Genomic DNA, 72,089 nt, shown 5'->3' with positions numbered 1-72,089 from the left:
TGTTTCTAAATTATACAAGCTTTGTTAATAGCATCCTTGTAGAAACATTTCACATTTGTCATTAATAATATCACTGAAATTTCTAGGACAAGGATGTGCTTAATTTTTTAATGCATTTGAATGTCATCAAAATGACATCCATAAAGTTTTTATCAATATTATACTTCAAGACCACTGCATGAATATTTGCCTTTGCTTACATGAAACTTACTGTTGCATTCTATTTTTTTTAATAAAAAGTTTTAGGGTCTCCTGGGTGGCTCAATTGGTTAAGCATCTGCCTTTAGCTCAAGTCATGATCTCAGGATCCTGGGGTGGAGCCCTGTATGGGGCTTCCTGCTCAGTGGGGAGCCTGTTAGTCTTTCTCCCTCTGCCCCTCACCACTCGTGCTCTCTCTTTCTCTCTCAAATAAATAAAACCTTTAAAAAAAGTTTTAAAGGATATTGGTCTTTGTTTGGTGTAGTAATTGTACTGACTCTGAAATCACCCATATAATGGTTACCTATTCAACCTGTATGTAAAACTATCACATAAAACAAAAGAAAACAAAAAATTTTCTCCTCCCTGCCTTCTGCAAAGTTTTCCCTAGAGGGGTGCCTGGTTGGCTCAGTGATAGAGCATGAGACTCTTGATCTTGTGATTGTGAGTTTGAGCCCCACATGGGGTATGGAGAGTCCTAAAAAATCATTTTTCTTAAAAAAAAATGTTTTCCCTAGAGAGTTTTCTCTTTGTAGTTGCTGGTTATACCTTATTAACTCATCTTTCTGTAGGATACTAACAACAAAAAAACTTAAGGGCTTTGTAAATCTGTTTTGGACCATAGCTGTTCCATAACAGTTCCTAAATTATCACCAGTTTTTCCAATGATTATTTATAATAGCAGCTAGTCAGTAGTTTATATTTTGAATAAGTATCTCCAGGGGTAACAGGTTTCTTAAATTGATGAATTAAAAGAAAAATTTCCCTGGAGATCTCATTTAGTTTATTATGTGAATGGTTTTAATTGCTTCCTTTAAAACATTGCCTTGCCAAACCCCTACTTTGTGTCCAGTTCCCACAGCTTAAACTGCTGTCTTATTAGGGAGGGAGGACTGACCTAGGGCCATAGCTTTTTCTGCTGAGCTGTTACACATACCAGCTGCTCAGTGTGACATATATGAAAGCATTAGCTTTACAAGCCACCCACATTCTCTCCATTGTCCTCTCCTCAACCTAGAAGTTCCTAGGACATCTCCTAGTAATGTTCTCAGCCCCGAGTACTCTGGGCAATATCCAACACATCCTTCTTCTTCTTCTTCTTTTTTTTTTTTAAAAGAAAAGATTTTATTTATTTTAGAGAGAGTGAGAGATTAAAAGCAGGAGGAGGTGCAGAGGGAGAAGGAGAAGATGACTCCCTGTTGAGCAGGGAGCCCCATGTGGGGCTCCATCCCAGGACCCTGGGATCATGACCTGGGCCAAAAGCAGATGCTTAACCAACAAAGCTTTCTTTTCCTTTTCTCTTATTCCCTTTTATTTTCAAATTTATTAAGAGACAATGTTGGGAAAATAACTGACCCTAAACTGTGATTGATTGAGCTATAGTTAATTGGCTTTCAGAGATTTTTTTCCCCCATTCTAAAAGAGTTCATGGGTCACTAAATAAATCAGTGTCAGGTAATATGTCATTAACTATCTATATCTAATCTATATATATATCATCTATGTCTATCTCATAAAATTAAAATATTTTGGTGAACTATTTACACAAATACCATATAGCCTTGATGAAAATATTTCAATCAGTAAAGATCTTATAACTCATTTTACAATTATTTAAATAGCTTTTCATCCCAAGACTGGTAAAAAATAGATCTAATCTGTTATTCAGAGGAAATTGTCATCTAAATCTCTCAAAGGGAACAGTAAGTGAAATCACAAACATTATACTTACTTTTCTTTGAGTAATAGCTCCAGCTGATTAGTAGTCCTGAAGGTTAAAAAGATGAAGAGAAAAATGTTAACAGGGGCTTGTGTGTGGGTTTCTGGTCCCTCTTATTCATGGCCTATTATATTCACTGGGGCTCTGAGATGGCCTACATCTCTAGATTTCTTATTTCTAACACACTGAAAATATTTTCTTATTAGACCTTTTCGTTTCTAATGTAGGAAATATCCTCTAGTTCTCTCTCCACTTAAAAGTTGAATACTATTCAGGGACTTCCAGAGTATGAGGAACTCTATTTGGTTTGAAGAACTGGTAATTCTCATCACTCTAATTTTACACCATTAAGACTATTTTTTGGAAAGGGAATTGCTGGTAAGACAGAAGCTAAGCATATAAACAAAAGGGCTCTTGTGTCTCAGATGAAAACATCAGTAATGAATCCCTTGTGTAAGGTATTTGAGAAAGAATCCTGAAAGATGCAATGGTGAGGATGGTTTCTTAGAGACTGAAGACTCAACAGAAACACCAGACACAGTCTGAAACAAAACAGTGACAATCAGTTGATAGGGAAACAAACAGACTTCTTAAAATTTTTTTTCATCATTTATAGCAACTAAGTGATCATAAAAGACCATTTTTCTTTTTCTTTATTATTTTTATTATATTTACTTATAAAGTAAAAATACAGATAATTTAAAAAAGGAAAAATATAAGTAAGTATAAGTTAACATACTTTCAATATTCTTGAATATATCTTTTTTAATGGTTATATACATTTCTATATTTCTAGTCATAATATTCAATGTTTTATTATTTATTTCCAAAGATTTATTTATATGATGGAGGGAGAGAGTGAAAGGAGTGGCAGAGGGAAGAGGAGCGGGAAAGAATCTCAAGCAGACTGTGGGGAACCCAACGTGGGGCTTGATCTCATGATCCTGAGGTCATGACCAAGGCCAACAAGCAAGAGTTGGGCACGTTGCTGACTTGTCACTCAGGTGCCCCTAGACAACTAGATTTTAGGACAAAGTTCAATATCAGAAATAAGGAAGGTCATTTCAAAATGATGGAGATCAATTTATTAAAATGGCATAGAAATTCTCAGAGTTTATGTTCTTAATAACAGAGTTTCAAAGTATCTGAAACAAAAACTGACAGGATGTAAGGAAAAATGGACAAATACATAATAGGATATTTCAATACTTCTTTCTCAATAACTAGCAGAACAAATAAGCAGAAAATCAGTAAGGATATGGAGGATTTGAACAATGCTATTGACTAATGACTAATGGATAGAACAACTAGGCAGAAGATAAACAAGGAAAATGAGGACTTGAAAACTTATGAACCAGTGAGGTTTAACTGACATCTATAGAATAATCTACCCAATAAGAGAAGAATATATTCATTTGAAATGTACACTGAACATTTGTCAAGACAAACTATATTCTGAACCATAAAACAAATCTTAGTAAATACAAGAACATTCAACTTTCACAAAATGTATTCTTAAAATTGTGTATCAAAAGAGGGGTCTCCAGGAAACCCATAAACATCTGGAAACTGAATAGCACACTTAAAAATTACTCATGTTCCAAAAAATAAACCTAAGGGAAAATTATAAATACGCCTTCACTGGTGAATTTTACTAAACATTCAAAGAATAAATGCCAGTCCTTTTCAAAGTGTTCCAAAAATTTGAAGACAGGGACACTTCCAAATTCATTTATATCAGGTCAGTGTTACCCTGATTCCCAAGTCAGATATATTACTACAACTGGAGAATTTTGGTCTGCATATCAGCCCAGGCAGGATGAAACTCATATTGCTTGAACTTTGCTTCCCTGTCTTCAGCAACTTTCTGATATTTTTCAATGGTAATTTTGTAGAATTCTGAGCTCCTCTCCTCTAGCCAGTTGCTCTTTATAGAATACATCCTGCCTCTTTATCACTCGATCTTTCTCTTCCAGTTGTTTAGCCAGTTGCTTCCTTGGTTTGTTCTTCTTCACTTGATATCCTTCTGTGAAGAATTTGCTCTGGTTAATTGCTCATTGGCAAAATCCTCTCAGTTCAGTTCTTTGCCTTGCTTTAGTTGTTTCTGATTTTCTGACTCTTTATTGGTTTGCTCCAATCCCTGCTCCTCAGCCACTCTTCTTTTCAATTCTTCATCAGAAACTGAGAAACCATAAGCACCAGAATACTACTGAGACTTTGGACCAGCTGGGAAGGTTTCCTTCATATAATCAATCACATTTCCTGAAAGCCAGATGTCTTTTATCATGGTGATGTTCTCATTCTCTTCCACCTGGAAGTGACCTTGTGGGTGCTGGTGATCTCATGGCTCTTGCCCCTGCAGAGACTTAGTATGGACCCAAGAGCACTACAGACCCCACCAGGAAAGATCCTTATGGATCTTTGCAGGGAGGGAGCAAGGCCAAAACCCCAAGAAGAAGAAAGGAGAAGGTGCCTGTCCTTAGGATTGTCTTAAATTCTCTTTTTCTTACTTCATTATTAGTGTATAGAAATACAATGGATTTATGTACGTTGATTTTGTATCCTGTGACTTTACTGAATTCATTTATCAGTTCTAGTAGTTTTTTGGTGGACTCCTTAGGGTTTTATATATATATAGTATTATGTCATTTGCAAACAGTTAAAGTTTTACTTATTCCTTACCAATTTGGGTGCCTTTTATTTTTTTCTTGTCTGATCGTTGTGGCTAGAACTTCTAGTACTGTGTTGAAAAAGGGGTGAGAGTGGACATCCTCGTCTTCCTGATATTATGGGGAAAGTTCTCAGTTTTTCACCACTGAGTATGATGTTAGCTGTGGATTTTTTCATATACAGCCTTTATTATGTTGAGGTGTGTTCCTTCTAAACCTACTTTGTTGAGGGTTTTTTAATCATGAAAGGATGTTGTACTTTGTCAAATGCTTTTTCTGCATCTATTGAAATGGTCATATGGTTTTTGTCTTTGCTCTAATTGATGTGATGTATCACATTGATTGATTTGCAAATATTGAACCACACTTATATCCTGGGAATAAATTCCAGTTGATCATGGTGAATGATTTTTAAAATGTATTGTTTGATTCACTGTGCTAATATTTTGTTGAGGATTTAAATTTTTTAAAAATTTTCATTTATTAATTTTTAAAAATTAACATGTAATGTATTATTTGCTTCAGGGGTACAGGTCTGTGAATCATCTGTTGAGGATTTTTGCATCCATGTGTATCAGATATATTGGTTTGTAGTTCTCTTTTCCTGGGGCATTTTTATCTGGTTTTGGTGCCAGAGTAATTCTGACCTCATAGAATGAATTTGGAAGCTTTCCTTCATCTTATATTTTTAGAGTGGTTTGAGAAAAATAGGTATTTACTGTTCTTTAAATATTTGGCAAAATTCACCTGTGAAGCCATCTGGCCCTGGACTTGTTGGAGGTTTTCTGATTACTGATTCAATTTCATTGCTGGTAATTGGTCTGTTCAAATTTTGTATTTCTTCTTGATACAGTTTTGGATGGTTATATGTTTCTAGGAATTTATCCATTTCTTCTAGGTTGTCCAATTTGTTGGCATATAATTTTTCCTTCTATTCTCTTATAATCTTATTTCTGTGGTGTTGGTTGTTATTTCTCCTCATTCATTTCTTTTTTTTTTTTTAAGATTTTACTTACTTATTTGAAAGAAAGAAAAAAATAGAGAGCATGCATGAGTGGAGTGAGGGGCAGAGGGAGAAGTCTCAAGCAGACTTTGAGCTGAGCATGGAGACTGACACAGGGCTTGATCCCAAGACTCTGAAATCATGAACTGAGCTGAAACCAAGAGCTGGATGCCTAACTGACTGAGCCACCCAGGTGCCCCTCCTCTTTCATTTCTGATTTTGTTTGTTTGAGTTATCTCTGTCTTTTTTTGATGGGTCTGGCTAAAGGTTTACCAATTTGCTGATCTTTGAAAAGAACCAGCTTCTGGCTTCATTGATCTGTTTTATTCTTTTCTTAAAATTTTATTTCATTTATTTCTCTTCTAATTTTTACTATTTCTTTCCTTCTACTGGTTTTAGATCTTATTTGTTCTTTTTCCTAGCTCCCTTAGGTGTAAGGTTAGGTTGTTTATTCTAGATTTTTCTTGCTTCTTGAGGTAGTCTGCATTGCTGTAAACTTCCCTTTTAGGAAGCTTTTGCTGCATATCAAAGATTTTGGACCATTGTGTTTTCATTTTCATTTGTCTCCATTATTTTTTTATATTCTCTTTGATTTCTTGGTTGGTCTATTCATTGTTTAATAGCATGTTATTTAACCTCTATGTGGGTAAATTTGTGGCTTTCCAGATTTTTTTTGTGGTTAGTGTCTTGTTTCATAATGTGGCTGAAAAAGATGTGTGGTATGACTTTGAACTTTTTGAATTTGTTGAGACTTATTTTGTGGCCTGATGTGTGATCTACTTTGGAGTATGTTCTATATGCTCCAAAAGAATGTATATTCCGCTATTTTAGGGTGGAATATTCTGAATATAACCATTAAATCCATCTGGACCAATATGTCATTTAAAGTCATTGTTGCCTTACAGATTACCTGTTTAGAGGATCTGTCCATTGATGTAAATAGGATGTTAAAGTCTCCTACTATTATTTTATTATAATAATTTATTTCTTTTATGTTTGTTATTAATATTTTTATGTATTTGGGTGCTCTCATGTTGGGTGCATAAATATTTGGAATTGTTGTATTTTTCTGTTGAATTGTCCCATTTGTGGTTATATAGTTTCCTTCTTTGTCTTTTGTTATAGTCTTTGTTTTAAAATCTATTTTTTCTGATATAAGTATTGCTACCCCAGTTTTCTTTTCACTTCCACTGGCATGATAAATACTTTTTCCATCCCCTCATTTTCAATTTGCTTGTTTTTAGGACTGAAATAAGTTTCTTGTGGGCAGCATGTAAATGGGTCTTGCTTTTTTGTCTATTTCATCACTCTGTCTTTTGATTAGAGTGTTTAGTCTGTTTACACTCAAAATAATTGTGGATAGGCATGTACTTATTGCCACTTTGTTACTTGTTTTATGGTTATTTTTGTAGTTCTTTGTTCCTTTCTTCTCTTGCTCTCTTCTTTCGGGGTTTGATGGCTTTTTTTTTTTTAGTCAAATATTTGGATTGCTTTCTCTTAAATTTTTACCTGTTACTGGTTTTTTGATTTGAGGTTTCCATTAGATTTATATGCAACATTTTATGAATATACAGTCTAATATTAGTTGATGGTCACTTTAAGTTTGAACCCATTCTAAAAACACTAAATATTTACTCCTCCTGTGCTCCTCTATTTTACATACATGGTGTTATACTTTAAATCATTTTTGGTGAATCCCTCGACTGATTTTTATAGGTATACTTAAAATTATTGGTTTTGTATTTCTTACTTTTTAAATTTAAAAAAAATTAAAAAAGATTTTGTTTATTTATTTATTTGAGAGAGAGAGAGAGAGAAAGAATGAACAGGAGTGGGGGAGAAACAGTGGAAAAGGGACAAGCAGACTCCATGCTGAATGTGGAGCCCCGCATGGGACTTGATCCCAGAACTCTGAGATCATGACCTGAGCCAAAATCAAGAGTCCGATACTTAATGAACTGGGTCACCCAGGCACCTCTTTTTCTTACTTTAAAAAAAATCCTGCTTATTATCTTTCCTTTTCATTGAAAGAATCCCCTTTCACATTTCTTGTAAGGCTGGTTTCATGGTGATGAATTCCTTGAAGTTTGTTGGGAAACTCTATTCTCTTCTTGTTTTCTGAAAAATAGCCTTCCTGGATAGAGTATTGGTTGCAGGTATTTTTCCTTTTAGTACTTTGAATACAGCATGTCATTCCCTTCTAATCTGCCAAGTTTCGGGGGATAGCCTTATGGGATTTCTCTTATATGTAACTGTTTTCTTTTCTCTCTCTCTCTCTCTCTTTTTAATAATTCTTTTTTTATTGCTACTTTTTGCCATAATTTTACTTAGTACATGTCTTTGTGTGAACTCTTTGTTGATTTTATTGGGTGCTCTCTATGCCTCCTGGATCTGGATTTCTGTTTCTTTTCCCAGATATGGGAAGTTTTCATCTTTTTTCTTCAAATAATATTTTTTGGCCCCTTTTATCTCCCCTTTCCTTCTGGGATCCCTATAATGAGAATGCTATTATGCTTCATGGTGTTACTGAGTTCTCTTAATCTATTCTTATTTTTAAATTATTCTTATTTCTTTCTCTTATTCAACTTGTTTTCCATTACTCTGTCTTCTAGGTTGTTGATTCTTCCTTTAGCTTCCTCTAACTTACTATTTATTCTTTCTAGAAGGAATATGATGATTTCAGTTATTGAGTTCTTCATTACTACTTAGTTCTTTTTAATATTTCCTGTCTCTTTGTTGAGGGTCTCACTGAGGTCCTTCACTGTTTTCTCAAGTCCAGTGAGTATCTTTATGACCATTACTTTAAATTCTTTATCATTATATTGCTTATCTCCATTTCATTTAACTCTCTTGCCATGATTTTGCCCTGTTCTTTCCTTTGGGACGTATTCCTCTCTTTCCTCATTGTGTCTAACTCTCTGTCTGTTTCTCTGTGTTAGGAAATTCAGCTGCATCTCCTGCCCTTGGAAGTAGTGACTGTATGAAGAAGAGGTCCTGTAATATGCTGCAATGTAGTGTTCCCTGTTCACCAGAACCTGGTACTTTAGGGGTATCTCCTATGTGTATTATGTGCACCTAGTGTTGTGGCCGAGCCATGTTTGCCTTCAATTTAGTCATCTTCAATGGCTCACTTTATCAGTTTGAGCAAGTTTAGTTCCTGTGTTGTTAATGTGCCAGTCTGTGGCAGCCTTGGGCTTCATTTGGGTCTAATCAGGCATTTGCCAGAGCGGTGGTCACACCAAATGGCAGGGGTTTTTCCATGTCTTATTCCTGAAAGGCCTTCATCTGTGGGCCTGGCCTGCAGTCAGACCAGATATCTGCCCCTAGCCCCATGCTTGGGCCACAGTTGGACTGGCATATGTGGTTCTCTTTCCCTTGGCCCTGGGTAGGAGTCATTTAGAGTGGTGTTGGCCACTATTAGGGCTGCTTGCACAGTGTTACATTTGTGGTCCTGTTTGGATGGACTTCTGCTGAGGGCTGGTCTGCAGGAGAACATGAGGGTAGGGTGCATGGTGTTAGCAAGGTTTGTGCCAGTCTGCTGTGGGAGGAGACCTGGATCTGCTTTGTGGAGTGCCTGTCAAGGTTAAGTTGGAGGAGGCAGGTTGCAGGAAAACTTGGGCATGGGGCTCACTGTTAGCAGGCTAGGTAGAGAGTGTTTGGACTGGTTTCTGGAAGTGTCTGTGGGTGGTGGTGGAGGGAAAGAGTTCCTACCCACTCTGTTCTTGGAGAAGACTCCTAAAGATCACTACCCCTCCAGGACATGTTCTGAGATTAGTAATTAAATCTCCTCCCCATATTACCAGTGTCTTTCAAAGTGTTGCTTTTATGTTGTATCTCTATGGTGCTGTTTTTTATACTGTTTCTTTAATGGCAGGGAATCAGTTTGCTTTGTCCTGCTGCTCTCCCAGAGCCAAGTTTGCTGATTTTTGCTGTTTTTTATACTGTTTCTTTAATGGCAGGGAATCAGTTTGCTTTGTCCTGCTGCTCTCCCAGAGCCAAGTTTGCTGATTTTTAAAGTTCCAGTGGTATCCCCACTTTCATTTGATATAAAAACTCATAAAGTTATTTCCCTCTGGTTTTCAAAGCCAAATGTTATGGAGATTCATCTTCCCAGTGTGGGTCTCCCATGCCTGAGATGCCTGGTGTGGGGTCTGCCTTGTCCTTTCTATAGGCTTGCATGTCTCTCCCTCTTGTAGGCAGTCTTGCAGTCAGTTTTATTCCTGACTGAGTGGCCACCCTTCCTACCATTTTTGATGTGGCCTCCTCTCTACCATTAGCTGTGGAGGGTCTGTTCTACCAGTCTTAGGTCATTTTCTGGCTTATTTACACTGATGTGGCTATTATCTAAGTGTGTCCATGGGGTGAGGTGAGCTTAGTATTCTCTTACTCTGCCATCCTCCCTGGAAGTCTCTGAATTACATTTTAAGCAATGTTTGCCTCTTCCTTATTACTATATATTAGATTATTAGCTTTTCTTTATTCAGTTATGTTTTAAAAATTATATATTTTGCAAGATAGTCAATACAATGTGACATTTCAATAAGTAATTTAATTTTTACATCATAAATTGCCTATCAAATAATGATATTTTGATTTTGAGTAATTCCATCCAATTATAAAATTATCAGCCTCTATTTGTTTCAATTTTATTCCACTTTCTTGATCTAAAATTGAGTATTTTATTTATTTTTTTAAAGGTTTTATTTATTGTATTTGACAGACAGAGATCACAAGTAGGCAGAGGCAGGCAGAGAAAGAGGAAGGGAAGCAGGCTCCCTGCTGAGCAGAGAGCCTGATGCAGGGCTTGATCCCAGGACCCTGGGATCATGACCTGAGCTGAAGGCAGAGGCTTTAACCCACTGAGCCACCCAGGTGCCCCTAAACATTGGGTATTTTAGGTAAAATAAAATTTCTTAAGATATTCCTTGATGTAATTTTGATGATTATGTGTGCAATCCTGAAAAGGTAGTGCCATACCCTATAGAAATTACAGACCTGGAATAACATGAAACAGGACTGAACCCTGGCTCTAGCACTTTTTAACACTACCTAATAGTCTCACATCTCAGTTTACCAATCTATGAAACAAAGATTAAAAACCAACTCCAGTGGTCTTTGGAAGATTATCAATTAAAAAATATATATGCATGTGCATGTGTGTGTATTAAAGTAAATTCACAGATAGATATTGTAGCTTATGTAAAGTTAGCCTAAATTGATCTCTCAGTAAATGACTTTTGTTAATTTTTTTTCCACATCTTAAAATAGAAATCAAGTGTAGTAGGGTAGTTAAATCTTAATTTAAAATTCTTTAAAAATGTACAGTGTATTTTACCCATTTGATTCTTTTATGAATTTTTTTGACAGAAATTATCACTTTTCTTTAATAAGTAACAACTTTTTTTCAGTAATTGTGAGGCTTTCTCATTCAGTATATTTGAAAATAATATATGCAGTATAATTTATTTACTAGGTTTTATATATAGTAAGGTATGCATAAAAAGAAGAGTTTGCCTTTCTAGAAGATTTTAGATACACAATATAAACAAAATTTTAGTGAATTAGTACTAAAGAAGAGAAAGTTTAGGTCGAAACAGCAGGTAGGATAGAGTTTATCCAGATTTAGTTTTTATGTTTGTGTGGTGGGAGAGGAAGAGATAGCCTGTAAATGGATGACATTCATGTTGAGACCTAAGTGAAAAATAAAAGAAATGGAATGGAAGAATGAAGGAGAGAGCCTTGGGTTTTTTTTTTTTCTTTTCATTTTAACAAAGGCAACTGTAAGTGCCATATTCTAGAGATACCAGGAGAGAGTCCAAAAGGATGGTCATTAGGCCTGGATTCCAAAAGCCAAGAGAAAACTTACCAATATGAACTATCACTCTTCACAGAAAACCCAAAAGACTCCACTCCAAAACTGCTAGAACTCGTACAGGAATTTAGTGAAGTGTCAGGATATAAAATCAATGCACAGAAATCAGTTGCATTTCTTTACACCAACAACAGGACAGAAGAAAGAGAAATTAAGGAGTCCATCCCATTTACAATTGCACCCAAAACCATATGATACCTAGGAATAAACCTAACCAAAGAGGCAAAGAATCTATACTCAGAAAAGTATAAAGTACTCATGAAAGAAATGGAGGAAGACACAAAGAAATGGAAAAATGTTCCATGCTCCTGGATTGGAAGAACAAATACTGTGAAAATGTCTATGCTACCCAAAGCAGTCTACACATTTAATGCAAACCCTATCAAAATCCCATCCATTTGTTTCAAAGAAATGGAACAAATAATCCTAAAATTTGTATGGAAACAAAAAAGACCTCCAATAGCCAGAGGAATGTTGAAAAAGAAAGGCAAAGTTGCTGGTATCACAATTCCAGACTTCAAGCTCTATTACAAAGCTGTCATCATCAAGACAGTATGGTACTATCACAAATACAGACACATAGATCAATGGAACAGAATAGACAGCCCAGAAATAGACCCTCAACTCTATGGTCAACTAATCTTCGACAAAGCAGGAAAGAATGTCCAATGGAAAAAAGACAGCCTCTTCAACAAATGGTGTTGGGAAAACTAGACAGCCACATGCAGCAAATTGAAATTGGATCATTTCCTTACACCACACATGAAAATAGACTCAAAATGGATGAAGGACCTCAATGTGAGAAAGGAATCCATCAAAACCCTTGAGGAGAACAGAGGCAGCAACCTCTTCGACCTCAGCTGCAGAAACTTCTTCCTAAGAACATCGCCAAAGGCAAGGGAAGCAAGGGCAAAAATGAACAATTGGGACTTCATCAAGGTCAAAAGCTTTTGCACAGCAAAGGAAACAGTCAACAAAACCAAAAGACAACTGACAGAATGGGAGAAAATATTTACAAATGACATATCAGATAAAGGGCTAGTGTCCAAAATCTATAAAGAAATTATCAAACTCAACACCCAAAGAACAAATAATCCAATCAAGGAATGGGCAGAAGACATGAACAGACATTTCTGCAAAGAAGGCATCCAGATGGCCAACAGACACATGAAAAAGTGCTCTTTATCACTTGGCATCAGGGAAATACAAATCAAAACCACAATGAGATACCACCTCACACCAGTCAGAATGGCTAAAATTAACAAGTCAGGAAATGACAGATGCTGGCGAGGATGCGGAGAAAGGGGAACCTTCCTTCACTGTTGGTGGGAATGCAAGGTGGTGCAACCATTCTGGAAAACAGCATGGAGGTTCCTCAAAAAGTTGTAAATAGAACTACCCTATGACTCAGCAATTGCACTATTGGGTATTTACCCTAAAGATACAAATGTAGTGATCCGAAGGGGCACGTGCACCCGAATGTTTATAGCAGCAATGTCTACAATAGCCAAACTATGGAAAGAACCTAGATGTCCATCAACAGGTGAATGGATAAAGAAGAAGTGGTATATATTTACAATGGAATACTATGCAGCCATCAAAAGAAATGAAATCTTGCCATTTGCGACGACGTGGATGGAACTAGAGGGTATCAAGCTTAGTGAAATAAGTCAATCGGAGAAAGACAACTATCACATGATCTCCCTGATATGAGGAAGTGGAGATGCAACATGGGGGTTTTGGGGGTTAGGAAAAGAATAAATGAAACAAGATGGGATTGTGAGGGAGACAAACCATAAGTGACTCTTAATCTCACAAAACAAACTGAGGGTTGCTGGGGGGAGGGGTGTTGGGAGAGGGGGGGTGGGGTTATGGACATTGGGGAGGGTATGTGCTATGGTGAGTGATGTGAAGTGTGTAAACCTGGTGATTCACAGACCTGTACCCCTGGGGATGAAAATACATTGAATGTTTATAAAAAAAGTAATAATAAATTAAAAAATTAAAAAAAATAAAATAACTTACCAATATGAAAATTTACTTAATAGTTTTATGAGCTTTAATTAAAAAAGTTTTTTTAAGTAAAATTGATGTGCATTTTGTGGTCTTCTAATGTATATGCCATTTACTTCATGAAAAATTTAACTATTATTTTAGTTATAACATTTAATTATCTTAGACTTCCGTATGTATTGATAGCTTGTTTTCTAAATTTCTTTTAAAAATCTGTTTTCATGATATACAAAAATTTATTGGTTAATTTAACTACATTTTGAATTTGGATATTCATACTTTAAACAACTGAATATTTTACATAATTTTAATTCCTCAATAGCAGTTAACATTTTGACACTGAACTTATCATATCATATCTTTTTAGAAAATAGCTTTTTCTCACATTTAAAACATTATGTATTTTGTATAGTCTGTGAATCTTTTACTTTTAAAATTTCAGCATTTTATATGAGTGTGTATATGTGTGTGTGTGTGTGTGTGTATTTACAAATAAACTCCAGGATCCTAGATATCAAATTCTACTTCCACTTAAAACACATTTATTTGGAATGTATTTATTTTTATTTTCTTTACTGTTCAATTATATTTTATTAGTTTTTGGCAGTGGTGCTTTTTCTTCTTTTTCAAGTTTTTATTTAAATTTCAGTTAGTTAACATACAGTGTGATATTAGTTTCAAGTGTAGAATTTAGTGATTCATCACTTACATGTAACACCCAGTGCTTATCACAAATGTCCTCCTTAATACCCATCACCCATTTAACCCCTTCTTGCTCCCACCATCCCCAAGTGCTGCTTTACAAAAAAATTAATAATACTGAGCTAAATACAATCAGGGATACTGCTAATTAAAAACTTCAACTAGAGCAGTGCCTTGATGGCTCAGTTGTTTAAGCCTCTGACTCTTGATCTTAGTTCAGGTCTTGATCTCAAGGTCATGAGTTCAAACCCTGTGTTGGGTTTCATACTGTGCATATGACTACCTAAATTTTTTTTTTTTTTTTTTTTTTTTTTTGCTTAGAACTTGACCTACCAACACTAGGTACTCAGTAAGTTTTATTAGTCAGTTAAAATTCAACAACACTTAGATTAGATGATTAGAAGAGCACTTTAAATCAATTATTTTTTACAAGTCCAAGTAAATATAAGATAAACTATTTATTTCCTTGTTTGGTTCTCATTTGTTTTGTTTTTCTGCATTGCAATTTTGTTTGTGAGATTAGAAGTAAAATCAGGTTTACATCTAATAGAAAATTATTATCATGTCCTCTGATTGGGATCTTGGGTTTGTTTGCAGGGTGGGGAGTTAAAGGAGTGAACTCAGGTGGTGAAAGGTATTAATTCTGGAGGAAATAAATGTTTGAGAAAGTTAACCTAAATAGAGATCATATTAAAAAGAGACAAAGAGATTAAGAGCTTGATGGTTTATGCTCAGCTTGTTATTTTATTTATGAACTTGAGCATTCTTTTACTTTTTTGAGACAAGTGCTATTTTTTTGAAGGACTCACTGAAGGCTTGTCTCACTTGTTTGTTTCTTAGAGTGTAAATGAATGGGTTCAACATGGGAGCTATGGATGACATTAGCACTGCCACACCCTTATTAATAGTCACCGATTCCTTTGCTGAAGGTTTGACATAGATGAAGATACAGCTTCCATAGGTGATGGAAACAACAATCATGTGAGAAGAACAAGTAGAAAAAGCTCTTTTCCTTTGTTGGGCAGAGGGGAATTGTAGAATGGTCTTGATGATGTGAATGTAAGACAGAAGAACACACAGAAGGGTCAGAATGAAGGTCAGCACAGCACAGACAATAACCAACTGCTCTATGAGCCACGTGTCTGAGCATGAAATCTTCAAGATTGGAGATGCATCACAGAAAAAATAATCAATGACATTTGAATCACAGAATTTCAAATTTAGGAACAGAGTAAGTGGTGGGAATATGATCAACAAGCCAGTCATCCAACAGCCGACTACGAGCCTCTTGCAGACTCTGTTGTTCATGATGGTCACATAATGCAGGGGTTTGCAGATGGCTACATAGCGGTCATAGGACATCGTAGCCAAGAGGAAAAATTCCATTACTCCAAAGATGTCGATGAAAAACACTTGAATAACACAAATATTATATGTAATTGACCTGTCACCTGTTGCTATGTTGTACAAGTATCTAGGGATACATGCAGATGTAAATGAAATTTCTAATAAAGCAAAATTCTGTAGGAAAAAGTACATTGGTGTTTTAAGGTGAGAGTCAACTAAAGTGAGGGATATGATGGTCAGATTCCCAGTTATACTCAACATATAAGTGATAAGTAGAAATATAAAAATTGGAATCTGAAGTTGAGGGTCATCTGTCAGTCCCAATAAGATGAAGGTTGTTACTGTGTGGTTTTTCATCACTGACTACTAAATTTTATTCAGTTTGACGTAAAATTCATAGATATTTTATTTGAATAGAGTGTGTCAAAGCTAGATGGCAATAAACAGTGACTACCAGAGATAGCATACAAAGGAACATGTGGTTTCTTTTATAAATTAATAAATGATATTGCCAATACTCTGGCTACTCAATTATTTTATTTTATTTTATGCTTTTGGCAGTTTTGTGATAGATTTTTTAAACATATTTTAAAAAATTGTTCTACCATCTCATTTTCTTTTCCCTCACAGTTTTAATCTATACCCAAGAAAGGATTTTTTCATGTGATTAAATTGTGATTCAACAAAATTATGTTTTCTTCTTATATCTAACATTTCTTCTTTATTTCAAAGATGAATATCTCAATTTAGTTTGTTTTATGCTTTTTCTTGAGGATTTGGTCATGATAAAATGTAAATCTATAACAGCTGATCTGGGCTCCATCAGGTGCTGTTGATCCATCTGTGACTTGTATTTTGCATCGTGGCACGATGACCAAGCATGTGTTTATGTCTTGTTTCATGTTTTGACATGCAACTTCCAAATTGTTGGATCACTTCTCTGACTCTCTTCTTAAGTTTCTCTGGTGGTATGTAATTTACACTCAGTGTCCACCGGACACATGATACAGAGAGTATTTTAATGCACAATTTATCTGCTTCATATGAAGAAATGTTGGGACCAATGATACACAGCTGGAAAAAACCTCACATATTTCAGTCTGTTTAAGTATGGAAAACATTGTAATACCTCATTATCACACATTATCAAGTTCAGAATCAAATTAAAAATATTTAATATATTCTCTACACACCTGTCTGTACTCTCTTTCTTACTCTAAGCTGTAGTGGCAGCATCATGCTGATTAAGAACACACCTGTTGTGAGACCTCCATCATGCAATACCTGGCTTTCCTGCCCACATCTCTATGACTTCAGGCAAGTTTCCTAACCTCTCATGCCTTCAGGGTGTTTTAATCACTAAAATGGAGATAATAAGAGTATCTACCATATACAGTTAAGATGATTAGATGAGGTAATATATTTATGATAAAATCTGATGCATAGTATATGCTTCATATATGGCAGCTACTATTATCTCTGTCCTACAGATAATTCATGTGACTGACATCAAAACCACAAAATCCTAAGTGGGATTTATGGTCTGTATAAGTGATACCTTCCTTCTACTCCACATTTCTTATAGTAAGAGGAATAGATTATATTTACTGAGAATTTATCATGTCGTAGGTTTTGTGTTAAGTGGTTTACACTGGTAATCTATCTGGAAAAAAAATCTCTCCTTCCACATCTCTCTCTGTTCTTCCACATTCCATCTTTACTTCCTAGTCTCCAAAACTACCCAGGTACAACTCCTTATTTGTGATTTTCACTTTGAGCATCATTTCTACTGAGAAGTTTTCTCAACTTTATGTCTGTATTGACTGGTCCTTATTTATGCTCTCATAACAAATAATTGTTACTTCCATTTTAGCACTTTCAGTGAGAAGGTAAGTTTGTTGAAATCAGGGACTGCTGTCTTTTTTACTGGGATAGCTCTGAAACTAACAATCCTAGACTTACAGTCAATGGTAAGACATATTGTTGTATAAATACATATATATCTTATTCATTTGCCTATATATTCAAAGCTATCTTCTGTCCTATTTGGGTGTCATCTTGAAACTGCTTTCTGGGGCGCCTGAGTTGTGCAGTCAGTTAAGTGTCTGACTCTTGGTTTAGGCTCAGGTCTGATCTTGGGGTTGTGGGATCAAGCCCCAGGTCAAGCTCTGCCCTCAGTGGGAAGTCTGCTTGAGATTCTCTCTCTCCCTCTCTCTCTGCCCCCCCATCTCTCTCTCTCTCTCAAATAAATGAATAAATTAAAAAAATCTTAAAAAAAGAAACTGCTTTGTCACTAATTTTAATTATTAAACTTTTATATGTGCCAGTATCTAACATTAATAGTTCAAGCAGCATGAAAGGTAATAACAGCAAAAAGGGTGGTGGTTTCATGATATGCATGAATGTTATTACCTTTCATGCTGGCTGAACTATTAACTGGCATCTGTGACTTACTTTAGCTTTCAAACAGTTAAATAGTTTTATTTTTCTTGGTAGTTGTTTTGCTTTCTTGAGGACTCTGTCAGTAAGATATTCAAACTGGAAGTAAAAAATTTACATATTTAAATAATAATTTTTCACATTCTATTTTTCTTAAAATATATTATAAATATTTTTACATTTCTATTATAAAATATACTTCTTTTAATTCTATTTAATTTCAATCCACTGTATTTATGTAATTCCAGTTTTTTAAAATTGAATGTAATCTATTTTTTTTTTTTTTGTGTGTGTGTGTTCCAAAACTCATTGTTTATGCACCTCACCCAGTGCTCCATGCAATACGTGCCCTCCTTAATACCCAGGCTCACCCAACCCCTATTCCCTCCCCTCCCAAACCCCCACTTTGTTTCTCAGAGTCCACAGTCTCTCATCATTTGTTTCCCCCTCCAGTTTCCCCCAGCTCTCTTCTCCTCTCCATTTTCCAATGTCCTCTGTGTTATTCTTTATGCTCCACAAATAAGTGAATCCATCTGATAATTGACTCTTTCTGCTTGAATAATTTCACTCAGCATAATCTCCTCTAGTCCCATCCATGTTGATACAAATTTAGGTATTCATCATTTCTGATGCTCTTTATTTTGGTAAATTCTTATTATTTCAAAAATTTATATGAAAATATATCAATTTCCAACACCCTTTTATAAATCTTTGCTTTCTACAAAGGTTAAAATGTCTGCAAAACCAAAAACCTTTGTTTTCTACAAAGGTTAAAATGTTAAAATATATCAATTTCCAACACCCTTTTATAAATCTTTGTTTTCTACAAAGGTTAAAATGTCTGCAAAAACCAGGTTTTTATGAACACTATTGCATGATTTTGTAATAATTCCTGCAAATGAAATTTCAAGGAAAAAGATACTCACTTAGAAATTTTGTATACATTTACAAAGGTATGATCTATAAACTTCATTCCTATCATGGTTTCCTTCAACTCACTATGCCACTTTAATTGTATCTATGCTAAAGTTACTGTAATGTATTGTGTCTTTTTTCAAGATTATTGACACATATTTTATAAAGGCTGGTGCTGTTGGGTGTTAATTCATACAATTTACACCATGAAATAGTCATCTGTTCAGTTTACATTTAAAACTTTTATTCTTGTCTTCCACAGAAAAATATTTTTTTCCCTCTTAAACTTCCATTTATGTCTCTTTAATGCATATTTTCATATTTTGAAACTGAAGTTTAAGAACTCACTAATTTTTGCATTGGCTTAATAGTTGTTCTATAGTTTTTCCTTAGCTATCACACTTAGTGTTACTAACATCCTCAAAAACTTTTTTAGTTTTGAAATAGTATCTCCAGATTTTGGGTGTCTCTTATATAAGTGGATAGAAGGCAACATGCTTTTCAATTTCCTGGCAAAAATCAGTTAGCTTGTGCTGTGACTGGCTCTCATTTGTCCTGTAAAATACTCACTTTTTCCAGAGATGAGGGCAGGATTATCTCTCACTGTATGCCCAGTTACTACAACTAAACCCCAAGGTTTACTGTCACCTTCACCGGACTCCAGTGACAATGATTTTTTTTGAAGAACTTTGATCTTCCCAGGAACTAAAGGGGCACACAATAATAACTACAAAGGATAATTTTAATGAAGTGGAAAGATACTCTCAAGCCTGCTTAACTTCCTCAATCTGTTATTCCTCACTCCAGTGGCTCCTAGAGCTTTACATGGTACCGTGCTCTTTCTTGGACCCTCTAGGTGGTAACCCTTGTTCCAAAATGTTTTTCATTTATTCCATTCATTAATGCTGTTTTTAAGAGACAAGGTTTAAGAAAATAGTTTTCATCTTTAAGAGAGTTTTATATTTTAGGGGCACATGGGTGGCTCACAGGGTTAAGCCTCTGCCTTTGGCTCAGGTCATGATCTTGGGGTCCTGGGATTGAGTGATGCATTGGGCTCTCTGCTTTCCCTGTCTTTCCCCTGTCTCTGCCTGCCTCTCTGCTTACTTGTGATGTCTCTCTCTGTCAAATAAATAAATAAAATCTTTAAAAAATATTAAAAAAACAAGAGTTTTATATTTTAAAAATGATCTAGGATGACAAACTTTGTCAATATTATGTAAGTTGTCGTATCAGTGATTTTAATGTAATATACGTCTTCTCTTTAAAGAGAAAATGAGTGTGTGGCAGAGATAACTTCTCACTGCACATAACTCTACATTATTTTTATGTAAACTATAAAAAGCAGCATCAAAAAATACATCTCAGAAAGATCTGTGTCTTTATATAATAAATATTATTTACATCTGATTTTGGTAAATCATGTTACATTTGCTTTTCAGAGAAAAATTAACATGTAAATTTACCAAAGACAGAAAAAGATGAAAGTAAAGATAAAAAGTAAAATGAAGTGACCCCTATACTTACCCTATACTTATACTTAACCTTCCAAGGGTTAATTTTACCTTCAGTTAATTATTTAACAATGAGCCCTAAAAGCTAATTTGATGAAGAGGATCTATTAGAAAAAGTTTGTGTGGGATTTACTAGGTTCTCGGTTTATTACTCTACTTACCCTGCCTAATGCTCTGGGAGAGCCTAGAACTCCTTGTATTTTTCATCTTCAACACACTGAGATTTTCAGACCAAGAATTTTGGTCCTTTTTTTGCCCAGGAAGTATTTTGTAGCTCTCTCTTGGTTGAAAGTAAAATATAGTTAAACCATTTCCCCCTCTTGTTTTGAAGTCACCATTATGACTTCTCTGGAAAGGATAAGAGGCTTTTACACTATTAAGATTTATATGATAAATTTCAAACTAAATAATAAACAACTAAGTCCTTGGTGACCCAGTTGCAAACATCACTAATTAGCCTTTATAATGAATCTGGGCAAAAATCCTAAAATGCAGCAGTGGGGTCAGTGTCCTTAGAGACACAAAGATAAACAATAACAACAGACACAGGTCAAGAGGCAACAGTAAAAAACCAGATGGTCAAGAAGTAGTCTGCGTTTCCTGCCTTCCTTTCCTAAAATGTATGGAAGCTGAAAGATCACAACTCTATTCCAGTAATCATTTTTTCTCAATCATTAAAAAGGATAAAACAGGAAAACATTAGAAAACTCAAAGCAATTAATTCTTTTTAATATTTTAAGGAAACATATGAACACATATGAGTATTTATAAAAATAAAAATACTTTTTCATCTTTGCCTTTCAGCACTTCCTAAGGTGGGTCTATATAGATTCACATATAGTTTTTAAAAATTCATGCAAAGATATCTTTTCTTTCCATAATAAACTTAATTGTGCATATTATCATATATAGTTTTCACATCAAGCTACTATATTTACACAATAAACACCTGGTTTGGGCATTCACTACTGCTTTTCATTTTCATATTATTTCCTTGGATTAATCCTGAGCACTTAGAAAAAAACTATAGTTTATGCTGTAGTAATTTCTTGAGATCTGGGTTGTAACAGTAACTTTTCTTTCATCTTACAATAATATGTAACATATCAAAATGTGTGCAGTATAATTGTGTAGAGGGAAATTTTTATTTAAATATAAAATTTAGAAAATTTAATATATTGAAAACCAGTGACCTAAACATTCACTTTAAGAGACTATAAGAAGAACAAGCTAAAACAAAATAGTTAGAAGGAAGAATAATAAGAGTAAAAATCAGTTCTATAGAGAATAAATATAATATAAAAAAACAATTGCAATTAAAAAATAAGTTTTTAAGAAAGTTAAACTTGTAGGTATAGTCAAGAAGAAGCAAAAGAATAAAAATGGGAAATTATCCAAATGAAAAACAGGAATATCAATACAGATGCAACAGATATTAAAAGAATAATAAAGTATGTCATAAAGAACATTAAGCCAATAAAATAGCTTACCTAAAATAGCATATTAATTTATGTTAAAAGCACAACTAAAAGAATTAGAAAGAAAAAGAAAATATAAAGATATGTCAATGTAAGTCAAAATCATTGACTCCATAATTAATAATCTCACAAAAAAAATTCAGGGCCAAATGGCTTCACTAGTAAATTAGTCCAAATATTTAAAGAAAAAAAATTATACTAATTTTATATAAACCAACCCAGAGAAGAGTAAAAGGAAGAATAATTCTCAACTTGGTTATGAGGGCAGAATACTTTCATGCCAAAATTGGAAACAATTTTGCAAGAAGTTAAATTACAGGTTGATTTCTGTCATAATAATCATAAAAATCCTTGAATATGAATTATCAAGTTAAACAGAGTGTTAGAAAATGATATGTGTAACCATAAAGTGAGGTTTATTACAGAAATTCTAGGTTGGCTTAACCATTGAAAATCAATAAATACAATCCACCGCATTAGTAGAATGAAGGAAAAAATATGATAATCTCAGTAATGTAGAAAAAAGCATTTTATAAACCATAATTCCCACTCATTATTAAACATTCTCAGCAAACTAGGAATAGAAATTAAGTTTGTTAGTCTGATAAAGGGAATCTAGAAAATATGTTACTATTTTTTAGTGAAATATAATTGACATACAATATACTTTTTTTTCAGGTGTAAATTACAGTGACTCAATATTTTTACACATAAAAAATGATCCTCGTGATAAGTCTAGCTACCATCAGGCACTTTACAAAATCATTACAGTATTCTTGGCTATATTGCCTGTGTTGTACATTACATCTTCATGATTCATTTTATCACTGGAAATTTGTACCTTTTAATTTCCTTCACCTCTTTCACCTGCCACCCAGCCCCTAGCTCCTCTGGAAACCATTTCTTCTATCTATGAGTCTGTTTCTATTTTGTATTTTAAAGATTTATTTATTTATTTTAGAGAGAGAGAGCACTGGGGGCAGGGACAGAAAGAGAGAGAGAGAGAGTCTCAAGCAGATTCTGTGCTAAGCACAGAGCATAATGTGGGGCTTGGTCTCACAATCCTGCAATCATGACCTGAGCCAAATCCAAAAGTCATTCAACTGACTGTGCCACCCAGGCACCCTTGTTTTGTGTTTTTGTTCATTTGTTTTCTAGATTCCACATATAAGTGAAGTCATATGGTATTTGTCCTTCTCTTATTTCATGTAGTGTAATACCCTCCAGGTTCATTCATGTTGTCACAAATGGCGAGATTTCATTCTTTTTTATGGCTGGGTAATAGTCCATTACAGATTATTTATATAATACATATAATTATGTAAATATATTTTATTAAGTTCTATAAAATACATATTAACATGTATATATAATATGTATTATAAATAATACATCATTTTATACATTATATATATCCTACCTTCTTTATCCATTCATCTATCAATGAACACATAAGTTATTTCCATATCTTTGTTATTATAAATAATGCCACAGTGAACATAGGGGTGCAGTAATATGTCTCTTCAAATTGGTGTTTTTATTTTCTTCAGATAAATACTCAGATGTGGAATTGTTTAATCATTTGGTAGTTCTATTTTTAATTTTTTGAGGAACCTGCATGCTGTTTTCTAAAGTAGATGGACCAATTTACATTTCCACCAACAGTAGACAAGAGTTCCCTTTTCTCTATAGCCTCACAAATATTTGTTACTTTTTGTCTTTTTGATGATAGCCAATTTGACTGGTATGAGGTAGTATATCATTGTGATTTGGTTTGCATTTCCCTGATGATTGGTGAAGTTGAACATGTGCCTGTTGGCCTTCTGTATATCTTTGGGAAAATGTCCATTCAAGTTCTCTGTCCATTTTCTGACTGGGTTGTGTATTCTTTTTCATATTAACTTGTGTAACTTTTTTACATATTTTGGATATCAACCTCTTATCAGATGTATGATTTGCAAGTATCTTCTCCTATTCAGTAGTTTGCCTTTTTGTTTTGTTGATGGTTTACTTCACTGTGCAGAAGCTTTTCAGTTTGATGTAATCCCATTTGTTTATTTTAACTTTTATTGCCCTTGAGGAGAGTGGTCCCCCCCAAACTGCTGAGACCAATGTAAGAGAGCTTATTTCCTTTGTATTCTTCTAGGAATTTTATGATTTTAGGTCTTACATTGAAGTCTTAAATAATTTTTACATTTATTTTTGTATATGGTGTAAGATAGTGGTCCAATTTTTTTTTTTTGCACATAGCTGTCCAGTTTTCCCAACACAATTAATGAAGAAATTGTCTTTTCCCCAAGGTATATTCTTGCCTCCTTAGTCATAGGTTGATTAACCATTTGTTTGGGTTTATTTCTGGGCTTTCTATTGTATTCCATTGATCTTTTTACCTGTTTTCACTCCAGTACCACCACTCTATTTTGATGACTATAACTTTGTAATATAATTTGAAATCAAGGCATGTGATACCTAATCTATAGATTGCTTTGGGTAGTATGAACATTTTAACAATATCATTTTTTCCAATCCATGAGCATCGAATATCTTTCCATTTATTTGTATCTTCAATTTACCTCATCAGTGTTTTATAATTTTCAGAGTACAGACTTTCAACTCCTTGGTTAAATTTATTCCTAAGTATATTATTCTGAATGCTGAAATCTTTTCTGTTTAGTTGAGGAATATAACAGGATGTCCACTCCTACCATTTCTATTTATTATTTTACCAGGGGGACCTAGACAGAGCAATAAAGAAAAAAATAAATATAGTAGCCTGTAATTATTTGCATATTATTTTATTGTGTGCTGACATATTTAAAATACACCACATGTAAATCACTAGAATTAATCACTAAATTTAAGAATTAGTAATTACTAAATTTGGGAAGATTGCTAGATAAAAGTCAATATTAAAGAACAATAGTACCTCTAAAGCTAGCAACAAACAATTAGAAAATAAAAATTAAAAAATTCCATGTAAAATAGCAATGTATTATCAAAGGCTGAGGAATGAATCTATCAAATACCAGAAATATGTCTATCGATATTGTGCAAGGCTTCTATACAGTTAAAATGAAAATATTTTTGAAAGTAATCAAAGACACAAATGAGACTGTTTTAGTGGATTAGAGTTCTTAATGTTATAATGACATTAATTTCCCCCAAATTGGCCTGTTGGTTCAATGCGATCTTAAAATCACTGAAGATAATTTTTTACTTGTAGAAGTTGCCAAGGTTTTTAAAGTTTTATGAAAAAAAAAGGACTGATAAGAACAAAGTAAACTTGAGGAAGTAGAAGACAGTTATTTGGATTACACTACTTGATATGAAAACTTATTATAAAGCTACTATAAATAGAATAGTATAGTGTTGGTTCAGAGATAAGCATACCAATGGAATTAAATGATGAAACCTCAAAAAGATTCACTCACATATCAACTGATGATGACAAAATTGCTGCTGATTTCAAGGAGAAAAGTGAATCTTTTCAAGAAATAATTCTGTTATTTTGATATTCACATGGAAAAAAAGACCATAGTTATCTATCTCAAACCATAGAAAAAGTCAAGTTTACATGGGCCATTAACCTTTGTAAGAACTGTGTTCTTACAAAGTTCTTACTGTTTGTAAGAACTGTGAGTGAAACTTATAGAATAGAACATAGTTATCTACCTTCATGATGTTTAGTTAACAAAGATTTCTGAAACAACAAATCCCCCAAAACAAAACAAAAAACAAAGAACCCTCTATCAACAACAGAAATGAAAGGATGGATTGGACTTCATTAAAGTTAAGATCTTTTGTTTTACAAATTTAACATAAACAACATGAACAGATAAGACATAGATAAGAGATAACGTCAGTATTTGCCACTGACAAAGGACTGACATATAGAAAATTAATAAAACTCCTAAAAAATTCAAACAGAAAGAAATCTAATAGAAAGGACAAATTATTTGAATAAGCACTTCACAAAATAAGATGTCTGATATCTGAAAAACATATAACAGGGTATTCAACATCATCAGTCATAATATGGCTAAAGTTAATAGGTCTGACAAAGTTTCATGTTGGCAAGAATATGAAGCAATTATAATCCATATATATTGCTGACAGGAAGATAAATCAGTACACTATTTTTGAGTGTTGTTTGAAAATGTCAACTAAGCTAAACATATGGCTAAGAGATAGCCTATCAATTCACTTTTAGTTCTATATTCTACAGATATGAGTGTTTATGTCTGCCAAAAAACATGTACAAAAATGTTCTTTGACCTTTATTTATAATAGTCACATATAGGAAACAACCTAAATATTTATTAATAGGAGATGGCTAAATTAATTGTGCTATATTTCTATAATTGACTAGAACTTATAAATTGCTAACACAACAACTTGGACCACTCTATGGACACGATGTCAAACAAATGAAACTAGACCCTGAAGGGTACATTCTGTGTATTTTTATTCATTTGATGGTCATGATTATACAAAACTGAGCTTTGGCATTGTACATTCTGTGTATTCCTATTCATTTGATGCTCGTGATTATACAAAACTGAGCTTTGGCATTGTAAGTCAGTGGAGCAGATGCATTTGGGAGGATATTGACATTGAGTGGTATGAAAGAGATGTCTGGGGTGCTGAAAATGTGCTGTATCTGGATCTGTGTGATGGTTACATGAGTATCATTGCTTTTGAAAACTCATCAAGCTGTACACAGTGAATTATGTGCTATATTACATATTATCATCAATGTTCAAAAATTTATATTTTTAGAGAGTCATACTGAAATGTATATGAAATAATGTATGTATCTGTTTCAAGTAATCAAGTAGGGGTTGGAAGGAATAGACCTGTTTGTAGATGAAACAAGTTGGCTATAAATTGATTCTTGTTGATGTGATTGAGACAGTACTGTGCATTATGAAATTTTCTCTATATAAGTTGAAAAGAAATGAAGTGTTTAACATACAGCTTGGTGTAGAATAAGCACTCAAAAATAATTTGTTGTTGATATTAAGATTTTTTAAAAGATATTTTTAATATTTTAGACATTTTAAGGAATTTAGGAGACTAGTTGTAATTATTCTTGGGCTGAAAAAGCCTTAGAACAAGACCTGTTGTCTTAGAACAAGACCTGGAGGACTATAACTTCTCAGTCTGGGCCCTCAGGTAAGCTATTATTAGTGGGCCTGAGCAGTAGGGGCTTTTATCCTATAATGCAGGCCTCCTCCAACAACTTGTCTCAAGACAAGTGAGGGTTATTATTGCAATCTAAATTCCCAGAAACTGATAATTTCTAATAACTTAGTCATTAAGTCCACTCATCTCTGGAAACACCCAGTTTATCAGATCAGGGGCTCTGGACAAGGAGGATATAATTCTTAGTATTGTCTCCTTGGGAGTGAGGGCATCTACTAGACCAATGAAGGAAATGGGAGAAGGTTGGGCAAAGGTGAAAAAATGATGTGGAAAAAATGATTCCACCACAGTCAGAGCTTTTGTATGAACTGAAGTTAATGCTGTACAACAATTGGTACAGTGAGTTGCCAAAAAGCTCTGCCTGCATTAGAAGGAGCTTCCCAGGATTCCTGAACTCATTGCACTCAGCCATCCTTCCTGCCTACTCAATGCCAAGGAGTATTGCTCTTAAAAAACCACATTGCTTACATATTCAGATTCCTATTTTTTATCTTAATTTATATATTTAAAAGTTCAACACTTTTTAAAGTAAAATTAGAGTTATGTTATGCTAGTGATCACTACATTTATATTTTCTTTCTAAAGTTCTTTTCATTCTTAACCCACAGATTAATTTCATTTGTACATTATTAATCTTACATTAAAAAGATGTACTGCATTTTATGGGTTAAGTCTCTGTGAGCATTTTTTAATATTAGGGTTAATATTTTTAAATGTTACTTATACTGATTTCATTCCATGTAGGTTTTGCTTGAGAAGTCTTATGAAGACATCTTTTTTGCTAGAAGTGTTTCTTTGAAGTTTTCTTTAGTCAAATACAGAATTTTGGGTCTAATAAACAGAACCTATATTCCGAGTCCACTACTAACCTGCACTGCTTAAATATCTGAAGCATTCCAATAGAAAGGTGATGTAAGCCACATATTTAATTCAGACATTTCTATAGCCATATTATAAATTAATCTCCCTGATATGAAGAAGTGGAGATGCAATGTGGGGGGTTAGGGGGGTAGGAGAAGAATAAGTGAAGCAAGATGGGATCAGGAGGGAGACAAACCCTGTGACTCTTAATCTCACAAAAAAAACTGAGGGTTGCTGGGGGAGGGGGGTTGGGAGAGGGGGATGGGGGTATGGACATTGGAGAGGGTATGTGCTATGGTGAGTGATGTGAAGTGTGTAAACCTGGTGATTCACAGACCTGTATCCCTGGGGATAAACATATATTGTATGTTTATAAAAAAATAAAAAATAAATAAAAAAATTAAAAAATAAATCAGTTTAAATGGTATATTTTATGTAATCAAATATATCAAATATTATTTCACAATCAAGGTCCCTGAAATGTCATTATAATTTTGTTTTACTTCCTTGTTTTTCGAGGTGTCAATGAATGGGTCCAGGAAGTAGTTCTGAACATAGGAAGGAGGGAGCCCCGTCATGCCCTTATTAACAGCCACTGTTTTCATGGCTGACTGTGTACTATAGATGAAAGTACTGCTTCTATAGGTTTCCTTTGAGTTGTAGTCATTTCTGCACCTAATTAAGATACATTTCATGTTTTTCCTTATTTTCTATTTTTTACCTGTTTCTCAATAACCAATGCATATAGTTATAAGGGTGAGGAAACAAATACAGATACAGATATATAACCACTGTCTTTAGAAATTTACTTGTCCTCTGAAAAACAATCTGAGGGTTATGAAGGGGCGGGGAGTGGGAGGTTGGGGGAGCCTGGTGGTGGGTATTATGGAGGGCACGTATTGCATGGAGCACTGGGTGTGGTGCATAAACAATGAATTCTGTTACACTGAAAAGAAATTAAATAAAAAAATGAAAAACAAAAACAAAACAAAACAAACAAATAAATAAATAAATAAATTTACTTGTCTTTTAACAAGAATTGTTAGCACTTTTACTTCAAATTAACCTGCTATTCAGTGATTTTTTGAGTATTCAAAATTGTAAGAATTTACATTTTATAATTCAGCTTAGGCATTAAGAGGCAAACATTTGTCATAGCTTCCTTTTTATCACTTAAAGATATTTTTGTTGTTTATAATTGTGAAAGGTGGAATAAAATGGAGTCATTGGTGTCAAGGGGTTTTAAAATGCATCTGGGAGGCCATTAAGGAGGTGGGCTATATGCTTGTCCTCATCAGGTAAAACCATGAACTTCTGAACCGGGCCTAATCCCAAATACCTCAAGGACTCTGCAAGAATATTTACAACTTGCTGCAGTAATGGACATTTGCTTAGTGATGGCCTTAACAACCAGTTATGTTTAGCCAAGATTAGTTTTCTGCTGCTAACACCAATCGAAGTTTTTGTAGACAACTTACATAAGCATTCCCTTTTTGTCTTTAAAACCCCTGGTTTTTGCTTCCTAGTAGGACATTGCTGCGCAACTCTGGTACCTGAATTCTTTGATCCCAAATACACACTTTTGCTTGACTATTGCTTCCTGACAATTGTAGGTTGACAGTGATGTTCATATTTTATTTAATGCACTAGTCACATATCCCTTCTAAAGTGTAAGGCATTTAAGGGCAAGAAACCTGTAGGTTTTCTATTCTATCTCCAGTGCCTGAAATGGTCCCTGGCATCAAAAAATGCTCTTAAAAGCTAGAACTGGAGAAGGCAATAGACACAATTACTCTATCCAAAATATACAATTAACTCATTGGTTCTGCTTATTTTGTCTCATTTTGTTTGCAGTTTTGTAAAGGCTTGTTAAGATGTGAAACTTTCTTTTGTTTCCTAGAAATGTATCACATTTTCTTTTTCAGAGAGCTTTGCTTGGGTGGCTCGGTTGGGGGTCTGCCTTGGGCTCAGGTCATGATAGTCCTGGGATCAAGCCCCTAGTCAGGCTCACTGCTCAGCAGGGAGTCTGCTTCTCCTTCTCTTCTTCCTCTACTCCTCCCCTGACTTGTGCACTCTCTCTCTCTTAAAAAAATAAATAAAAATTTTTTTAAAGAAAGCTTTCTGAAATAGACTCTTAGCTAGAAAGGAATGACATAAAAATCTAAAGATATATACTTAGGAACTAAAGATATTTTTATGAAAACGTGGTACCTACTTTAGCAAATACTATTACTTCTTTGAGAATAATGCAATTCTTTTGATTGAGTCTTTGACAGCTTGTTTTACTTGCTTGTTTCTCAAGGTATAGATGAAGGGGTTCAGCATAGGAGCAGTGGATGTAGTAAGGACTGCCACACCCTTATCAGTGGCCACTGATGTCTTTGCTGAAGGCTTAACATAGATGAAAAAACAGCTTCCATAGGTGATGGAGACTACAATCATGTGGGAAGAACATGTAGAAAATGCCTTTTTTCTTTGCTGGGGAGAAGAGAATCGTAGAATAGCCTTGATGGTGTATATGTAGGAAAGAAGTACACATATGAGGGTCATAATGAAGGTCAACACAGCACAGACTATGACCATCTGCTCTATAAGCCATGTTTCTGAGCATGATATTTTTAGGAGGGGGGATGCATCACAGAAAAAATGGTCAATAACATTAGAGTCACAGAATTCCAGATCTAGGCCCAGGCTAAGTGGTGGGAGAATGATCAAGAAGCCGTCTGTCCAGCACCCAAGGATGAGTCTTCTACAGACCCTCTTGTTCATGATCGTCACATAAGGCAGGGGTTTGCAGATGGCAACATATCGATCATAGGACATGGCCAGGAGAAAAAATTCTGTTACACCAAAAATATAATTAAAAAAAATCTGAAGGGCACAATTGTCATATGTGATTGCCTTGTCATCTGTTGATATATTGTACAAATATCTGGGAATACAAGCAGAGGTAAATGAGATCTCTAAGAAGTAGAAATTTTGTAGGACAAAGTACATGGCATTCTGAAGGTGAGAATCTATGAAGGTAAGGGAGATGATTGTCAGGTTCCCAGTTATACTCAACATATAAGTGAAAAATAGAAAGATGAAAATCATAATCTTCAGTTGTGGATCATTGGTCAGTCCCAACAGGATAAAAGTTGTTATTGTGTGGTTTCTCATCATTGACTTCTGACTTCAATCAATCTGCATTTAAAATTCAGGTATATTTGATATAGATGCAATGGTAATTAATGGGAAAAAAAACTAAGCAAATAATCACATGCATTTACAAAATTTTTGTTTACAAATATTATCAATACACTGGTATTCTAGGTTCTACAATTGGGTGTTTTTGGTAAATTCAGAAGATAGTTTAAAAAATCAGAAAAATCTTTATCACACTCCAAAATGTTATGGGTGCTTCCTTCTTATTACATTTTATTTGCAATTTATATATTTTTTACTTATACCTGGAATTTGATTTTCCCGACAGATAGATTTGACTGCTAATGTTTTGTGAGATCATTTTGTCCCTATTCACAGACTGAGTCCTAAAGCTGAATCTTAAACTTTCATTATCACCTTCATACGTTTCCCTGAAGTTTTGTTTTGGTAAGGAGCAAATCACAAATAGTTTGAGTCTCACTATATAGTCTCTACATATCCATTATTGAAGATGATGAGCTCTAGTATTATAATTTTATAAATATGTGTTTCCTTAAACAACCCCTTTCTCACTCACCCATTTCCCTGACTTTCATATTTTCTTTTTAAAATTACACTAATTTCCCACTGTGGTATGGAAGACAGGAAGTATCTTGGTGACAAATATATGTATAGAATGATAATATGTATGTGTTGGATGTAAGATATATAGGGATCTAAAAAATAATTACAATTTTTCTTAGTTTTCAAACTGTTTAGTTGAGGTTGAAACAAATTTCAAAATATTGTTCTTAATATCACTAACTACAAAAAATTTCAGATTGAGCTATTAAACACATTCTTCAAGCATGGCTTGCTTTAATTGTGACTCAGTTTTTATAATCTACAGAATGGAAATAATATTTTCCTTCATCAAAAAATTAAAGACTAATATATAAAGTACTTAGAATGTACATGGCTGATAAAGTGTTAAGTTTATTTTAACTACTTCAATTACCTTGTCCAGAATGATTTACCTTTTAGTTACCTTACATTCAATCATCAATATGCTATAGCCCTGTTTTGTTCTCAAGAACCTACTGAAATAATATGTGCCAGAATTTATCACTTTTGTTTTTTTGCTTTTAAAGTTTAGGAAATTTCTAAGTAGAATGTGTACCTTCAACCACCCAATATTCATAGCATTCTCTCATAACTTACCTTAATACCACATACATGTTTACCTGCCATTTTTTTGCTTTCTAATCTCTAGATACTTTTTTTTGCTGGTCTCTCATATGTTGACATAATTCTTAACACTTTTTTAAAAAAGATTTTATTAATTTATTTTGTCAGAGATAGAGAGAGAGCACAAGCAGAGGGAGTAGCAGGGAGAAGGAGAAGCAGGCTCCAGGGAGCCTGATGTGGTACTCGATTCCAGGACTCTGGGATCATGACCTGAGCCAAAGGCAGATGCTTAATGGACTGCATGACTCATGTGTCCCAGGTGTTAATACTTTTTTACTTCTTAAAACAATGCTCCCTTTGAGTGTTTTCTTGAACTCCTAATTTCTAAAAATGATTGCACTTCAGTTACATAAACAAATGCACTCCAGACATAAATGAATGTCCAAAATGAAACTCTTAATTTTCTGTACTCTTATCCTATTTCTCCCCCTGTTTTTTTTAATAATTTAACTTGTATATTTATTGAAGCTTTATTATATGCTAGATACTGAAACCTGCATTTTATTATCTATCATTTATCATTTATCATTTTATTATCTATCTGGAGTAATCTTCCCTCCACTGTGCTGTGTTTCCCCACCCAATCTCGGTTTCCAGTCTCCAGTTTTGCTGGGCATGCACATCCTCAGCCAGCCACTGGTTAATAGTTTTTAGTTCCCAGAATTTGAATTTGTGAGATGTATCACTTCATCATGGAATTCAAATTATGCAGCTCTTAGGTGACCTCTTATTTATTGTTGCTTAAACTAATCTCTGATAAGATTATACACTATCCAAGAATAAAGTGCTCTAAAAATGATGTTTAATACCCAGATTAGAACTGACATTGCTAAGTTTTTTAAAAAAATATTTATTTTAGAGAGACAGAGCATGTGTGTGAGGTGGGGGCGGGGCAGAGGGAAAGGAAGAGAGAGAGAGAATCCTAAGAAGACCCTGCACTCAGCACGGAGCCCAGCCTGATGCAGGGCTCCATCCCTGGATTCTGAGATGATGACCTGAGCCAAACCCAAGAGTTGGTTGCTTGACTGACTGAGCCACCATGGTGCCCTTCCATTGCTAAATTTTATACAATCAGTAAAGATTCACTTACTATAGGTGAATATGACCCAGTCTCATAACAAATGTAACTGAAATGACAGGATTCATAATACTTACACTCTGGCAGTTAATCATAGCTTCTTTCTATTAAGTTAACTACAATTATTCTTACAGCTACAACTTGAAGATGCGTATAATGTTGAAAACTAGCAACAAAACTTCTGGTCGCTACTGGCTGAGTCTGGCCACTCCTGCAGTAACAGCTCTCAGGAATATACATAATTTCCTTGCAGTTTTTATCTTCAGGTGATTGTATCAATTCCCGCACAATAGCTGTAGTGCCATCACAAGCCTAAGAAATAGGTTTTTTTGTTTTTGTTTTGTTTGTATTTTTAAAAACTTTCAGCCATTGAGAAGAAAAACAGGTTCAAGCGCACTCTGGAAGAGTGTATGTTATGAACTGTTCTGCTGAGAGAAGAGAATTTTCCAGTTTCCCAAGATTGATATTTATTTGCCATGTCTGCAGCAAAATTAATAAACAGAAGAGTCCTTGGTGACCCAGGTTCAAAAATCGCTAATGAGTCATCTGTGTAATCATCTTGTATCATTTGACCTTAGGGTAAAAAAACAAAAACAAAAATAAAAGTAAACTTAACACAGTAGCAGTGGGAACATGTCCTTTAGAGACAGGAAAAGCAACAGAGTCATTTAAGAGACTGGTAGGAGAACATTGACTCTTAAACTAGTCCAGTTTTTTTTTTTTTTTAAAATTCTTACGGTGTAAGGTAGTTAAAAGATGATAGATCTCCCTCTCTGCTTTTTCGAATAGTTATGGAATGAACAAATTACATGTTAAAACATTTGATTAGATATATAACAAAAGAAAAATCACTGTGAAATATTAGAGGTAATATTTTGGAGAATACCTTTCATTCTTTCCTTCCTGTAAACATATGCATGTTTGTCACATAGTAAGTACAAATGCATGAACATTAAATTAAAAATACCTCTGTATTGAGATATACAATTTGTCTCAGTTATTTTACCCTTAGAAGTGTGTGAATCTTATATCTTAATTATTATTGAGATGCATCATTTAAAATCTATTTAATTTTAGTACACTATATTAATATGACATCAGAATTTAAACCAAAATTTATCATTGTCATAAATGTATATTGCTTCCAAAGTTTCACCATTGTAAAATATCAGTGTATGGGTAATTATACTGTTTCCAATTACCTTAAATCATTTTAGCTTCTTTTTATATTTTTTATCATTATAAAAAATTTTATAATGATAAAAAAATTGTGATAATATTTTTTGTACACTGTCAGGTATTTGATATAATTGAACTTTCTTCATAATATTGATATATTTCTAACTGTATTTTTAATTAATCATTTTATTAATTCATTATTTTAAGTAATAATTAATATCTTCCTTTAAATTAAGTGTTTAAGAGTATCTTTGTGCATACACCTAAGTCATGAACATACATCTTCTTTTCCTTTAAGTAATTACTACTTTCATTCATTTATGGATTAACATGGGTGCAGGTTGGGTTACAGATTTTGTTACAGTAAAATTTACATACAATAAATGGACCATTTTTTAATATTTCAGTTGAGGAATTTTTATGAAAATATACCTCTCTAATTATTACTACCACTGAAAATACAATGAATATTTCCATTTCCCTACAAAGTTCCTTCATGTCTCTTCCTATTTAAAACCCTCTAATCCCAGCTAATGGCAATATGCTTTTCATCATTTTATATTAAATTTGATGCCATCAGGGAGATTCAAATTAAAACCACATTGAGATATCACCTTACACCAGTTAGAATGGCCAAAATTAGCAAGACAGGAAACAACATGTGTTGGAGGGGATGTGGAGAAAGGGGAACCCTCTTACATTGTTGGTGGAAACGCAAGTTGGTGCAGCCTCTTTGGAGAACAGTGTGGAGATTCCTCAAGAAATTAAAAATAGAACTTCTCTATGACCCTGCCATTGCACTACTGGGTATTTACCCCAAAGATACAGATGTAGTGAAAAGAAGGGCCATCTGTACCCCAATGTACCCCTGCTTCCTCCTCTCTTTCTGTCTACTTGTGACCTCTGTCAAATAAATAAAAATCTTTAAAAAAAAAATAAAGGAGGCACAAGTCAGGGCCTGGTTTGGTTCTTGTCTCAAGCCTTACCGTGGCCTCCCACATATATTTATCTTTTTTTTAAAAGATTTTATTTATTTATTTGACAGACAGAGATCACAAATAGGCAGAGAGGCAGGCAGAGAGAGAGAGAGAGGGGTGGGGGAAGCAGGCTCTCCACTGAGCAGAGAGCCCAATGCAGGGCTCAATCCCAGGACCCTGGGATCATGACCTGAGCTGAAGGCAGAGGCTTAACCCACTGAGCCACCCAGGCACCTCTATATTCATTTTTACTATTGCATATATCAGTAGTCAGTTTGTCTTACCAAGAAATACTCCACAACTTAAATATATCACAATTTGTTTATTCAATAATATATGGACATTTTGAATGTCTTTGGGCTTGGTTATTGTGAATAAAGTTGTTATGAACAATGATCTACAAATTTTGGTGTAGACAGGTGTTTCATTTCTCTCTTTTAAATACCTACGTCTCAATGGTCTGATCAAATGCAAGTTTATGTTCGACAGGCAGTTTCAAAGTGGTTGTAACATTTTAAAAAAAGATTTATTTGTTTGAGAGAGAGAGAGAGAGAGAGAGAGAGAGAGAGACAGAGGTGGGGGAGGGGCAAGGGGAGAGGGTGGGAGAGTCTTAAGCAGGCTCTGCACTGAGCACAGAGACTGATGCAGAGCTCAGTCACATGAACTTGAGATCAGGACCTGAGCCAAAACTGAGTCAGGTGCTTAACTTGCTGCTGCACCACCCAGGCACCCATCTTGTTAACATTTTTATTTAGTGTTTATGTTTCCTTCAGATAAATATGAAAATGTGGAATTGTTGAATTATATGATAGTTCTGTTTTTATTTTTTGAAGAACTTCCATACTGAGGAAACTTCCATAGTAGCTGCACTATAACATTCCTAACAGTGTATTAGGGTTCCCTTTTCTCCACATCCTCACCAACAGTTGTTATCTGTCTTTTTTGTTGTTGTTGTTGTTAAAGATTTTATTTATTTATTTCACAGAGAGAGAGAGAGAGATCACAAGTAGACAGAGAGGCAGGCAGAGAGAGAGAGGGGGGAAACAGGTTCCCTGCTGAGCAGAGAGCCGAATGTGGGGCTCGATCCCAGGACCCTGAGATCATGACCTGAGCCAAAGGCAGAGTCTTAACCCACTGAGCCACCCAGGCGTCCCTGTCTTTTTGATAATAGCAGTTCTACAAGTGTGAGTGATACCTCACTGTGGTTGTGATTAGCATTTCCTTCACAATTAATGATACTGAACACCTTTACCTGTTGGCCATCTGTGTGCCTTTTCTTGAAAGATATCTATTCACATCTTCTGCCTATTTTTTAAATTGGATTTTTCCCCTATAAAGTTATGTAAGGTCTTTATATATTTTGGTTATTAACTCCTTATTAGATACATGATTTGCATGTTTTCCCCCCATTCAGTAGATTGCCTTTTCATTTTGTTGACATTTTCCTTCGCAGTTCAGAAGCTTTTTAATTTGGTGTAGTCCCACTTACTTATTTCTGCTTTTTGTTGCTTCTGCTTTTGGTTTCAAATCCAAAAAAAAAAAAAAAAAAATCATTGCCACGACCAATGTCAGAGAGCTTACCCTCCTATATTTTCTTCTAGGAGTTATGATTTCCGGTCTTATGTTCAAGTCTTTAACCTATTTTGAATTTATTTTTGTGTATGGCATAAGATAGGGGACAAATTTCATTGTTTTGCGTGTGGCAATTCAGTTTTCCCAGCACAATTTTTGGAAGAGAATATTCTTTCTGCATTGTGTATTCTTGGCTCCTTTGTCATAAATTAGTTGACAATATTTGTGTGGGTTCATTTCTGGACTTTCTATTCTGTTCCATTAATCTCTGTGTCAACTTCTATGCCAATATCATACTGTGTTGATTTCTATGGCTTTATAATATAGTTTGAAAAAATCAGATAATGTGATGCCTTCAACTTTGTTCTTCTATATAAAGATTGATTTGAATACTCAGGGTCTTTTGTGGTTTCATATAAATTTTAGGATTGTTTGTTTTATTTTTGTGAAAAATGCCATTGGAATTTTTGTAAAGACTGTCCTGAGCATGGTATATCTCTTCATTTATTTGTGTTGTTATCAGTATTTTTCATTAATGTCTTACAGTTTTTGGTGTATAGATCTTGACTTTCTTGGTTAAACTTATTCTTAAATATTTTAGTCTTTTTGATGCTTTTGTAAATGATATTATTTTCTTAATTTCTTTTGCAGAGAGTTCACTATTAGTGTGTAGAAATGTAACTGATTTTGGTATAATGGTTTTGTAAACTACACATTTACTAAAATTCTTTGTTATTTCTTTTAAGATTTATTTATTTATTTTAGGAGGGGACAGAAGGAGAGAGAGAAAGAGCCTCAAGCAACTCTGTGCTGAGTGTGGAGCCCAATGTGGCACTCGATTGCATCACCCTGAGATCATGACCTGAGGTGAAATCAAGAGTCAGACACTTAACTGACTGAGCCACCCAGGTACCCCTAAATTTTTTATTATTTTTAACAATTTTTTTGCGGAGTCTTGAGAGTTTTCTACATATAATATGTATCCAAATAGAAATAGTTTTACTTCTTCTCTGATCTTGAAGCCAGTTATTTATTTTCTTTGACTAATTATCTGACTAGGACTTCCAATACTATGTTGGATAGGAAGGGTAAGAATGGGCATCTTTGTCTTATTCCTGATCTTAGAGTAAAGATTTCAGCTTTTCGCTACTGAGAACAGTGTTATCTGTAGACTTTTCATATACGGCCTCTATTCTATTGAGATGTTTCCTCTGCACCCAGTTTGCTGATACTTTTTATCATGAAAATGTGCTGAAATATGTCAACTGCTTTTTCTGCATCTATATGGAATTTTATCCTTCATTTTGTGGTGTATCACATTGATTGATTTGTGGATGTTGAACCATTCCTTAAATTCCTGGAATAAATTCCACTTGATCATTGTGTACTATCCTTTTAGTGTATTGTTGAATTTAGTTTGCTAATATTATGTTGAGGATTTTTATATCTATGTTTGTTAAGGACATTGGTCTACAATTTTCTTTACTTGTAGTGCCTTTGTCTGGCTTTGATATAAGAGAAATGCTGGTCTCATAAAATAAGTTTGAAAGTATTTTCTTCTCTTCTCTCTTTTTTTTTTTTTAAGATTCTATGAAGGATTGGTATTAATTCTTCTTTAAATGTTTGGTAGAATTCATGTAAAGCCATTTGGTGCTGGACTTTTCTTTGTCAGAAAGATTTGATCAATGATTCATTCTCTGTACTAGTAATTGATCTGATTTTGTATTTCTTCGTGATTTAGTCTTGGTAGGTTGTATGTTTCTAGGAATTTATCCTTTTTTCTAGGTTGTCTAATTTGTTGTCATATAATTTTTTATAGTATTGTCTGATATCATTTTGTAATTATGTGGTATCAGTTGTAAGGTCTTCTCTTTTATTTATAATTTTATTTACTTGTGTCTTCTTTTTTCTTGTTAAGTCTCACTAAAGTTTCTTTATTTTGTTTTTATTTAAAAAAACAGCTCTTAGTTTCATAGATATTTTCTTTGTGGTCTCTATTTATTTCCATTTTGATCTTTGTTATTTCCTTCCTTCTATTAGCTTTGGGCTTCATTTGTTCCCATTTTAGTCCCTTGAAATATAAAGTTAGGTTGTTTGTATGAGATCTTTTTTGTTAATATAGGTGTTTATCATTATAAATTTCACTCTTTGAACTCTTTTTGCTCTATCTCACATGTTTTGGTATGTTATATTTCCATTTTAGCTTCTCAAGTTATTTTTTGATTTATCTTTTGATTTCTTTCTTTGTTGGCCCATTGGCTGATCAGTAGATTTATTTAATCTCCACATATTTGTAAAGTTTTGAGTTTTCTTCTTGTAATTGACTTCTACTTTCATACCATTATGGTTGGAAAGGTTGCTTGACATAATTTCAATCTTCATAAATTTATTAAGACTTGTTTTGTGGTCTATCACATGATTGAATCTAAAGAATGTTTTATATGTGCTTGAAAAGAATGTATTTTGCTATTTTTTTCCAGTTTAAAATTCTGACACCAATTCTGATGTATATTGTTTTCCACATAAAGCAATTCTCCAACAGCAATTGGGCATCTTACACTTCAACTGAGTTCTGATACCATCTACCTGGAGATGTTGTCCAATACCACAGGTGCAGGGCTTAGTCCTACAAGACCGCTCTCCACCCACTTCGGAGGTCAATGGCAAGCCTAAATTGTCACCTGTAATTCTGACAGACCAGTTATAGATCTGAGGTTCATTGACCTTCTCCTTGGGTTGGATTACTTTGCTAGAGTGGATTACAGAGCTCAAAGAAACATTTTATTTACTAGTTCAGCAGTTTATTAATAAAAAAGTATAATTCAGGAATAGCCAGACAAAAGAGATGAATAGGGTGTGTTATATGGGGAAGAGCACAGAGCTTCATGCCCTCCTAAGTGTGCCACTCTCAAGGCACCTCTGCATGTTCACCAACTTGGAAGTTCTCTGAACCCATTCTTTTGTTTTTTTAATGGAAGCCTCATTACATAGGCATGATTGATCAACTCACGGGCTATTGGTGATTGAACTCAGTCTCCACCCCTCTCTGCTTCCCAGATGTGAGTTGGCCAGGACTGTAAGTTCTAACCTTTTGTACAAGGTTTCTTGCTCTGGCAGCCAGCCTCCATCCTTAGGTTACAAAATGGCTTCTCAAGTCACCTCATTAGTATAACAGAAGATACCTTTATTTTTTCCATCACTCAGGAAATCCCAGAGGTTTTAGAAGCTCTGTGTGTCTAACTGGATGAAGACCAAATAGATATTTCTTATTATAAATCACAATAGCACCCAGTTGATAGGTCCTTATTGTTCATGATAACAGTACTAGTCTTGTAATTATGATGAATGTGTTGTTTTCTGGGCTTATTCTTTTTTTTTCACAAAAATATTAGATATCCTGATGTTCTTTTCACTGGTGAAGCATGAATATGTCCTTTAGATGTTACAAAATGTGAAATCTCAAAGGAGTGATTCTTTCAATAACAATAGTTACTGTTGAATGATGGGTTGGTAATCAAGTGGAAGAATCTTAACTAGTATCAAGCTTTAGAATAAGGTACTCCCTTAAAATCATATTTGTGAAGACTTGTTTCCTTTTTTAACTGAAAAAAAATGTATATATGTATTCTTAAATATTTTATTGTGTTAAGAACACTTAACATGAATTCTAGCCTTTTAAGTTTTAAGTGTAAAATGTATTACTGTTAACTATAGGTGTTCTGAAAGATGAAATAAAATTGGGTCACTTATGTCAAGGAGTGCTTTTCTTTAAATTACATATAATGTATTATTTGCCCCATGGGTACAGTTTAAACTGCTACCACACCATATCTATTACTATCTCAGATCTATTTCGAAAGAATTTATACCAATGACCACAGTCTAGATTTTCAGGCATTTATCAATTTACATTAGGAAACACTGAGATATATTTGACAAATTAAATCCATGCACAAACAAGGTAAACTAAATGAAAAGCCAATAACAATATTTAATACCTATTATGTGGATATTAACAGCTTATTAAAAGCAAATTAGGAAACTCACAAATATAATTTCTTCCTCATTCTTTTTCTTTTTTTAACCTATTGTACTTTTTAATGCTTTATAGGAGCATATGATCAAAAGATTTTTTTGCAGCTCTTCAAATTCTATGTCTTTCTTAGCCTTTGCTGTTGCACTTTTTTTTTTTTAACATATAATGCATTATTTGCTTCAGGGTACAGGTCTGTGAATCATCAGGCTTACACATTTCATAGCACTCACCATAGCACATACCCTCCCCAATGTCCATCACCAAGCCACCCTATCCATCCTCCTAACCTCCCAGCAATTCTCAGTTTGTTTTGTGAGATTAAGAGTCTTATGGTTTGTCTTCCTCCTGATCCCCTCTTGTTAATTTTTTCCCCTCCTTACTCCCCATGACCCCCTCCACCCTACTTCCCAAATTCCTCATATCAGAGAGATAATATAATTGTCTTCCTCTGATTGACCTATTTCACTTAGCATAATACCCTCTAGTTCCAACCATGTCATTGCAAATGGCAAGATTTCATTTCTTTTGATGGCTGCATAGTATTCCATTGTATATATATACCACTTCTTCTTTATCCATTCATCTATTGATGGACATCTAGCTAATTTCCATGGTTTGGCTATTGCAGACATTGCTTCTATAAACATTTGGGTGCATGTGCCCCTTCAGATGGCTACATTTGTATCTTTAGGGTAAATACCCAGTAGTGTGATTGCTGGGTTGTAGGGTAGCTCTATTTTCAACTTTAAAAAAAATTTTTTATATATTTATTTGACAGCGATCATAAGTAGGCAGAGAGGCAGGCAGAGAGAGAGAGAGAGAGAGGGAGAAACAAGCTCCCCACTGAGCAGGGAGCCTGATGCAGGGCTCGATCCCAGGACCCCGAGATCATGACCTGAGCCAAAGGCAAAGGCTTAATCCACTGAGCCACTCAGGATTCCCATTTTCAACTTTTTGAGGAACGTCCATATTGTTTTCCAGAGTGGCTGCGCCAGCTTGCATTCCCACCAATAGTGTAGGAGGATTCCCCTTTCTTTGCATCCTTGCCAACATCTGTCATTTCCTGACTTGTTAATTTTGGCCATTCTGACTGGTGTGGGGTGCTATTTCACTGTGGTTTTGATTTGTATTTCCCTATGCTCAGTGATGTTGAGCACTTTTTCATGTGTCTGTTGACCATTTGGATGTCTTCTTTGTCAAAATGTTGGTTCATGTCTTATGTCTGTTTTTTTTTTTAAATTAAAGATTTTATTTATTTATTTGACAGAGAGAGACACAGCAAGAGCAAGAGGGAATAGAAGCAGGGGAATGGGAGAGTGAGAAGCAGGCCCACCACTGAGCAGGGAGCCTGATGCAGGGCTTGATTCCAGACCCTGGGATCATGACCTGAGCCAAAGGCAGATGCCCAAAAACTGAGCCACCCAGGTACCCCCTACCCATTTCTTGATTGGATTATTTGTTCTTTGGGTGTTGAGCTTGATAAGTTCTTTATAGATTTTGGATACTAGCCCTTTATCTGATATGTCGTTTGCAAATATCTTCTCCCATTCTGTCAGTTGTCTTTTGGTTTTGTTGACTGTTCCTTTGCTGTGCAAAAGCTTTCAATCCTGATGAAGTCCCAATAGTTCATTTTTGCCCTTGCTTCCCTTGCCTTTGGCGATGTTCCTAGGAAGAAGTTGCTGCAGCTGAGGTCAAAGAGGTTGCTGCCTGTGTTCTCAAAGATTTTGATGAAGTCCTGTCTTAGATTGAAGGCTTTCATCTATTTTTAGTCTATTTTTGTGTGTGGAGTAAGGACATCATCCAGTGTCATTCTTCTGCATGTGGCTGTCCAATTTTCCCAACACCATGTGTTGAAGAGACTGTCTTTTTTCCATTGGACATTCTTTCCTGCTTTGTTGAAGATTAGTTTACCATGGAGTTGAGAAACTATTTCTGGGCTCTCTATTCTGTTCCACTGATCTGTGTGTGTTTTTGGGTCAGTATCATAGTGTCTTGATGATGACAGCTTTGTAATAGAGCTTGAAATCTGGAATTGGGATGCCACCAACTTTTTTTTTTTTAATTTTCTCCTTCCATTTATTTATTTTTTTACTTTTAAAAAATTTCTTTACAGCATTTTTTAATTTCTTTTCAGCATTTTCAGTATTCATTGTTTTTGCACCATACCCAATGTGCCATGCAATCTGTGCCCTCTCTAATACCCACGACCTGGTGGTGTTTTTTATTTTTTTCAACATTACTCTGACTATTATGGGTCTTTTCTGGTTCCATATGAATTTTAGGACTATTTGTTCTCTTTCTTTGAAAAAAATTGATGGTGTTTTGATAGGGATTGCTTTAAATGTGTAGCTTGCTCTAGGTAGTATAGACATTTTCATATTTGTTCTTCCAATCCATGAGCATGGAATGTTTTTCCATTTCTTTATGTCTTTCTCCATTTCTTTCATGTGTATCTTATAGTTTTCTGAGTACAGATTCTTTGCCTCTTTGGTTAGGTGTATTCCTAGGTATCTTATGGTTTTGGGTGCAATTGTAAATGGGATCAACTCCTTAATTTCTCTTTCTTCTGTCTTGCTGTTGGTGTAGAGAAATGCAACTGATTTCTGTGCATTGATTTTATATCTTGACACTTTAATGAATTCTTGTATGTGTTCTAGCAGTTTTGGAGTGGAGTCTTTTGGGTTTTCCCAAGTATCATATATCTGTGATGTCCATCTGGTCCAGTGTGTCATTTAAAGCCTCTATTTCCTTGCTGATCTTTTGCTTAGATGATCTGTCCATTTCAATAAAGGGGGTGTTAAAGTCCCCTACTATTACTGTGTTATTGTTGATGTGTTTCTTTGATTTTGTTATTAGTTGGTTTATATAATTGGCTGCTCCCATGTTAGGGGCATAGATATTTAAAATTGTTAAATCTTCTTGTTGGATAAACTATTTAAGTATGATATAGTGTCTTTCCTCATCTCTTATTATAGTCTTTGGCTTAAAATATTACTTATTTGATATAAGGATTGCCCCTCTAGCTTTATTTTGTTGTCTATTAGCATGGTAAATTGTTTTCCACTCCCCCCCCCACTTTAAATCTTGAGGTGTCTTTGGGTTTAAAATGAGTTTCTTGTAGATAGCATATTGATGGGTCTTTTTTTTTTTTTTTTTTTTTTTTTTAAATCCATTCCATACCCTGTGTCTTTTGATTGGGGCATTTAGCTCATTTAAATTCAGGTAACTATTGAAAGATATGAATTTAGTGTCATTGTATTGCCTGTAATGTGACTGTTACTGTATATTGTCTCTGTTCCTTTCTGGTCTGTTAGTTTTACGCTCTCTTCTTGCTTAGAGGATTCCTTTCACTACTTCTTGTAGGGCTGGTTTGGTGTTTGCAAATTCTTTTAGTTTTTATTTGTCCTGGAAACTTTTTATCTCTCCTTCTATTTTCCATGATAGTCTAGCTGGATATAGTATTCTTGGCTGCATTTTTTTTCTCATTTAGTGCCCTGAATATATCATGCCAGTCCTTTCTGACCTGCCAGGTCTCTGTGGATAGGTCTGCTGCCAATCTCGTATTTCTACCATTGTCTGTTATAAACCTCTTGTCCCGAGCTGCTTTAGAATTTTCTTTGCCGCTGAGACTTGTTTTTTTTTTTTTTATAATTTTTTTAAGATTTTATTTATTTATTTGACAGAGAGAGATCACAAGTAGGCAGAGAGGCAGGCAGAGAGAGAGAGGGTGAAGCAGGCTCCCTGCCGAGCAGAGAGCCCGATGCGGGACTCGATCCCAGGACCCTGAGATCATGACCTGAGCCAAAGGCAGCGGCTTAACCCACTGAGCCACCCAGGCGCCCCGCCGCTGAGACTTGTAAGTTTTACTATTAGATGACAGGGTGTAGTCCTATTTTTAGTGATTTTGAGGGGGCTTCTCTGCACCTCCTCGGTTTTGATGCTTTTTCCCTTCACCAAATAGGGAAATTATCTGCTGTAATTTGCTACAATATACCTTTTCTTCTGGGATCCCAATTATTCTAATATTATTTCATCTTATGATATCACTTATCTCTTGAATTCTCCCCTCATGATCCAGTAGTTGTTTTTTATCTCTTTTTTTCAGCTTCATTATTATCCATTATTTGGTCTTCCATACCACTAATTTTCTCCTCTGTCTCATCTATCCTAGCAGTAAGAGCCTCCATTTTTGACTGCATCTCATTAATAGCTTTTTCGATTTCAACTTGGTTAGATTTTATTTTATTTTATTGTTTATTTCTCCAGAAAGGGATTCTCTAATATCTTTTATGCTTTTTTGAGCCTAGCTAGCACCTTGATAATCATTATTCTGAACTCTGGTTCTGACATATTACTAATGTTTGTATTGATAAGGTCCCTAGCCCTTGCTACTGCCTCTTGTTCTTTTTTTTGTAGTGAGTTTTCCCACCTTGTCATTTTATCCAGTTAAGAATAGATGAATGAGAGACAAAATAATAAAGGGTAGCAACAACCCCAGAAAAATATACACTAACCAAATCAGAAGAAACCCAAAACTGGTGGGGGGGGGGGAATAGGGGGAGAAAAAGGAAAAAAAATATATATCAGGCTGGTGAAGAGAACAAAGCTGCACACTTGATTTCAGGTGTATTTTGATTTGTTAGAAAAAAATACCTCCTAAAATTTTAAAGAAAGAAAAACTTGTATATACACAAAAATAAGGGTTAAACATGATGAAGGGATGGAATATGAATGTGAAGATGAAAATTAAAATAGATTCTAAAAATGGAATTGATAAGATAAGAAGTTGGTTGAAAAGAGGAAAGAATGTGATCAAGCTAGAGACTAGTTCAAAACCATGCACTTGATTTAGGGTATATTTTGGTCTATTAGAAGAAATTGTATCCAAAATTTTAAAGAAAAAAAAACCGCTATATTTATACAAAAAATAAGGTTAAGATTGTGAGGGAGGAGGAGTCAGATGGGAGAGAAGTAGCAGGCTGAGACTACTTCAGGTAGCAGGAGATCAGCTAGATAGCTTATCTAAAGATTGCAAACACCTACAAATCCAATGGGAGATTGAAGAGAAGAAGAATAGCAATTCTAGAAACAGAAAATCAACCACTCTCTGAAAGGTAGGACTGGCGGAGAAGTGAATCCAGAGCAACGGGAAGATAGACTGCGGGGGTGGGGGGGGCTGATTCCTGGCAAGTGGCGGAGCAACGGAGTACTAAATCAGGACTTTTAAAAGTCTGTTCCACTGAGGGACATCGCTCCAGAGGCTAAACCGGGGTGAAGCCCACATGGAGTCAGCGTGGCCTCAGGTCCCACAGGGTCACAGAAGGATCGGGGGTGTCTGAGTGTCACAGAGCTTGCAGGTATTAGAACAGGGAAGCTGGCTACAGAGACAGAGCTGAGGAGTGAGCTCTCAGCTCGGGGTTACCTTGAACTGGTCACAGGCTCGGTGAGCTCAGAGCGCGGCTGGAGGCCAGGGAGACGGGAGTAATTGGGCGCTATTCTCTGAGGGCGCACTGAGGAGTGGGGCCCCAAGCTCTTGGATCCTCCGGGCCGGAGACTGGGAGGCCGCCATTTTCATTCCCGTCCTCTGGAACTCTACAGAAAGTGCTTAGGGAACAAAAGCTCCTGAAAGCAAACCCGAGCTGATTACTCAGCCTGGCCCCTGGTAAGGGTGATGCAATTCTGCCTGGGGCAAAGACACTTGAGAATCACTACAACAGGCCCCTCCCCCAGATAATCAACAAGAAATCCAGCCAGGACCAAAATCACCTACCAAGGAGTGCAGTTTCAATACCAAGGAGAGCAGCGGAATGCCAGAGGCAGAGAAAGCAAAGCACGGAACTCATGGCTTTTACCCCATGATTCTTTAGTCTTGCAGTTAATTTAATTTTTTTTCTTTTTCAATTTTTTTTCTTCTTCTGCTAATTTTTTTTAACTTTTACCCTTTTCTTTTTTAACGTTTTTTAACTAGTTTATCTAATATATATATATTTTTTCTTTTTTATATTTTTTCTTTATTCGTTTTCTTTTTTCTAATTGTTTCTTTTTTTTTTTCTGAACCTCTTTTTATACCCTTTCTCCCTCCCACCCCACGATTTGGGATCTCTTCTGATTTGGTTAAAGCATATTTTCCTGGTGTCTTTGCCACCCTTTGAGTATTTTACTTGCTCCTTCATATACTCTTATCTGGACAAAATGACAAAGCGGAAAAATTCACCACAAAGAAAAGAACAAGAGGCAGTACTGAAGGCTAGGGACCTAATCAATACAGACATTGGTAATATGTCAGAACTAGAGTTCAGAATGATGATTCTCAAGGTTCTAGCCGGGCTCGAAAAAGGCATGGAAGATATTAGAGAAACCCTCTCGGGAGATGTCAAAGCCCTTTCTGGAGAAATAAAAGAACTAAAATCTAACCAAGTTGAAATAAAAAAAGCTATTAAAGAGGTGCAATCAAAAATGGAGGCTCTCACTGCTAGGATAAATGAGGCAGAAGTAAGAATTAGTGATATAGAAGACCAAATGACAGAGAATAAAGAAGCTGAGCAAAGTGGGACAAACAGCTACTGGACCACGAGGGGAGAATTCGAGAGATGAGGGACACCATAAGGTGAAACAACATTAGAATAATTGGGATTCCAGAAGAAGAAGAAAGAGAGAGGGGAGCAGAAGGTATATTGGAGAGAATTTCCCTAATATGGCAAAGGGAACAAGCATCAAAATCCAGGAGGTTCAGAGAACCCCCCTCAAAATCAATAAGAATAGGTCCACACCCCATCACCTAATAGTAAAATTTACAAGTCTTAGTGACAAAGAGACAACCCTGAAAGCAGCCCGGGAAAAGAAGTCTGTAATATACAATGGTAAAATTATTAGATTGGCAGCAGACTTATCCACAGAGACCTGGCAGGCCAGAAAGAGCTGGCATGATATATTCAGAGCACAAATGTGAAAAACATACAGCCAAGAATACTGTATCCAGCTAGGCTATCATTGAAAATAGAAGGAGATAAAAAGCTTCCAGGACAAACAAAAACTGAAAGAATTTGCAAACACCAAACGAGCTCTACAGGAAATATTGAAAGGGGTCCTCTAAGCAAAGAGAGAGCCTAAAAGTAGTAGATCAGAAAGGAACAGAGACAATATACAGTAACAATCACATTACAGGCAATACAATGGCACTAAATTCATATCTCTCAATAGTTACCCTGAATGTTAATGGGCTAAATGCACCAATCAAAAGACGCAGGGTATCAGAATGGATAAAAAAACAAAACCCATCTATATGTTGCCTACAAGAAACTCATTTTAGACCCAAAGACACCTCCAGATTTAAAGTGAGAGGGTGGCAAACAATTTACCGTGCTAATGGATATCAGAAGAAAGCAGGAGTGGCAATCCTAATATCAGATGATTAGATTTTAAGCCAAAGACTATAATAAGAGATGAGGAAGGACACTATATCATACTCAAAGGATCTGTCCAACAAGAAGGTCTAACAATTTTAAATATCTATGCCCCTAACGTGGGAGCAGCCAACTATATAAACCAATTAATAACAAAATCAAAGAAACACATAAACAATAATACAATAATAGTAGGGGACTTTAACACTCCTTTCACTGAAATGGACAGATCATCCAAGCAAAAGATCAACAAGGAAATAAAAGCCTTAAATGACACACATGACCAGATGGACATCACAGATATATTCAGAACATTTCATCCCAATGCAACAGAATACACATTCTTCTCTAGTGCACATGGAACAGTCTCCAGACTAGATCACATCCTGGTTCATAAATCACGTCTCAACCGGCATCAAAAGATTGGGATCATTCCCTGCATATTTTCAGACCACAATGCTCTGAAGCTAGAACTCAATCACAAGAGGAAATTTGGAAAGAACCCAAATACATGGAGACTAAACAGCATCCTTCTAAAGAATGAATGGGTCAACCAGGAAATTAAAGAAGAATTGAAAAAATTCATGGAAACAAATGATAATGAAAACACAACGGTTCAAAATCTGTGGGACACAACAAAGGCAGTCCTGACAGGAAAATATATAGCGGTACAAGCCTTTCTCAAGAAACATGAAAGGTCTCAAGTACACAACCTAACACTACAACCAAAGGAGCTGGAGAAAGAACAAGAAAGAAACCCTAAACCCAGCAGGAGAAGAGAAATCATAAAGATCAGAGCAGAAATCAATGAAATAGAAACCAAAAAACAACAACAACAACAACAACAACAACAACAACAACAACAAAAATCCATAGAACAAATCAACGAAACTAGGAGCTGGTTCTTTGAAAGAATTAATAAGATTGATAAACCCCTGGCCAGACTTATCAAAAGAAAAGGGAAAGGACCCAAATAAATAAAATCATTAATGAAAGAGGAGAGTTCACAACTAACACCAAAGAAATACAGACAATTATAAGAACATACTATGAGCAACTCTACGCCAACAAATTTGACAATCTGGAAGAAATGGATGCATTCCTAGAGAAATATAAACTACTAAAACGGGCCAGGAAGAAATAGAAAGCCTGAACAGACCCATAACCAGTAAGAAGATTGAAACAGTCATCAAAAATCTCGAAACAAACAAAAGCCCAGGGCCAGACGGCTTCCCGGGGGAATTCTACCAAACATTTAAAGAAGAATTAATTCCTATTCTCCTGAAACTGTTCCAAAAAATAGAAATGGAAGGAAAACTTCCAAACTCATTTTATGAGGCCAGCATCACCTTGATCCCAAAACCAGACAAGGATCCCATCAAAAAAGAGAACTACAGACCAATATCCTTCATGAACACAAATGTGAAAATTCTCACCAAAATACTAGCCAATAGGATCCAACAGTACATTAAAAGGATTATTCACCACGACCAAGTGGGATTTATTCCAGGGCTGCAAGGTTGGTTCAACATCCGCAAATCAATCAATGTGATACAACACATTAATAAAAGAAAGAACAAGAACCAGATGATACTTTCAATAGATGCTGAAAAAGCATTTGACAAAGTACAGTGTCCCTTCCTGATCAAAACTCTTCAAAGTGTAGGGATAGAGGGCACATACCTCAATATTATCAAAGCCATCTATGAAAAACTCACCGCAAATATCAGTCTCAATGGAGAAAAACTGAAACCTTTTCCGCTAAGGTTAGGAACACAGCAGGGATGTCCATTATCACCACTGCTATTCAACATAGTACTAGAAGTCCTAGCCTCAGCAATCAGACAACAAAAGGAAATTAAAGGCATCCAAATTGGCAAAGAAGAAGTCAAACTATCACTCTTGGCAGATGATATGATACTATATGTGGAAAACCCAAAAGACTCCACTCCAAAACTGCTAGAACTTGTACCGGAATTCAGTGAAGTGTCAGGATATAAAGTCAATGCACAGAAATCAGTTGCATTTCTCTACACCAACAACAAGACAGAAGAAAGAGAAATTAAGGAGTCCATCCCATTTACAATTGCACCCAAAACTATAAGATACCTAGGCATAAACCTAAACAAAGAGGCTAAGAATCTATACTCAGAAAACTATAAAGTACTCATGAAAGAAATTGAGGAAAAAACAAAGAAATGGAAAAATGTTCCATGCTTCTGGATTGGAAGAACAAATATTGTGAAAATGTCTATGCTACCTAAAGCAATCTACACATTTAATGCAATCCCTAACAAAATCCCATCCATTGTTTTCAAATAAATGGAACAAATAATCCTAAAATTTATATGGAATCAGAAAAGACCTCAAATAGCCAAAGGAATATTGAAAAAGAAAACCAAAGTTGGTGGCATCACAATTCCAGACTCTAAGCTCTATTACAAAGTTGTCATCATCAAGACAGCATGGTACTGGCACAAAAACAGACACATAGATCAGTGGAACAGAATAGACAGCCCAGAAATAGACCCTCAACTCTATGGTCAACTAATCTTTGACAAAGCAGGGAAGAATGTCCAATGGAAAAAAGACAGCCTCCTCAACAAATGGTGTTGGGAAAATTGGACAGCCACATGCAGAAAAATGAAATTGGATCATTTCCTTACACCACACACGAAAATAGACTCAAAATGGATGAAGGACCTCAATGTGAGAAAGGAATCCATCAAAATCCTTGAGGAGAACAGAGGCAGCAACCTCTTCGACCTCAGCCGCAGCAACATCTTCCTGGGAACATCGCCAAAGGCAAGGGAAGTAAGGGCAAAAATGAACTATTGGGACTTTATCAAGATCAAAAGCTTTTGCACAGCAAAGGAAACAGTAAACAAAACCAAAAGACAACTGACAGAATGGGAGAAGATATTTGCAAATGACATATCAGATAAAGGGCTAGTGTCCAAAATCTATAAAGAACTTAGCAAACTCAACACCCAAAGAACAAATAATCCAATCAAGAAATGGGCAGAGGACATGAATAGACATTTCTCCAAAGAAGACATCCAGATGGCCAACAGACACATGAAAAAGTGCTCCATATTACTCGGCATCAGGGAATTACAAATCAAAACCACAATGAGATACCACCTCACACCAGTCAGAATGGCTAAAATTAGCAAGTCAGGAAATGACAGATGCTGGCGAGGATGCGGAGAAAGGGGAACCCTCCTACACTGTTGGTGGGTATGCAAGCTGGTGCAACCACTCTGGAAAACAGCATGGAGGTTCCTCAAAATGTTGAAAATAGAACTACCCTATGACCCAGCAATTGCACTCCTGGGTATTTACCCTAAAGATACAAACATAGTGATCCGAAGGGGCACGTGCACTCGAATGTTTATAGCAGCAATGTCTACAATAGCCAAACTATGGAAAGAACCTAGGTGTCCATCAACAGATGAATGGATAAAGAAGAAGTGGTATATACACAATGGAATGCTATGCAGCCATCAAAAGAAATGAAATCTTGCCTTTTGCGACGACGTGGATGGAACTAGAGGGTATCATGCTTAGCGAAATAAGTCAATCAGGGAAAGACAACTGTCATATGATCTCCCTGATATGAGGCAATGGAGAGGCAACGTGGGGGGTTAAGTGGGTAGGAGAAGAATAAATGAAACAAGATGGGATTGGGAGGGAGACAAACCATAAGTTACAATCTCACAAAACAAACTGAGTGTTGCTGGGGGGAGGGGTTTGGGAGAACGGTTGGCGTTATGGACATTGGGGAGGGTATGTGCTATGGTGAGTGCTGTGAAGTGTGTAACCCTGGTGATTCACAGACCTGTACCCCTGGGGATAGAAATATATGTTTATTAAAAATAAAAAATTAAAAAAACAGAAAAAATAAGGTTTAAAAAATGAAGGAATAAAATATGAGTATAACTATGAAAATTAAAAAAGATTTTTGAAAAGGAATTGGTGAGATAAAATAGCCAATGTTAAAATAGTAAAGAGGAAAATTTTTAAAAAATGGAATAAGAAAAAAATAAAATTAAAAAAAATTTAATTCTGAAAGACTAAAGTATCCTAGGGAAAAAAGCCATGAATTCTATGTGTTGCTTTCCCCTACCTCTGGAATTTTGCATTTCTCGCTGGTTGGTGAACTTGGTCTTGCCTGGATGTTCTTGCTGATCTTCTGGGAGAGGGGCCTGTTGCAGTGATTCTCAAATGTCTTTGCCTGAGGCAGAATTGCACTGCCCTTGCCACGGGCCAGGCTAAGCAATCTGCTCTTGGTAGCTTTTTTTTTCCTGAACACTTTCTGTACAGCTTTGGAGGACAGGAATGAAAATGGCGGCCTCCCAGTCTCCCTCCCACCCCAAAAGACCTGAGAGCTCAGGGCCCCACTCCTTAGTAAGCCCTCCAAGAAAAGTGGTCAATCCCCTTTTGTGGGTTTTGTGATTGTGTTCTAGCTTCAGAGAAGCTTTCCCTGGTCTCCAGGTGTGCTCTGAGATCACCCAGCCTGTGACCAAGTATTTCTATCTCTGGCACATGGCTGGGTTTGGAGTCTCCATTGCCAGCAGATACCTGCAATGTGCTCCCATGCCACTCCTCCCAGAGGAGGAATGAAGAGGTTTCTCGGATCTCTTTAGTTGCAGTTGCCCTGCTGTGCCTCGGATCATGGTTTAAGGTAACCCCAAGCTGAGGCCACACTCCTCAGCTCTGTCTCTGCATTTGGCTTCCCTGCTCCAATACCTGGGAGCTCTGCCACACTCAGACATCTCTAGTCTTTTTGTGTCCCTGTGCTGAGACCACATTATCCCCACGAAGGCTCCACCACCTACTTAGCTTCTGGAGCAACATCCCTCAGTGGAGCAGACTTATAAAAATTCTGATTTTGTGCTCTGCTGCTCTCTCACTTGCTGGATGCTGACCCCTCCCACTTGGTCTTTCTGTCTCTTCAGATTCACTTCTGCACATGTTCCACCTTCCTGAAAGTGGTAAATTTCCTGTTCCTAGAATTGCTGCTCTTCCCCTCTTCGACCTCCTGTTGAATTTGTAGGTGTTCAGAATGTTTTGATAACTATCCAGCTTAACTCCTGGGACCTCATGTTATTTCAGTCTCCTACTCATGCACCATCTTGCTCCTGCCCCATGTTAAGGAGTTTTTAAATGGAGCCAGGAGGCCATTAAGGAGATAGGTCTTATGCAAGTCTTCACTGGTAGAACCATGAACTTTTGAACTGGGCCAAACCCAAAATATTCCAAGGACTCAGCCTGAACAGCTGCCTTCACTATAGTAAGAGTCAGTTTAGTGATAGACTTAGCAGCCAATTATATTCAGTCAAGATTAGTTTTCTGTTGCTAGCACTAATAAAAAAATTCTTTGTCAACAACTAATACCAGCATTCCCTATTTGCTTAAACAAAACAAAACAAAACCAAACCCCTGGCTTTTGCTCCCTAGTAAGACACTAGTTTCTCCCAAGTCTGTGTACCCTGAATTGCAATTCTTTGATACCAAATAAGTACTCTTGCTTAATTCTTGCTTCCTGACAATTTTAGGTTGACATGACTGGTGTCAGAAGCTGGTCTGGAAGCAATCCCACTGCTGCAGGTTCAGTGTGGCCTAGAACTGGCCGTGGTATTCACTCAAGCCTTTGTGCTCATCACTTCCCTGGACAGCTGTCTCCTTCAACTGTGAGTCATTTCAGGTTCCAACCTCCCTCCTTCTGGTTGAGATTGTAGCCTTTATTTGGGCCAAGTTGGAGATACCAAGGGAGATGATTATGGTGCTAGCTCATAGCTGTGCTATGGTGGTGGTGGTGGTGGTGGTGGTGGGTCTTCCTACTGGTGAATACACTTTTCTTTCACAAGGGAGGAAATGGGCAATTCCTAGTATCTTAAAATAGCTGTTGGATAATTTAAAATTGCATTGGCCATTCTGGGGGAGGCTTTGTTTCAAACGAGTCCACCTTAACAGAGACTCTTAACAGAAAAGATTCCAAACCACTTGAAGAACCATGGAATGCATTCTTTGATTGTCATACAGAAGCTTCAAAAGACCAAATAGCTCCCATACAGCATGCAAGTGATAATAATAATAATTATTTAAAAAGCCTTTGGTTAAAGACTTTTGTCATTTCAGCTGGTTATTTTAACTTGGTCCATCTACCAGAAACACAACTTGGATTCAGCTATTCTTTTGAGTTTCATATCTGAGGCATATGACAATATGAGGAATATTTAAAAAAGAAACACCAAAATCTGTAAGAGCTCTTTGTCTGTCTGTATACACATTATGGACATAGTATTTTTCAACCTCTGGATGGTATTACCAAGATTAATTGGTAAGAGCTCTATTTAATTGTCTTAACAAAAATCAAGTGCTTATAAATTAAATATTCCTAAAGTTTTCAAAAATATAACCAAACTAACACAGATGTTTTTTAAGTTGATATGATCTAGGATGATCTTTGATATATAAAAGCTAATTCCAGTTTATTGGTTTAAGAAAACCAGAAATGTCTTCAGAGTTATCAGCATTAGATATAATGCGGGTAAACAAATTTTCTACATTTGTTTACAATCAAATAAGCTCATGTTATCTCAATGTTCTAAAATTTGTCTACAAGACAAATAACAAAATGTGTTTAGCTGTTTAGTTTTTAATCCAAATATAATTGTTATGTTAAACAAGTGATTTAAATTAATATGAATAAGATCAAAGTTTATACTGTTAAACTGAATAATGGATATTTGTTAAATATTTAAATTACTTACAAATCAGAGAAACATTAACTGTTAAACACAAGTTTATTTACTTTTGTCTCTTAATATTTACAAAAAATGTATTATGAGGAAGAATATATTTCTGAAAATTTCAGATGTTTTTAAAAGTTTACTACTATACTACAGGATGCTAATTTATTATGGTCCCCAATTGCTGGTTTCCTAGTTTTCACTGAAAAGGAAAGATTACAAATAGTTAAAAAGGTTGGAAGAAGAGCTAACATTACAAAATGAACCAGAGAAAATGTTAAAACAGAGTAATAAGCATAAATTAACTGTGCAAACTGCGTGCATTGATGCTGAGAGAATGCAGACAAGGCCACAGGTGCCCCTTTAGAAGATAAGGTGCATTGAACTCCCACAGAGTTTTCTCACCCTGGGGAAGGATTTGCTGTAACTTCTCATTTTTCAAACTGAGGTCACAGACCATTGATGAGTTATGGTTAACATTTATTTAAATAAAAAATACACAATACCTATCAATGTAGATGGATGGATGATATATGTGTCTTTAATTTCACCTATAATTTACAGATTTTATTATAGATTTATTTATTACCTTTATATAAATAAAAAATAATAATTTCATAGAATGGAAAATAGAGTATGCATGGCATATACTGAAAGTATATACATGTCAGGAATACTTCCTGAAAATATTTCCATGTCAAGGAAATACATGTCCATTTACTGAACTTTTACTTCAGTTACTTATATGGTTTTAATGTGTATGTATGTCCTGGGACATAAATATACACTATTTCTTGCTGTGAAATGATCCAGCATGTTTGAAAGCTACTGGTTTTATACCACAGTTAACTGAACAACAGAAGGGTCTGTGCAGCTGGCTGAAAAAGTCAGTATAAGAACAATCATGCTTCTGCGCTGTACACACAGTCGTAACTTCTTGAGGCCAAGCTGTAATCACTCTTTGATTGCCTCATAAATAGATGTTTTTTTCAGACTTACAGCCAGGCTACAATCTTTGTTCAAAAGAACTTCCTTCATTCTTTCCCAGTTACTTGCAAGGCTGGGAATTCTGGTCATGACATCACAGATATTGATAGTTCTGTCATTAGTTCTGAAGTTGGCGTCCCATCTTTCAAGTCTTTACTCTCTGAGAACCTTCTTCAACAGTGATACAGGGATCCTGTTGCCTCTGCTTATTGTATCATTTCTAGTCTAGCTGAACAATGTCAGGATAAAACTTAATATTCTTTCATCTGCTAAAAGGACAAAATTTTCCTGTACTATTGGTCTGCTTCTGATAAGAGATTATGAAAGAAAAGCAAAGATTTTGTGTTTTATTGAAGTAATTTTCTGTGCTTTATTAGGTCTTTGATAGGTTTTGCTCACAAGTCTGTAACCTTCTGGTATTTGCCTGTAAAATCTTTTATTGTCTCTGGTCAAATACACAGTTAAGTATCTTTCATAATAATCTGTGATCCTATTTACTCAAATGTTTAAAACCTTTTGATATTTTTGACAAAATTCTGTCTGCATTGGCCATTATCAAGACTTTTGCACATTCAAAATTAGATTTGCTGCTTAATTTAGCTTCTTCTAATTTTGAATGTCCAGAAGTCAATTGTGCCATTCTGACAGCCCTAGAAATATATCCCACCAGTATTGCTTCATGACATTTACAAGTTTATCAGCTGTCCAGTGGGTCATCTGATGAGTCATTTCCATCAGAGGTCACCCAATTACCCAATTCCCCTACTACCGTCCCCTCCAGCAACTTTCAATTTGTTTCCTATAGTTCAAAGTCACTTGTGAGTGATTTTCTGAGTCTGACTGACAATAATCTGAGTCTGTTTTCTGAGTCTGACTGTTTTCTGAGTCTGACTTAAAATAATCAAACTCATTATTGCTTCATGTATATAGAAAAATAAGATGCTCTCATATTCAGTCACACGATTCCAGTAAATCAGATTATCATGTACTCTGTAAAGATGATTACATTTTGATCATGAGATTTCTTCCTTTGAAACTGAGAAAAGAGTCCGGACAAAGGGACCCACTTATGCTATGTCCCTGGAAGGTTCTGGATTTTTGTGTGTCTGTGGCATCACTGTTTACCTCGCTCTTCTTATTAAATGGATAGGGCATTCTGGGGTTATCGATTTAGCCTATGATGCTACCATTAGAGTTGTCCGTACACTGCTCCTTTAAGGAAATCTGGGATCCTTCTCATATCAATTAAAAAGAGCTTGGTGAAGCTGGGAAGGTTATAATTTTGAACATGTGCCCATTAATAACCCAAACTAAGATAGAAAGGGGCTTGGTTATACTTTTGCCCAAGGCTTTTTTCCCCTTGGACTGGAATAATAGACTTAGAAAAGGCAATATACACGTTATCCATAGTCATCATCAGCACCTTTAAAACTTCTGTTCAATTTGAATTATCGACAAACTGAAGTTGGTAGCCTGGCAGAAGTTGTCTTAGAGACTATCAAGGGTACTTGATATTTTAATGGAGCAACAAGAAAGCTCTGGTGCCTTATTAGGCAAAAATGTTGTTTCTATATTAATTGATCTTGTGAAGTAACGTAAGAACTAAAATTTATAAAGGATAATGTCAACCTATTAGGTGAAGTAGGACACAAGCCCATACTTTGAGATTATTTCAATCTCTTCAGTTGTTTACCATCAGAAATAGAATCATGGTTAAGCGTGATAGGACAAACTCATTTATCGCTATTAATTGTATGTGTTCTTATGTTAATCAGATGCTTACTAAAAATTGAATCTTATGCTGTAAATTGCCCATCAGTTTACATAATTCTGTGCAGTTTATGTTTGCACAGAAGACTATGTCAGATACTTTTAATCAGCATGGATTTTATAGACTAGCAGACTTGGAGAAATTAGTCACAGGACCTCCCCTTACTTGCTCCCCCCACCCCAGCTCTGTCATAGAGAGACTAGATGGATCCAGGGCAGGTAATGAAACTACTCTGGCCTTTTAGTGACTAACATTACTCTATTGATGTTTCTTCAGGGTCTTATGAGGAAAGGGGAAAAGATATGAAAAGGGTTGCTAGCAATGATTCCATTTTTGTACTTCAGATTTTATCTCCTTAATATATGAAATTTTACTGGCCTTGCTGACTTGCCAACAGTAAGGTTTTATTTCCTTGGATCTGTACTATTGCACTAAGTTTACTGAGCCTTTAGATACATCATAATTCAACATTCTTAACAATTTTCTAGATTAATGCCTAATGTACATGAGTTTTTGGGAATATTATTATTGCTAATTGTTCTTTTTTATGCTTATCATCTTGCTAAGGAAGGTGAGCATCTGATTATGGTCACTCCAAGAATTGATTTGCTTGAAACTCCTGGTGGCTTACTAAAGCCCCGGATGAGGAAACTGTCTAAGAACCATTTTTCTGACTGCCTCCATGTTGCTCATTGTGGCCTGATGCTAATGATAGTGTCCTTAAAGTGTCCAAGATTAAAAATTCCCTCCACCATAGGACATGATTTCCTGGGATATGTCCATCCCAGCGACATGGGACCAAGTAAATACATGACTGATTAAGGATGCTTTCAGAGAAAGATCTTAATCAAAAGTGGGAAATGTGAAAAGTGAAATGCGATGGGGTCACTTATATCAAGGGGTTTTACAATGAAGCTGGGAGGCCATTAAGGAGGTGAGCCTGTCCTCACCCATGAAGCTATGAAATTTTAAACTGGACCAAATCCCAAATATCCCAAAGACTCAAACCAAATACCTTCAATTTGCTATAATAAGAGATTCTGCTTAGCAACCAATTATATTCGGTCAAGATTGGCTTTTTACCCCTAACACCAAGGAAAAGTTCTTTGTAAATAATGTATACAAATATTCCCTTTTGCTTAAAAACTGATGATTTTGCTCCCTAGTAGGATACTATTTGAGTTAATTACCCAAGTCTGTATATCCTGAATAGCAGTTCTTTGATCCCAAATAAATTCTCTTGCCTAATTATTGCCTCCTCACAACTTTAGATTGACAGTATAAAATTGTAAAGCAGATCTCTAGAGCTTTCTTATTTCTGTGATGACTGTTGATTAATAATTTTTCATTTTTCTCTCCCCTTATTCCTGGTCAGTACCATTCTAATCTTTGACTTTATGAATTTGACTATTTTAGATATTTAATATAAGTGGGATCATGAATTACTTGTCTTTCTGTGTCTGGCTTATTTCACTTAAAATAAGTCTTCAAGGTCCACTCATGTTGTTGCATGTTGCAAAATTTTTTTTAAAGGCTGGGTAGTATTCCATAGTATATGCCACATTTAATATTCATCATTAAGTTTTTAAAATATTCATCAATTGATGGACATATAGATTGATATACATATGTTTCTGCATTTTAGTTATCACAAATAGAGCTGCAATGAACATGAGAGGACAGATATCTCTTTGAGATCCTGATTTTAGTTCTTTTGGGTATATACCCAGAAGTGGGACTACTGGATCATAGGGTAGTTAATGTTTATTTATTTATTTATTTATTTTTGAGAAATCTGAATGATTTTTAAATTTAAAACAAAAGGAAAATAAGAGTGAGCCAATAAAGAATGAGGAGAATATATTTAGATGGGGAAACAGCAATTGGAAAAGTTTAGATATGACACAGAGGGGAAATGTCAGTTCTAATTCTTAAAGCATGGAGAATGGTGAGATGGGGAAAACAGTTTCAGATGATGAGCTGTCTGAAGTTCTTTTTTTGGAGAAAATGTGATAAACAGTTTGTATTCTTCCAATGTGTGTCTTTATATCACAAAAGATGGAACACCTTTATGTTTAGCTTTTCATACTCCTTTTGGGAGCTTTTTTAAGTTTCCAAGGTCCTATGTATCTAGCTATTTTTATTTTCTTGATTTCTTTCACTTTATTTTTTTGGCAAGTGTTTGCTTATTTTAGTGACATTCTCTGTTAGCATTTCAATTTGGTGTATACATCTGGCAGGTTTTTTTTTTTTTTCAATGCCAAAATATTTGAAGTCTTCAGGATAGTTACCCATTTTCTTTCTTTCTTTCTTATTCTTTTTTTGTTATCCATTTTCATCATCTTCCCTTTAACTTTGTGTATTTTTTGAGAAAGGCTTATCTGTAACATTTAAAAGTTTTGGTTATTTTCAGTTTGATGTAGTTACAAATTTTATAATTTTTGTTTTGGTATTTTAAGATTTTTTTTTTATTTGACAGACAGAGATCACAAGTAGGCAGAGAGGCAGGCAGAGAGAGAGGAAGGGAAGCAGGCTCCCCGCTGAGCAGAGAGCCCGATGCAGGCCTTGATCCCAGGACCCTGGGATCATGACCTGAGCCAAAGGCAGAGGCTTTAAGCCACTGAGCCACCCAGGCGCCCTATTTTGGTATTTTAGATGTTTTTCCATAATTGTAAGGTTTATAACTCTCTTTCATGGAAAAATATTTATTTGAGTGCAAGTTTCTTTCTTTCTTTTTTTTACTTTTATTTTATTTTATTTTTTAAAATAATTTTTAATTTTTTAATTAACATATATTATTAGCCCCAGGGGTATTTTCTTTCTTTAATATAGAATTGTTTCTGTTTTTTTTAATCATTTTTTAAAATTTATTTTCAGCATAACAGTATTCATTGTTTTTGTACCACACCCAGTGCTCCATGCAATCCGTGCCCTCTCTAATACCCACCACCTGGTTCCCCCAACCTCCCACCACCCCCACCTCTTCAAACCCTTCAGATTGTTTTTGAGAGTCCATAGTCTCTCATTGTTCACCTCCCCTTCCAATTTCCCTCAACTCCCTAATGTATTTTTTAAAAAAAATTTTAAAAATTTTGTTCAGTTAGCCACTGTATCGTACAACATTAATTTTTGATGTAGTGTTCAATGGTTCATTAGTTGCATATAACATCCGGTGCTTATCACTAATGTATTGTTTTACTGATGTGGAACAGGGTTGGCTCTAAGGAGCAAAACCAGTTAAGGCCTCAGGATGATGGTACCAAACAGAAGAAAGAACTGAACTAAGCTCATGGTTGGTCTGACAGAACACTCTAAGGAAATCAAGAGATACATTCAACTACTGTAGTAAATCAAATTGATATGTGGGAGAAGTATTTCTGCTGCCCATCTCCTACCTTCCTCCAACCCAGTTTCTAATTTCTCAGCAATGCATACATCATGGTATTGACTAAACATACTCAGTCCTATCTCCATAGGATATTATTCTATGCTCTAAATTTTTTTTTCCATCTAAGGTGTCATAGGTATGATACAAGACTTAAAAAAGACTCAGTGAAATGTGACTAATTGGTTTTTGTTTATTCTACTTTCAAAACATATGTTTGACATGGGTTTAAGGATCTCTAATGAGGATGAAAGTTTAGTTGATGTGTCATTCTTCTGAGAGAGTAAGGGTACGTTTATACAATTACGTAAATATATATCTTATTTTTTGGTGAGGTTGATGATACAGGTAATATATTTCTGGATAGCTATCAAATTTTAATCCTTTTAAATGTCAGTATATTCTCGTATGTAAAAGTCTCTCAGAATATTACATTTATGTATCACTCTCATTTCTAATTTTTAAAAGATAGGTAAAACATTTTTTAGAGCATAATAAAACTCAAATGACATGAAAGTAAATATAATTAAAATGACACTTTTTTTCTCACTTACTATATGACTGTGAATCATAGTTTCTGCTGGTTGTTGAAACACATGAAGCTTTAAAACTACTACAGTGAAGATGGTAGTTGAGGTGAAGATTTTTATCTGAACTTCTGGCCACTTTTGTTTATGAATCCACTGTCACATTTACAACTCCAAGATGCACAGTAGTATCCATCTTCAACCAGTCACATGGAATTCCTTGTTTGCTATTAAAATGCCCCTCACAAAAGGGATAAAAAACCAAACAAAAAACAATATAGTACAAGGCTGTGGAATGTCAGTAACCTTCTCCAGTTTCAAGAAAGTTGCAATTTTGACCTCTCAGGGCTGTGAGCACAATTACTATATCTAATTTGACATTTGCTTTATTTGATAAGAATGCAACTAAGTGAATAAACAAAAAGTCCCTGATGACTGAAGAACAGAGTTGTTAATAAATCTTCTGAGAAATAAAATTGGGGTTAAAAAAGAGTACACTAACTATGGCTTCTTTGGAGACAGTATCCTTGGAGACAGGAGGGTGCAGCAGCAGATAATAGGCATAGGACAACAGAAAAATGTGGTTACAAAACAACTTTAGTTCCTTTTGCTGTCATATCACATAAACTGAGAGACAGCACAAGGGAGGGTCATAAAGAAACCATATTCTTCATTTACTGATTTGTTACATAAATTGCTTATTGTATTGAAAAATTATACTTGGACAAGGAAAAGGAAAAATATGTAAAACCATATAACCCATAGTGCTTAATTATAGCATCAAAACTCCAGTCTTTCCCCCCCAAATATATCAATATACTTATAGGTATGATTTAAATAAACATTAGTAACATAATTGGTATATTTGGACATATACATCAGTGTTCTTCTAAACATGTTCTAGATTAATATACATATAATTATATTTGAATCATTCATTGTTATTAACTTATGTTCAATACCTTAATGTTCTTTCAGCTCTTGAAATCGAATTACTATAGATCCATGTTCTTAAAAATTTTCCATGCTGCCATGGTCTATTAATTTATGACAAAAGATCCAAGAACATACACTAGGAAAAGGATAGAATCTTCAATAAATGCCTCTGGGAAAACTGGACAGCTACATATAAAAGAATGCAACCATACACAAAAATCAACTTGAAATGGGCTACAGACTTGAATGTAAGACCTAGAACCATAAAACTCCTAGAAGAACACATAGGAGGTACCAGTCTTGATATCTTTGATATCAGTCTTGGCAGTGGTTTTGGATTTGACACTAAAAGTAAAGGCAACAAAGAAAAATAAACAAATGGGGCTACATCAATCTAAAAAACTCTTACCCAGCATAGTAAACCATCAATAAAGTGCAAAGTCAACCTACTGAATGGGAGAAAATATTCGGAAATCAAATATCTGATAAGAGATTAGTATCCAAAATAATATAATGTACTCATACAACTCAATAGCAAAAAAGAAAAAAAAATAAACTGAAACAAAATTTAAGAATGGACAATGGGTGGAGGATCAGAATAGATATTTTCCCAAAGACATACAAATAGCCAGAGGTACACAAAAAGGTGTTCAACATCACTAATCATCATGGAAACGTAAATCAAAACCACAATGGGATATTACTTGACACCTGTTACAATGGCAGTTATCAAATCATTAAGAGAAGAGAGAAGAACCACATGGTCCTCTCAATTGATGCAGAAAAAGCATTTGACAAAATCCAGCATCCCTTCCTGATTAAAACGCTTCAAAGTATGGGGATAGAGGGAACATTCCTGAACTTCATAAAATCTATATATGAAAAACCCACAGCAAATATCATCCTCAATGGGAAAAAGCTCACAGCCTTCCCGTTGAGATCAGGAACACGACAAGGATGCCCACTCTCACCAGTCTTGTTCAACATAGTATCAGAAGTCCTAGCAACAGCAATCAGACAACAAAGAGAAATAAAAGGTATCCAAATTGGCAATGAAGAAGTCAAACTCTCTCTCTTTGCAGATGACATGATTCTTTATATGCAAAACCTAAAAGACTCCACCCCCAAACTACTAGAACTCATACAGCAATTCAGTAATGTAGTAGGATACAAAGTCAATGTACAGAAATCAGTGGCTTTCTTATACACTAACAATGAAAACACAGAAAGGGAAATTAGAGATTCGATTCCATTTACTCTAGCACCAAGAACCATAAGATACCTGGGAATAAACCTAACCAAAGAGGTAAAGGATCTATACTCAAGGAACTACAGAACACTCATGAAAGAAATCGAAGAAGACACAAAAAGATGGAAGACCATTCCATGCTCTTGGATCGGAAGAATAAACATTGTTAAAATGTCTATGCTGCCTAGAGCAATCTATACTTTTAATGCCATTACAATAAAAATTGCACCAATATTTTTCAAAGAGCTGGAGCAAATAATCCTAAAATTTGTATGGAATCAGAAGAGACCCCGAATTGCTAAGGAAATGTTGAAAAACAAAAATAAAACTGGCGGCATCATGTTACCTGATTTCAAGCTTTACTACAAAGCTGTGATCACCAAGGCAGCATGGTACTGGCATAAAAACAGATGCATAGACCAGTGGAACAGAGTAGAGAGCCCAGATATGGACCCTCAACTCCATGGTCAAATAATCTTTGAAAAAGCAGGAAAAAATATACAGGGAAAAAGACAGTCTCTTCAATAAATGGTGCTGGGAAAATTGGACAGCTATATGTAGAAGAATAAAACTCGACCATTCTCTTACACCGTACACAAAGATAAACTCAAAATGGATAAAAGACCTCAATGTGAGGCAGGAATCCACCAGAATCCTAGAGGAGAACATAGGCAGTAACCTCTTTGATATCAGCCACAGCCACTTCTTTCAAGACATGTCTCAAAGGCAAAGGAAACAAAAGTGAAAATGAACTTTTGGGACTTCATCAAGATCAAAAGCTTCTGCACAGCAAAGGAAACAGTCAACAAAACAAAGAGGCAACCCACAGAATGGGAGAAGATATTCACAAATGACAGTACAGACAAAAGGTTGATATCCAGGATCTATAAAGAACTTCTCAAACTCAATGCACACAAAACAGATAATCATCAAAAAATGGACAGAAGATATGAACAGACACTTCTCCAATGAAGACATATAAATGGCTATCAGACACATAAGAAAATGTTCATCATCACTAGCCATCAGGGAGATTCAAATTAAAACCACATTAAGATACCGCCTTACACCAGTTAGAATCACCAAAATTAGCCAGACAGGAAACAATGTGTGTTGGAGAGGATGTAGAGAAAGGGGAACTCTCCACTGTTGGTGGGAATGCAAGTTGATGCAGCCACTTTGGAGTGTGGAGATTCCTCAAGAAATTAAAAATAGAACTTCCCTATGACCCTGCAATTGTACTACTGAGTATTTACCCCAAATATACAGATGTAGTGAAAAGAAGGGCTTTTTTTTTTTAAATTTCTTTTCAGTGTACCAGAATTCATTGTTTATGTACCACATTAATGCTGGCTTTTAAAATGTTTTCAAAATGAAATCAGGGTTTCCCAAAATAGTAGATTTCCTACAATTTGAACTGGAGGCTCCAGTTCATTTTCTATGGGAAATGTTTCGCTATATTGCTTTATAATATTTTCTCCATATTGAGACGGGGCCAGTACCAGCTCTGATCATGTGCTTAAATGCCGGAGTTGAATCCCAGGGATGATAGTCACTATAAAAGACAAGGGGCATGGACTTGATCATGGTTTGCTTGAGAGCTAGAATGCTCCCATAAATGTAGGTCCACTCCTGACATTTACAATTGATCATTTCTATGATGAAATGATCAATTGATCACAGTGAGGACCATTTCTGCAGCCCACCCTCATCCCTGAATCTATTCTTCCCAATGTACAAAGACTTGGGCTTCTCTGGAAACTAATATAACCCAACTGACTCTGAGAATCATTTTTCTTCCAGTCATTAAAACTATACTTCTGTAAGAACTCTGGCATTACAATGCAAGTGTTGAGTATAACTGATCTGAATTTTTATTGACTGATTGCTGTTTGCATGATATGTAAAAGGTTTTAAAATTTGATTTCTAATAAAATAATGCAATGGGCCAAGTTGTTAAGTGTTTTTTTTTATTAAGCAGTGCATCTTCATGTCTCTCAAGTTATGCTACTTTTGGATGACTTCCTATTTATTCATGCATACTAATGATCAATGAGTATAATCTATCCCAAATAACATTTTGTAAATATCCATATTAAAACTCACATCTCTCAGCTTTGTACAGACAGGGAAAATCCATTTCCCAGAAACAATATGACCCAATTATCACCAAAAGAGAATATAACTGAAAGGACAGAATTGATCATATTTATTTATACTTCTAGCAATTAATTGTAAACTCTCGATGTTTATCTACAATCATTCTTACAGCTACAAATTTGAAAATAAATGTAATGTTGAAAATCTGCATGACAGCTTCTGCTCACTGCTGATTAAATCCATGGCCACAGTTACAGAATCCTTGTGACTTAATCAATGCATAAACTTCCTCAAGATAGATGTGCTGTCATAAGCCCAGGAAATATTTTCTTTTACTTTCCATCACTAAAAAGAAAGGCTAGTACAAAGGAACTTCCAGTAGCTTTGGAAAATTTGATGTTTTAAAATCTTTGCTAGTGTATAGAAATGCAACTAATTTTTGTTATTGATCTTATATGCTGCAAACTGGCTGCACTTATTAGTTCTAATAGTTGTTTGTGGATTTTCTATATATTAAATCATGTCCCTTCTTCATTTCCTGTCTTTTTTCTTTTCTTTCTTTCTTCCTCTAATTACCCTGGGAAAAACCCCTCTAGTACAGTGTTGAATAGAAGTGGTGAAAGCAGATATCCTTTTGTTACTGATCATAGGGAGAAAACATTCAATCTTTCCCCATTAACTATGGGTTACCTGTAGATGCTTTTATGAAGTTGAGGAAGTTACCCTCTATTCCTAGTCTTTCAAATGTCTTTATCACAAAAGGGTGCTGGATTTTGTCCAATGTTTTTACTGTGTCACTTGAGATAATCATGTGTATAGTATGTAACATTTATACATTCAGAGAAGTTTTCTTTTTTTGCATTTTTTTTGGTTTATTTTTTATTGATCAGCAGTTAACAAAAAACCCTGCAACTTATTTTTTTTTTTTTGCTTGGTAATAGACATTTAATATTCTACCATTTTGTAGATGAAAATCTATTTGAAAGAAATTTTCTTTATTTTCACCCAAATATATATATACATACCAAAACCTTCATATATAAGTGGGATTATATGATTAGTGTTTTATTTTGATTTTTTTCCTTTGTCTCATTCTACCCATTCTTCTTTCTAATTACATTGTTTAGTTTCTGCTTCAGATAACTTTCATTAAAATTTGTTTTCTTTTAATATTTTCTATGTTCTGTGATTGTATGAAAATAAATATTCTGCAATACATAAATAATCTATGCAGTCACACAGACACATGCTTATACTGAAAATTTCCAACCTGGAATATTGGCTGTCTTTCTTTTGTTCTAATTAAATTTTATATTCTTTTAACAGATTTTATACTTTCTTTATATATATACTGCACTTCTATGTTAAATTTGTTCTCTTGGTAATTAAACCAAGATAACATTTTATGACCAAAATAACATTTGCTCATTGATTTCCTATTGTTTTTTGCTATTACAGTTTACTTCTTTTTAAAATATTTTCCATTTTTTCAGCTAGAATACCAAATTCCCTTACTAGTTCCATTAGTTTCCTATTAGTTCCTTGAGTTTTCTGTGTGTGTAAGAATGCCCTCAATATAAAAAAAGATATATCGAATTTCATCAACTTTAAGGCATCAATTGTAAAGCATGCCATTATACTATTTATCACAATTGAAAAGAAAATGTTGACAATTAGCCTACGAACAATAGTAGATGCCATCCGTTATATGAAATATCTAAATTTCAGAAAAGCAAAATATGAATAATACTTTAAAATCAAGGAAATACCATTGTTTTATTTATTCTTTCCCATATTTATCATGATTATTTTGTTTTCTTATGTCATCTTCCAAGATCTAATAAACGATGGAGCATTTCTGATTTTTACTCATCACATTCATTGGGGTGGGGTTTATCTGTGCTATTAGAGTTTACAAAGAACTGGCTTTTGGATTTTTTGAACTAATTTAATTGATTTGAGTTTCTACCCACAGTAACATTTTTCATTTACTTTTGTTTTCAATGTTTTTTTTTCAAATTTATTAGTTTAAATTCCTCACTTTTGGTCTAGTTTATATATTTTTAAAAAGTGAATTTATTTAAGATAACAGAATTCTAACTACAGCTTTTTCATTGCTCCAAATAATTTGTGATGGCATATCTGCATTTCATTACTTTCCAGATAACAATTAGTTAATTTGATGTAAATTCCTTAATTTCCAAGGAATTATACTGATGTGGATATTTCAGTCTTTGTAGATAAAACTCTGTATATTATGGTTATTATGGCAGAATTTGGACTTTAAGAGCTTAGTTTGTATTAGATGTAGGCACAGGCTATTAAATACATTGGGGAATGTTTTCCCCTTGACTCAGAGCTCTATACGCAGCAGATGATATTTTTTTCAGAAACGAAGTAATCTTTCTGTGAAAATGAGCTTGGTTTTCTAATTCAAACTTTCACTGAATGTGCAGCTATTGTCCTGTCCCAAGTACTTTCCACATTAATCCTGAGACTTTAAGCCCAAGCCTTTGTGATCCATAATGCGATGTCCTGCAACCACCCTCCAGTCTATGCTCACCTCAGTACCCAGTAGTCATTTTGTAGATTATTACTGTACTTTTAGTTGAATCTTTATTTCTGACACCTCCTGTTGACCACTTTGCAATGATTTCAGCTATAGAGTTAAGGGAATATTTATTACATATTATCCAGTTTCTGTGTGTTCATTATAGTGTATTTTCATCTATTTTCTCAATATTGGAAGTGCCATTACTCTTTTTCACATGAATTTTAAATTATGTGATTATTCATCCATTTTAGACATTTTACCTAAAATTACTCTTACTACATGTGTTTAGATATTATTGTGTATATTGAAGAGCTACAAACAATTTTACCCTATATTTTCCTGAGGAATAACTCTTACTATATATATTGTAACAAAATCATGCAGTTAATTTCTCTTCAGAATAGTTTTTTAGAAATTGATATGCAAAATTATCAAATATTGGTTTGAAAAATCAAAACACAAGAATGGCATGAGCAGGGCTCAATGGAAGGTTGGTTAAAAAAGTGTTGAGAAAATTAATGTAACAGAAATATATGTTATTAAGAAACAAGATTATAGACTTCAAAATAAAATGCCTGTGGACATTTATTCTTGTTTTTGAGATATTTTAAAAATAATATTTCTTTTATTTAATTGAGAGCAAGGCAAATTCTTTTGACTGAGTCCTCAAAGGCTTTTTTTTTTTTTTTAGATTTTATTTACTTATTTGACAGAGAGAGATCACAAGTAGACAGATAGGCAGGCAGAGAGAGAGAGGGAAGCAGGCTCCCCGCTGAGCAGAGAGCCCAATGCGGGACTCGATCCCAGGACCCTGAGATCATGACCCGAGCCGAAGGCAGTGGCTTAACCCACTGAGCCACCGAGGCGCCCCTCAAAGGCTTTCTTAACTTGATTGTTTCTCAAAGTATAAATAAATGGGTTCAATGTAGGTGAAATAGAGAAAGTGAGTAGTGAAACCACTTTATTAATGGGCACTTTTTCCTTTGCTGTAGGATTCATATAGATGAAAATGCATGTGACATAGGTGATGGAGACCACAATCATGTGGGAAGAATAGGTTGAAAAGGCCTTTTTCCTTTGTTGAACAGAAGGGAACCTAAAAATTGTCTTGATGATATAAGCATATGACAGAACCACACATGTAAGTGTCATATTCAAGGTCAGCACAGCACAGATTATAACTGTCCATTCCATGAACCATGTATCTGAACATGAGATATTTACTAAGGGAAATGCATCACAGCCAAAATGATCAATTATGTTAGAGTCACAAAATTTTAGATTTAAACCCAGGCTAAGTGGTGGGATTATTATACATAAACCAGCCATCCAAGAACAGATGATGAGAGTCCTGCAGGCACTGTTGCTCATGATGATCACATAATGCAAGGGTTTGCAGATGGCCACATAATGGTCATAGGACATGGTGGCTAGCATAAAAAACTCTGATACTCCACAGAGGTCGGTAAAAAACACTTGGATGACACAAGCATTATAGGTAATAACGTTGTCACCTGTTGCTATGCTATACAAATATCTGGGAATAATGGCAGATATGAATGAGATCTCCAAGAAGGAGAAATTTTTTAAGAAAAAGTACATGGGTGTTTTAAGGTGGGAATCCACAAAAGTGAGTATAATGATGGTCAAGTTTCCAGTTACACTCAGTGTGTAGGTCAGAAAGAGAAAGATAAAAATCAGAACTTGCAGCTCAGGTCATCCGTAAGTCCCAGCAGAATGAATGTTGTTATTGTACCATTTCTCATCACTGACTTCTGACTTCTCTCCAATCTGCATGCGATATTCAGATAAATGTTCTCATTGATTATAGATTATTTTAATTGTTCTAAAATATAATGTATTCAAGCTTTTATATTTCATTATGCTTTTAACATAAATATATTATATGTATACTTACATTTTATGCCTATCCTGTACTTAGGATTTTCCTATGTGACCAAGTAGATTACTGAGGGAGTGTCATTTTAAGGGTAAAAAAGTTCTTTCCTATTGAGAAACTGAGTGACAAAATTTCATGCTCGGTTTCATATCTTCTCTTGACACTTTGGGTCTTTTTAGAAAAACAGTGCTAATATAACTTGGGTTCACTATTTAGACACTAGAGCAAAACTAGAGGTCTTTAGGGACACCCAAGTGGCTCAGTAGGTTGGGCATCTGCCTTCAGCTCAGGTCATGATCCAAGGGTCCTGGGATCAAGTCCTGTATTGGGCTCCTTGCTCAGCAGGGAGCCTCCTCCTCCCTCTGCCTGCCTCTCACCCTGCTTTTGCTCTCTCTCTCCGACAAATAAATAAATAATATCTTTAAAAACAAAACAAAACTGGAGGTCTTTGTTCCGAAAGAAGATTTTTGTTCTTTGGTGTGTTTTTAGGTTAAGTGAGCTTAATTCTTATGAACAACTTCACAACCTGCTGATTCCCCTACCTCCTGCTACAGAGCCTAGCTATTTATCTTTCTGAATATTTGCATTACCAGCTGAATTTGTGTTACCTTTACTGCTGATACAGGTGATGACTGCCTTCTCTTCCCTCTCTCATCTTCCAGTGAATGAATTATTTTATTTTCATTGATGTCATACCTATGGGGATTCAGATAAGTCCAATACACAATCAAGATCTTAAACATTGAGTTTTTCTGGCATATCGAGTTTCTTTGTGTTATGAGCAAATTCACTTTATTATTTAATTTACTGTGTTCTCTTCTCACTGAGATTGGGGTAGAATTGTTTGTTGCAGAATTGTTTGGGACTATTTACCTCATTCACAGTGTTTCTAATATATGGAAAAATTGCCGAGGATCAAGGTTTACTCAAAAGTTAGAATCCTTCTAGGAAATTTAGTTTTTTATTCAACCACTATCAAATAGTTCTATCAAATGGAGATGCAAAAGGAATATTTTATATTTATATACTTTGCAGCCCACCCACTTTCCTTTCATGTTTTCTCTGAATCTCTGAGATAATGTATATTATAGTGAAATCTTACTCAGCCCCCAAATGTTGAACATTATCCAATTTTCAAAATATAGTCATTTTTTCCCCAAGATATTAGAACCTACTTCATGATGGAAGTTAGTAAGTTGACACAAAACTATAACTAACTGATTTTGTTTATTCTGTCTTTCTAATGAGTTTTCAAAATGAGCACAGGACTCTGTCATGGGATGCTGTCATTTCAGTCATTATGGTGTTCTTTTCAGGGATGGGAAGAGGAATATGAGTGCATGCTTATATAATTCTATATATAGGAAGAC

General features: G+C 35.1%; 2 protein-coding genes and 2 pseudogenes across 2 annotated transcripts; all 4 read right to left on the bottom strand.

Moving 5' to 3' along the window:
• Window positions 1-3,695: 3,695 nt before the first annotated feature.
• LOC116877543 lies at window positions 3,696-8,790 on the bottom strand (annotated as a pseudogene).
• Window positions 8,791-14,945: 6,155 nt separating this feature from the next.
• LOC116877593 (olfactory receptor 6C2-like) lies at window positions 14,946-15,881 on the bottom strand. Its single transcript, XM_032874353.1, has one exon. The coding sequence runs from the start codon at window positions 15,879-15,881 to the stop codon at window positions 14,946-14,948; it is 936 nt and encodes a 311-aa protein (XP_032730244.1).
• A 14,281-nt stretch (window positions 15,882-30,162) lies between these two features.
• LOC116877592 (olfactory receptor 6C2-like) lies at window positions 30,163-31,095 on the bottom strand. The gene has a single exon (XM_032874351.1). The coding sequence runs from the start codon at window positions 31,093-31,095 to the stop codon at window positions 30,163-30,165; it is 933 nt and encodes a 310-aa protein (XP_032730242.1).
• Window positions 31,096-65,863: 34,768 nt separating this feature from the next.
• On the bottom strand, window positions 65,864-70,585 carry LOC116877591 (annotated as a pseudogene).
• Between the last annotated feature and the right edge of the window lie 1,504 nt (window positions 70,586-72,089).

The sequence above is a fragment of the Lontra canadensis genome, unplaced genomic scaffold (genome assembly GCF_010015895.1).
Source record: "Lontra canadensis isolate GAN:19392208 unplaced genomic scaffold, GSC_riverotter_1.0 scaffold53, whole genome shotgun sequence".
Classification (NCBI taxonomy): Eukaryota; Metazoa; Chordata; class Mammalia; order Carnivora; family Mustelidae; genus Lontra; species Lontra canadensis.
The sequence above is the reverse complement of the archived record's forward strand: the minus strand, read 5'-3'. Positions and strand labels throughout refer to the sequence as shown.

Coding starts and splice junctions, on each gene's coding strand:
- LOC116877593 (XM_032874353.1), bottom strand. CDS start 15,881: ATGAAAAACCACACAGTAACAACCTTCATCTTATTGGGACTGACAGAT.
- LOC116877592 (XM_032874351.1), bottom strand. CDS start 31,095: ATGAGAAACCACACAATAACAACTTTTATCCTGTTGGGACTGACCAAT.